Source organism: Elaeis guineensis, chromosome 7 (genome assembly GCF_000442705.2).
Source record: "Elaeis guineensis isolate ETL-2024a chromosome 7, EG11, whole genome shotgun sequence".
NCBI lineage: Eukaryota > Viridiplantae > Streptophyta > Magnoliopsida > Arecales > Arecaceae > Elaeis > Elaeis guineensis.
In genome coordinates, this window is record NC_025999.2 from 49,253,447 (window position 1) to 49,325,535 (window position 72,089).

General features: G+C 38.2%; 2 protein-coding genes and 1 non-coding gene across 3 annotated transcripts; 1 reads left to right on the forward strand and 2 right to left on the reverse strand.

Annotated features, from left to right (window-relative positions):
* The first annotated feature begins 20,291 nt into the window (after positions 1-20,291).
* LOC105035051 (equilibrative nucleotide transporter 1) lies at positions 20,292-33,666 on the forward strand. The gene is made up of 2 exons (XM_010910444.4): positions 20,292-20,922; positions 32,774-33,666. Exons 1-2 carry the CDS (start codon positions 20,331-20,333, stop codon positions 33,502-33,504), a joined length of 1,323 nt encoding a protein of 440 aa, XP_010908746.1. The 5' UTR covers positions 20,292-20,330; the 3' UTR covers positions 33,505-33,666.
* Positions 33,667-36,650: 2,984 nt separating this feature from the next.
* On the reverse strand, positions 36,651-58,354 carry LOC105035050 (U2 small nuclear ribonucleoprotein A'). Its single transcript, XM_010910443.3, has 8 exons — positions 58,003-58,354; positions 57,822-57,862; positions 54,121-54,250; positions 53,831-54,036; positions 47,406-47,576; positions 37,418-37,468; positions 37,164-37,325; positions 36,651-36,826 (listed from the first exon to the last, which is right to left on the reverse strand). Exons 1-8 carry the CDS (start codon positions 58,082-58,084, stop codon positions 36,821-36,823), a joined length of 849 nt encoding a protein of 282 aa, XP_010908745.1. The 5' UTR covers positions 58,085-58,354; the 3' UTR covers positions 36,651-36,820.
* A 7,424-nt stretch (positions 58,355-65,778) lies between these two features.
* Positions 65,779-65,884, reverse strand: LOC140859508 (small nucleolar RNA R71). The gene has a single exon (XR_012143046.1). It is a non-coding gene; the product is annotated as a small nucleolar RNA R71 (small nucleolar RNA).
* Positions 65,885-72,089: the final 6,205 nt, after the last annotated feature.

Genomic DNA, 72,089 nt, shown 5'->3' on the forward strand with positions numbered 1-72,089 from the left:
AGCTGAATACACTCCTCTGTGTTATGGCTGTGGTCACGATGATAGAGGCAGAACTTGTTAGGGTTGCACTTCCTAGGGTGTGTGCGCATCCTTTTCGACCTTGGCAGCTGCTCCCTGATCTCCATCAGCACTTGAGTTTTTAGAGCATTGAGAGGGGCGTAGCTGTGGAATCTTCCTGGGGGAGAGCTCCGTCGAACTCTACGGTCTGGGCTTCTCTATCTACGAGCTCGGGGGGGGGGAGTTCGGACATGCTTGTGTCCGGGGGGAGTTCGAGAATGTGGCCGTGCTTCACTCGGCCCTTTTTCAGCTGCAGACTTGTTGGAGTCACCTGCCTACCGCTCCTTCGTGGCCTCCTCATCTTTTAGCTTGAAGGCTTCTCTACTCGGACATATCCTTCAGCCTGAGCCAGCAAATCAGTGAAGTCCCTGGGATACTTTTTTTTCAGAGAAAATAGAAGATCATTCTTTTGAAGACCGCTCTTTAGGGTGGCCATTGCGACTGATTGGTCTAAGTTTCGGACCTCCAATGCAGCGGCGTTAAAATGGCTGACATAAGTTCGGATGGATTCTCTCTCCTTTTGCTTGATGTTGATGAGGGACTCCGAACCTCTCCGGGGATGTCGACTGCTGATGAAATGAGCCACAAACTGGTGGCTCATTTGATCAAAGGAGAAAATAGTATCCAACTTCAGTGTCGAGTATCAATTACTTGCTGCTCCCTTCAAGGTAGATGGGAAAGCTCGGCACAGGATGGCGTCTAGCGTGCCATGGAGTAGCATTATTGTCCAAAAGGCCTCCAGGTGATCAATCAGATCTGAGGTCCCGTCATAGCTCTCAAATTGGGAGAGCTTGAAGTTTGACGAGATTGGTTCCTACATAATCCTTTGAGAAAAAGAAGGGTAAGTACAGATATCCTCACCATAAGTAGGGGGAGCATGGTGGAGCTCTTCGATCCACCGGTTCATCTCTTGGAACCTTTGATCCAGGAGATCCTCTCAATTGCGAATCTTGAGGATCTTCTGACAGAACGATGGTAGGGACCCTCCGGGGATGGAATCGTGATCAGACAGAGGGCTCTCTGCCTTCTGCTTCCCCTTTTCGGGGGATACGGGGCGACTGGCCCAAGTGGGCCGCCCGATCGCTGGCTTCTGAAACTTCGGTGATGCTCTTTCCAGCCGCACAGATGCCTGTGGCTGCTGCTGCTGCTGTATGGCCTGCACCACTTCGGTGAGGCTCCTGACCTACTGAACTAGTAGGTCGAATTGCTCCATGCTGACTGTCATTGTCGGAGGAGGAGGAGCCTGAAAAATCAGAGACGAGGCCAGAGCTGATGAATTTTGCTGAGATCTGGCCATGAAGGTCGTAGATCGCCTGGTGGATGCCTTTCGAGGAGGCATTAGGTTGGGATATGGCTGGAGAAGAAGAAGAAAATGTCAAAGAAGATGATCGGAGATAGTCCCGTTGAGTACTCCTTTAAGAACAAGGGTCCTGCAAAGACACAGCCCTTCCTCTAGCACCAATTCTGTTGGTGCAGAATTCCGTTGATGCCAGAGAAGCTGGAGTCGAGGGGATCACAGCCACCACCGGGATCTGTAAGGAAAGTCTAAACGAGAGTTGGGGGTGCTCCGACAAGACCCTCTGATGCTCAAGTCAGTACTCTGCTTCAACAGAAATAGAGCACTCAAATGGGATTTTAGCAGAGTTTAGAGATAGTGCTTAGAGCTTAGAGGAGAATGTATTTGGGGGGTCTCTTTTATAAATAGAAGAGCGTAACCGATTGACAGCGATGTCTGTAACTGCCTGATAGTGGGCCATTCGGATCCATGTAGAGTTTGTTACGGAGAGTAGTGGTGTCCGTTGTCGCGACTTACCGGAGAATGGTGGGGCCACGTGGAGTTTGTTACAGAGAGTGGAGTGATGTCCGTTGTCGTGACTTGCCAGAGAATTTGGGCTGGATGGCTGAAGCTCGGTTGGGATGTATGGTGGAGCGGAATAGCTCTCTATCTCAGCAATCTAAGAGAAGCCCGGATGTTTTCGAGGTTGCTGACGGGTTAACTGTTGTTGGGTGCCTAAAGCGTTGATGCTGCAGGCGGAAGTCATCTGCTGTAGAAGCCCGGACGAAAACTTTCTGTTGGAGTAATCTAGCTGGAGTTCGATTGCTAGAGAAGTCCGTCTGAAATTTGTCTGATGTAGAAGCTCGTCTGAAGACTATCCATTGGAGATGTCCGATTGCATGAAAAATCTGGCAGAAGGTCGACCGATAGCAAAATTCGGAAGGTGCTATAGGAGGTTGACCAATAGAAGAGTCTGAAAGGCATTGTGGAAGTTCATCCGCTGGAGGACATTGTGGAAGGTTGACCATTGGAGGGGTCCGAAGGAAATTTATCCGTTGGAGGGGTCTGGTTGGCACTATTGAAGTCCGATTGGCACTGTTGAAGGTTGATAGCTGGAGAGGTATGGAAGACATCAGAGATAGCCGGTCACTGTAGAAATCTGACTGCTGGAGCTCGTTCATTGTAGAAGTTCATTCGGAATCCAATTCTGTTGTAGAAGTTCGAACAGAGTCCAGTTCTTGTAGGCTGGAGGACACTGTGGAAGGTTGACCACTGGAGGGGTCCGGAGAAAATTTGTCCGTTGGAGGGGTCTAGTTGGCACTGTTGAAGTTCGATTAGCACTGTTGAAGGTTGATGGCTGGAGAGGTATGGAAGACATCGGAGATAGTCGATCACTATAGAAATCTGGCTGCTGGAGCCTGTTCGTTGTAGAAGTTCGTTCGGAATCTAATTCTGTTGTAGAAGTTCGAACGGAGTCCGATTTTTATAGGAGTCTGAAAGGAGGCTGCTTATTGTAGAAGCTCGGATGGAGATCGATTGCCGTAGAAGCCCGGATGGAGACCACTTATTGTAGAAGCTCGGCTGAAGTTCGCTTCAATAGAAGTTCGAACGGAATTCGCTTACTATAGAAGCTCGGATGAAATTCGGAAGGTGGTCGACCACTATAGAAACTTGGATGGAGTCTGGTTACTGTAGAAGTCCTGCTGCTAGAGAAGTCCGGACATTGACAACGTTTGGAAGAAGCTCGGAGTAAAGTCGATCGTGACAGGAGGAAGTCTGAAAGAGATTCGGAGAGTAGTCGATCACTGTAGAAAATCGGCTGATAGTGAAGCCTAGAGAGCATTTGGAGCAGTTCGATAGTGTTGGGAAATGTGTCCCAAAAAGCCAATCGTCAAGCTGTTGACGGTTGAGCAACCAAGTATTGTAATTGATTTGTTAATAAATAAAATATATTTGGCATTTTCATCATAAGCTTTCATCTTCTAATGAACTCCGTTGTTATGATGAAGTCCTTAGGACTATTTAAGTTCGATAAAGAGAGGATTTATCGATTAGTCCTTAAAACTGTTCACGACCAAATGATAGGCTGTTAATAAGGACGACAGCTTCTATCGAGCATAGGTCGCTGTAGGCCATATGGGTTGGTTGTCCTCTTAACCAAGGAGTGTGGAGACACTGGTATGGCATACAGGTGAGATGTAAGGGTACATCGTCATTGAACGTGACCAACTCCAGAGTATTCTGCTGTCGAGAATGTCTCTGATGGGATATAGGTATAAGTGTCCCTTAGACTTGAGATCACCTCAGTGACTTGCAAGCAACTCACTGTGCTTTGGTACTGGACTAACTGAATTTCTAATTCAGGGACGGAAGGCTTCTGGGCACAGTCAAGTACTTGCGAAGTCAGAGTGTGATCGAGATGGGATTGACCACTCCAAGAGTTGGAGAAGAATGAGTCGCTGTATTTCAATTTAGCAAAACCTTGGCCAGGGTAATCCATCAGATGGATTTGATATTTTGAAATACAATGTGGACAACCTGATCAGAGTTGACAGTTGAGCTCTGGGGTGTCCTATGATCATTTTGGTCAAGGGGATGAATTATATGAAAACTATATCCGCATGGGTTCTAAGGATGTTGTTCTACACATTCGACCTATCCGGACGTCGGGTACCATTGCTAGATGGTCACTTCGATTGGTATAAGAATTTGTTTCTATGCTATCAGCTTAGGTTCGGACCTATGAGGTCACACACATTAGAGTTCATGATCCGATCGGATGGTTGATCAACGATTAAGAATCGTTATAGGGTTAAATAATCAATACGATTGACATTTAACCCAGTGCAAGTGTTGCAGGAGGATCGATTAGCAATTCGATTGCTAATTAGCTTAATTTGATTAAGCCAATGGGCTGAGATTAAGTCTAATTAAATATGATTTAATTAGATTTGATTTGGGCTTGATTGGATAAAGTCCAATTGGTTTATTGGATAAGCCAAGTGCAAGGAAAGACTAGTCCTAGTTCAACTAGGACTTGGGTCAATCTAATTTCTAATTTGATTAGAAAATTAAATCAGATTTAAATCTAATTTAATCTGATTAAATTAGGTTCTTAATTAGGTTAAGACCTACTTTAATTGGGTTGATCTAATTTTGATTTGATTTGGTTTGGGAAACCAAATTAAAACAAGTTATGAGACAGAATCCTAGTAGGACTAGGATTCCACCTTGCACCACAAAAACCTTCTCCACGCCCTCTCTCTTATTCAACGCCAATCTCCACTTATTTTGTGTGATAAAAGCCCTCTCCCAGATCTCTCCCACGTTCACAAAAGGTCTCTCTCTTCTTTCTTACATGGAAGGTGATTTGGATCAAATCTAAAAGGAATAAGTTTGGATTTCGAATTCTATGAGATAGAGTTTTAGAAATCCAAAACTCTTTCAATTTTGCACCGAATTTATCCAAATTTTTTTTGGAATTTTCATGGCTTTTAGGGTTTATATTGTGCACCCTTTTCTGTTGATCCATCCATGAAAATATGAAGGAGGTGCTCAAGAGTTGGGCGTCCCTTTACTTGCCATGTTTGGATAAGCCTTGACTAGGTGTTTGACCTAGACAAGGACTCTATCATATCTCTCTATATAAGACGAGTTTTTCGTGAAATTTTAAAGGGAGATAGATATTTGAGAGGCCTTTCTGCCATCCAAAAATCAGAGAGAAATACCTTTGGGTCGTGGAGATATAAAAGACGCAAGTTTGGGTGTCTAGAGAGAAAAACGTGAAGAAGAAGAGGGTCTTCTTCTAGGGTTTTTATTTTCATATCTTTCCTCCTTCCATCTTGAGTTTCCTGAGAGCGTCTCAGATCTGAAACTCCTCCTTCTACTTTCCATCTTTGGAAGAGTCCAAATCAAGAAGAAGGAGGCACCTGATCAACCATCAAAGAAGGATCAGCGCAGTACTAGCATACTGTGCTGATTTCCTGAAGCAGGACTTCTGATCGAGATTCGTGGGCTCGTGTGGACGACTCCTAGAGGCCGGACGTGTGTGCGGCTTGCAACATCATCCTTAAGCCCGGATCAGCGAGGTTAGAGCGTCTAACTTGCAAGGTAATAGATCTGATCTATTATTTAATACATACATTAGATGTAGCTAGCATAGAAACATGTTGATATGATCAACATGTAGTTCATACTATATTTATATATATTTTAATTTTTGATTTAATGCCATGTAATAATCATGTAATAGAATCTTAGATCTAGGGATTTTTTGATCTTAAAAAATAAATTTTGATTTATTTTAGTCTTCCGCTGTATGATCTTGAAAAAGTTTCAAGATCTAACCCTGAAACCCTAGATCTGGTTCCTACAATTGGTATCAGAGCCAGGTTCTTTATTACATGATTATTTATACATGCTTAGATTATTTTTAGATTAGATCTAATTTATAATCTGATTATTAAATCTGAAATTAAAATTTTAGATCAATCACAAACTGCAAGGTTGTCCTGCTGTAAGGTTTACCCCTTACAGTGCAAAGGTTGTCCTAGTTTGTGTAGATCTATCTTTAATCATAAATTTGTTAGATATGATCTAGATTAAATTTATGATTTATTAGATTTAAAAGATGTTTAAATCTGAAATAAAATCTCTTTGTTAATAATTTTTATTGAAAGAAATTATTTAAAGTTGAAATTGTTTCAATTACATGAACCTGTTTAGATTAGATCTAAAGTAGTTTCATGTTTATTTCACTTGCATCTTGATTATGAATCAAACATGCAATATGATTGGTAGAATCATATTGTAAAATTATTTTACAAATATGAAAATGATTTTTTGAAAAGCCGAACCCAACCCTCAGCCCAAAACTTAATTAAGAATTAAGAAGTTGTTAGATTAGGTTCTAGGATTGTGAATTGAAGAACCTAAGACACAAATCATAACACATTGGGTTAATGGGTTAGTGGAAATTAGGTCCATTAATTGGGTTAGACCTATGGTTAGATTAAAGATGGACTTAATTAGAGAATTAACTAAATCTAATCAATTGTTGTCTTAGATTAGGTCAAGGATTCTCTAGATCAATTACAATAGTTGTAGTTGGTCAAGTCCATATCTTTAACGAGAACCAAATGGACTTGATTCTTGGCTAAGCGGTCTAGCACGAACTGTTAGGTTGATCTAATCGAAACTAATTAAACCAGTTGGTGTCTAAGGTAAACCAGACCGGTGGTTTTTAATTGGGAGCCCGCTTACCTGGCCATTCATGATGGTGTCTAAGGCAAGCTTTGGCAGACCCTCCCACTGATCGAACTTACCTGGCCTCTTGGTGAAATTATGTTTTGATCGGATCACTTGACTATTCGAGCTGACCCATGTCAGCTAGGTAAATCAGTGTGACTGATTTAGGTGCTCCTAGACCAGCCCTGGTCTCCCTTAAGCTGACTTGGTGAAGCCAGTGGGAGGATCATGATAAGCTGGTTCATCTGACCTCATCCTCTATATTATTTAAATCCTCTAAAATTATTAGGTCCTTAAAATGATAAAGTTATGGAGATAACTGAGTCATAGCCTCCCATTAAGGTGTTTGATAATGAGTCCATGAACTCAATAATCATTGCAGACCCAAAGGCCTGGTGCTTGTTGACTAATGGAATTATCACTCATCATATGAAGACTTGGAAGTGTCTCTCTAATGGTGGTTAGGTGAGCCAACCAAAGTTGGGCTTAATCATTCGTTGGTTAGATACACCAAGTATGATCATGTTAATGGTTGGACCTAACCGGATCCTTACAGTGGAGGCCAAAGCCTACTGATTAGGTTTCTAGGGCAAAATTAAAATTACTAGAAATTGTTTAGAGAAACAATTGGTTATGAACCTACCCTTAGATGTACATGGGTTGGCCAACCAAAGTTGGGCTTGTGTGCAGTCTAAGTGGATTCTAGTACCCGCTAAGGAATTAGGGTAATTCCTCGAATTGAAGGTAGAGGCTACCAATTCGAATAAAATAGTGGGAGAAACCTTTTGATTAAAGTCCAAATCTTTAGGTTTAATGAATCAATTACTAATTAGGTTATGGTTCTCCTTTGTGCAAATATGGCCACTTTCCTATCGCTCCGATCATTGTTGGACAATGATAAGTTGGTGGGACCCAACTTCGGTAGCTGGTACCGAAAGTTGAAGATAGTCCTGGAGCATGAACGGATCCTATATGTGATAATGGATCCTGCACCTGAGGAGCCAGCTGTCAATGCACGTGGAACAGTTAGAGACACTTACCAGAAGTGGCTCAGTGACCGGACCACGGTGTGCTGTATCATGCTGGCTGCTATCATGAGCGACGAGTTCAGTCATAGATTCGAGACGGCTCAGCCAAAGGACATGCTTCAAGTGTTGGAGGATACCTTTGGCACACCCGATGACGTAGAGAGGCGATTAAGAGAATGTCATCCACATACAATACAAGAAATACTACTGCTGGACCATTAGCCCACTTATAAATACAGGGTTCTTTTCCGTTCTTAATGAAGCCATACGTTTTGATCGTCCTATCAAAACGTATGTTCCAACTCCGAGATGCCTGCTTAAGTCCATAAATGGACCTCTGTAGCTTGCACACCTTAGACTCATCTGTGGATGTGAACCCTTCAGGTTGTATCATATACACCTCTTCGTCCAGCTCTCCGTTTAGGAAAGCTGTCTTCACATCCATCTGCCAGATTTCATAGTCCAGATGGGCAGCTATCGCAAGCATAATCCGAATGGATTTGAGCATTGCCACAGGAGAAAACATCTCGTCATAGTCTATACCATAACGTTGACGATATCCCTTGGCAACCAGACGGGCTTTATAGGTCTCCACCTTTTCGTCTGCGCCCCTCTTCCTTTTGAAGACCCACTTACACCCTATGGGTTTTACTCCTTCGGGTGGGTCAACCAATGTCCACACATCGTTGACCTTCATGGACTCCATTTCGGATTTCATGGCCTCTAGCCATTTTTCAGAGTCAGATCTCTGCATTGCATCCATGTAGGTGATCGGATTCTCATCGTTTTCATCAAGTTCGATAGGATCACCATCCCGGACCAAGAAACCATAATATCTGTCCGGTTGATGTGGTACTCTACCAGACCGCCTTAAGGGTGCACAATCAATGGGCTCCGGATCTGATCTAATCAAATCCGGTTCAGGTTCAGTAACATGTGTCAGTTTTTCCACTTGTCGAACTTCATCAAGTTCGACTTTAGAGGCAACAGTTCCTTCACTAAGGAACTCCTTTTCTAAAAAGATTGCCTTAAGGCTGACAAACACCTTTTGCTCATCAGCATGGTAGAAATAATACCCTTTGGTCTCTTTTGGGTACCCTATAAAATTACACTTGTCAGACCTAGGTCCAAGCTTGTCTGTAATTAAACGTTTAACATAAGTCAGACACCCCCAAACCCTAAAGTGCGAGAGTACTGGCTTACGTCCTATCCATATCTCATATGGCGTTTTGGCTACAGACTTACTCGGAACTCTATTTAGAAGGTAACAAGCCGATTCGAGCGCATATCCCCAGAGGGAGATCGGCAGACCAGCAATCCCCATCATGGATCGAACCATGTCTAACAGGATCCGATTCCTCCTTTCAGACACACCATTATACTGTGGTGTTCCAGGAGGAGTCCATTAAGAGAGAATCCCATTCTTCCCTAGATACGTCAGAAACTCATTGGAAAGGTATTCACCTCCTCGATCAGATCGAAGAGTTTTAATACACTTTCCAGTTTGTTTTTCTACCTCATTTCGGAATAGTTTGAACATTTCAAATGATTCCAACTTATGCTTCATTAAATAGACATACCCATACCTAGATAGGTCGTCTGTGAAGGTTATGAAGTAGAAAAATCCACCTCTTGCACTTGAGCTCATGGGTCCACATACATCAGAATGTACCAGACCTAAGAGTTCACTGGCTCGCTCACCTTTTCCAGTAAAAGGTGACTTGGTCATCTTTCCAAGAAGACAGGACTCACAGGTTGGAAGTGATTCACAATCACTAACTTCAAGAATTTCTTCTTGAGCCAACCTATTTATCCTGTTCTTATTGATATGACCTAGCCTACAGTGCCAAAGGTAGACTTCTGACATATTATCTATTCTAGAGCGTTTACCGAATTTTTGAACCACATTAACAGGCTGTGATAGTAAGTAAATTCTATTATTTAATTGTCCAACAAATATTGTAACACCATTCAAAATGATATTGTAAATATTTCTTTTTATTAAAAAATCATAACCGTACATGGCCAAAAGGCCTACAGAAATAATATTTAATAAAAAACTTGGATAATAGTGACATTCACTCAGAATTACATTACGAGAATTGATTACAAGACTCATGATTCCTAAAGCTAGAACTGGAACTTTGTTTCCATCTCCAACATTCAGGAACCTCTCGCCTTCATCAAATCTTCTACTGACCTGCAGACCCTGCATCGAATTACAAATATGATAAGGGCTTCCGGTATCCAATACCCAGGCAGTAGTATCACAAATCGAAAAGTTGCAAGGAGTTATCATATAATTACTTTGCTTCTTCTTTGGCCTGTTCGGGTCCAGGGAGGCAATGTATTGAGGACAGTTCCTCTTCCAATGCCCGTGCTTCTTGCAAAAGAAGCACTCCGCCTGGCTCTGGTCATGCTTGCGCTTCTTGGTCTGACCCCGTGCTACTGTCCCAGCATGAGATTGCACCTTCTTATTTTTCTTCTTCTTGTTCTTCTTCCCCTTCCCAAAGGGTTGACGACGAGAAGAAGACCCTCCCACTACATTCACCGACTCCTTATGGAGTTGGTGATCCTTCTCAAAGTTCTGCAGCAACCCCAACAATCCGTGGTAGTTTACTGCAGGCTTTGTCATTCGAAAATGAGTAAGGAATGGGAGGAAGGACTTGGGCAAGGAATTAAGGATCGCATCCTTACCGAGCTGCTCGTGCAGAGGAAAGCCCAATTTGCTTAGGCGCTCAATCATCTCGATCATATACAGTACATGATCAGCGACTGAGGCCCCATCCCTCATCCGAGCATTGAAAATAGCACAACTAGTTTTGTGCCTTTCAACGTCGTCAGGCGTGCCAAAGGAGTTGTTCAACATTTGAAGCATCTCCTGTGGCTGGACGTTCTCAAACCTTCGGCTGAACTCGTCATTCATTGCTGCCAGCATAATACATCGAACGGTGGTGTGGTCATTGAGCCACTTCAAGTAAGTGTCTCGGATCGCTTTACTAGCGTTCGGAGCTGGCTCCTCAGGTGCTGGATCCGTTACTACATAAAGGATCCATTCATGCTCAAGGACGATTTTCAATTTTCGATACCAGCTATCGAAATTGGGCCCCATGAGCTTGTCATTATCTAATAATGACCGGAGCGACAGGGTAGTGGCCATAGCTGCTTAAAGGAAAACGAGACCTCTATTAGTACATAAATTAATACTAAAGACTTGGACTTTAGTCTAAAGTTTTTCCCAATATTTTTACGAACTGGTAGCCTCATCCTTCAATTCGAGAAATTACTTTAATTCCTTAATGGGTACTAGAATCCACACAGACTACACACGAGCCCAACTTTGGTTGGTCAACCCATGTGCATCTATGGGTAGGTTCTTAACCAGTTGTTTCTCTAAACAACTTCTAGTAATTTATTTTGCCCCAGAACCTAATCAGTAGGCTTTGGCCTCCACTAAAAAGATCTGGTTAGGTCCAACCATTAACATGACTTAATTTAGTGAATCGGACCAATAAATGATCAGGCCCGACTTTGGCCGGCCAACCTAACCACCATCAGAAAGACTCAATCAAATTATCATATTATGAATAATAATTCCATTAGCCAATGAGCACCAGGCCTTTGGGCCTCCAATGATCATTGAACTAATGGACTCATTATCATTCACTTAATGGGAGGCTATGACTTAGTTATCATTATAACTTAATCATTTTAGGGACCTAATAATTTTGAGGATTTTATTAAAGAATAGTAGAGAAAAATCATCCAGCCAATTTCAATCCTCCCACTGACTTCACCAAGTCAGATTAAAAAGGATTTAATTAAAGCTGGCATTAGGAGCACCTAAATCAGTCTTACTGATTTACCTAATGACATGGGTGAGCTCTAATCACCAAGTGATCTAATCAAAATCTAACTTATCAGATTGGCCAGGTAAGTGAGATCAGTGGTGGGGATTTACCATTAACTCGTCAATGATCGAATCAATGCGAGTAGCTCCCGTTTAAGAACCACTGGTCAAAACTGCCGAACTTACCTTAGACACCAACCGGTTCATTAGTTTTAATTTTGATCAACTTAGTAAATAGAGCTCCACCGCGTAGCCATGAATTAAGTCCATCTTGGTCTAGTTAAAGACATGGACCCATTCAACTACAACTATTGAAGTTGAGTCTAGAGTATCCTTGACCTAATCTAATTCAACTTTTGATTAGATTTGACCAATTACTCCAATTCATCCATTTTTTAAACTAACCTTAGGTCTAACCCAATTATGGACCTAATTCATCTAACCCATTGACCCAAAAGTTTATGCAATTGTCTTAGGTCTTAATTCATAATTCTAGACCTACTAGACAACACTTAATTCTTTTAATTAAGTACTTGGGCTGATGGGTCAGGGTTTGGCATTTCGAAAATAATTTTTAAATTTAAAAGATTTTATTTTCTGTTCACCAAATGTGTTAACTCATTTCACAAACGGGTCAGCACATTTCATAAACAGCAATTCTATTGCTCATTTCATAACAGAAAATAACTCAAAATAAATTATAAATTTTCTTTTAGATCTAATCTAACACATTCATGATAAATTTCTTAATTAAGTCCTTTCGCTGCTTCATCGGCATGGGATATAATTGCATCGGCACCCCTACCGCCATAGGAGACCCCATCGAATGGGAAGAGAGGGCCTTTAAACCCTACTTTTCTCCTATGACCGGACGGCCATGGCAACCAACCCAATTAGATTACTTGCTACTTGGATCATGTATATCTAAATATACAAATTTTAAAATTTAAATTTTGAATTTCAAATTTCAAATTTCAAATTTCAAATTTTAAATTTCAAATTTGAGATTTCAACCAAATTTCAAATTTTGAATTTTCAATCTTTGAATTTTAAATTTTGAATTTTGAATTTCAAATTTTAAATTTCGAATTTCAAATTTCAAATTTCAAATTTCAAATTTCAAATTTGAGATTTCAACCAAATTTCAAATTTCAAATTTTGAATTTTGAATTTCAAATTTCAAATTTCGAATTTCAAATTTCAAATTTCAAATTTGAGATTTCAACCAAATTTCAAATTTCAAATTTTGAATTTCAAATTTGAAACTTCTAACAAATTTCAAATTTCAAATCTTTTTGAATTTTGAATTTCGAATTTTGAATTTCAAATTTAAACTTATAGATTACACCTTAATCTACGCATGCATATGTATATCATATTCTAGAACCTGGCTCTGATACCAATTGGAGCAAAAATTTAGTGCAGGGGCAAAATGGTAATTTTAAAACTTTTTCAAAATTATTATTTTACAGCGGAATTATTAATTAATCTTATTAATTAATACTAATTAACTCTACACTAGGATCTAAATATGATTCAACAGCATGCATTTAAATTTGAAATTCAAATTTGAATCAGTAAACGTTTTACAGTACTGTGTTCAGAACACATCACCTTTTGCGGGTAGTCGATCACCGCAATCTGATCACCGTCGGAGGGCTCTGATCATCACGTCGCAGCCACCCAACTGTCTGGCCTCTGTGGATCGTCCACACGAAGCTCCCGTCTGATCAGCTCCTCACGAATGCTAGTTCGTGATTTCACCCTTTTGATGGCAGATGTTGATCGAACTCCTTCGATCGATGTGTGCCGACTTCTCGGACACTCCAGATCGTCTGCACAGTTACTTGAGAGGCTGATGGATCTCTCTCTGAAATTTGGTGGACTCACGACACTCGTGGCACACCAATCTCACTTCCCGAACCCTAGGTAGAAACCCTAGGGTACACACCAAAAATCCTGCGCCCAATTTTCTCTCTTTTCTTTCTTTTTCTCTCAGAAGGTTTTGGACCTTCACCTTGCACAGAAGCCTTCCTCATACCCCAAAGTTTCTCTCCTAATTTTTCTACGCACGTCCCACCTTTCTCCTCTTTTTTAAAACAACGTCGAACGTGTCTTATCCGCGTGAGAGAATAAAGATAAGAGGTTACACATTTGAATTCAAATCAAATTTGAATTCAAACGAAAACCAACTTATCCCTATCCTTTTGGGCGTGAGAAGAGAAGGGGCGTGGCTCTTTGTGCGTGGAAAAGTTTCACGAGAAACCTTTTCTCGTGTAAGTAATGTGGCGCACAAAATGGATAAGGATGAAAGGGCAAGTGATAAGTTATCCATTCAAATTCAAACATGCTTTGAATTTGAATGGCTAACTAATTAATTTATGCATCCATATGGCACACAAATGAGGAGTGGGGAAGGGTTTTACGTGAGAAAAATTTCACGAGAAGTTTCTTCTCGTGAATTTAAATGGGTGCAAGGAAGTTGGGTGACGCAGGGAATTTAAAACAAGGTGGTTTGATTCAAATTGAGCCAACCTAGTTTAAAATAGGTTGAGCACAATTAGACCAAATTAAACCCAACATAATTAGGTTTAATTAGGCTTAATAAAATCCTAATCAAATCAAAAATTAACTAAACCTAACCCCTGATCAAATCAGAGACTAAACCACCTTAGCGATTAGGTCAACATTTAACCTAATCGGGTCAATCCAAACTGAATCCAATTCAATTGGACTTGATCCAAAAATAATTATTCAATCAAATTGAGTTAATTAGTGATTAAATCACTAATTAAATCTCTCATAAATGTTGAGTCCAAATCCGATGGGCAATCAGGCATCAGAGACCATCGATATGAAACCCTGATCAAAGAGTTCAAATTTTAAATTCAAAATTCGAAATTCAAAATTTTGACCCCGGTACCCAAAATGTGTGGAACTCATGATTAGAGAATCCTAATTCTCAATCATAGAGTTCCAGATAGATAAGACTCATAATCAGCCATCAGATCAGAAAGGAACCTCTAATGTGTGTGACCCCGCAGGTTCGAACCTAAGCCGGTAGCACAGGAACCAATTTCTGTACTAATCGAAGTGACCATCTAGCAATGGTACCCGACAACCGGATAGGTCGAATAATCACAATCGCAACATTCAGAACCTACGTGAATATGGTTACCGTATAATTCATCCCTTTTGACCCCTGTGTTTAGGATGACTCAGGGTTAAACTGTCAACCCTGATGATATCATCTGAATCGTGCTCAACTCAATTAGTCCTGTGACTCCTCACTAGGACTACCCTGGCCAAGGTTTTGCTAAATTGAAACACGACTGTACACAGCTCCTAAACTGGAGTGGTCAATCCCATCTTGACACACGCACTGACAAGTCAAGTACTTGACTACACCCAGCAACCTTCCATCACTGAATTAGAAATTCAGGTAGTCCAGTGCCTAAGTGCAGTGAGTTGCTTGCAAGTCACCGTGGCGGTCTCAGGTCGGAGGGACATTTATACCCATATCCCATCGGAGCAAATCTTGACAGCAGAAATAGCTCCGAAGTTGGTCACGTTCAGTGCAGATGTACCATTACATCTCACCTGTATGCCATACCAGTGTCTCCACACTCTTTGGTTATGAGGACAACCAACCCATATGGCACACAACGACCTATGCTCGATAAATATTGTCGTCCTTGGTAACAACGTATCATTTGGTCGCGAACATGTTTAAGGACTAAACGACAAATCCTCCTTTGTCGAGTCTAAATAGTCCTAAGGACTTCACCACAACACAGGAGTTCATTAGAAGATGAAACATTTATGATGAAAAAATACCAAAATAACTTTTATTTATTTATAATTCATGTACTAATACAAAAGGAGCACAACCGTCAACAGGCTGACGATTGACTTTGGGACACTATTCCCAACACGAAGTCCGGCTCCCGTACGAGTACGGACGAAGTCTACCTGTAATTGAAGTCGGGGGCGAAGTCTGGCTCCCGAAGGAGTCCGGACGAAGTCCGCCTGTAATTGAAGTCGAGGGTGAAGTCCGGCTCCCGTAGGAGTCCGAATGAAGTCTTCCTACAGCCAGAGTCGGGGATGAGGTCAGACTCCCATAGGAGTCCGGGCGAAGTCTTCCTGCGATTGAAGTTGGGGGCGAAGTCCAGCTCCCGTAGGAGTACGGACGAAGTTTACCCGTAATTAAAGTTGGGGGCGAAGTCCGGCTCTCGTAGGAGTCCGGACGAAGTCTTCCTGCAGTCGGAGTCAGGGATGAGGTCTGGCTCCCGTAGGAGTCCGGGCGAAGTCTTCCTGCGATTGAAGTTGGGAGTGAAGTCCGACTCCCATAGGAGTACGGATGAAGTCTACCCGTAATTGAAGTCGGGGGCGAAGTCCGGCTCCCATAGGAGTCCGGACGAAGTCTACCTGTAATTGAAGTCGGGGGCGAAGTCCAGCTCCCGTAGGAGTCCGGACGAAGTCTGCCTGTAATTGAAGTCGGAGGCGAAGTCCGGCTCCCGTAGAAGTCCGGGCGAAGTCTTCCTGCAGCCGGAGTCAGGGACGAAGTCCGACTCCCGTAGGAGTCCGGGCGAAGTCTTCCTGCAGTCGGAGTCGGGGACGAGGTCCGGCTCCCGTTGGAGTCCGTCCGTCGTGAAGAATCCGGTCGACGCTGGTGGGGGCTTGTCCGTCGGCAAAACTTGGGAGTGTTGCAGAGGCTTGGCTGCCAGAGAGGTTCGGAGAGATGTCGTCGGAGGTCGGAAGTCGGTTGGATCCCCGGAGGGTCACTCCTGTCACGAACTTCGGCTGGTGGGTATTTTATACCCAACATAGGACATGGTAAAAAAAATACTGAGTTACTTATCCTAGTACCCACCGATGTGTGTGGGCCATTTGATGTGCAGATCAGAGATGGTTATAGCTACTTCATTATCTTTACCGATGATCTGTCTAGGTATGGGTATGTATATCAGATGAAACACAAGTTTGAAGTCTTTGAAAAGTTCAAAAAATTTAGAAATAAAGTAGAAAAACAAACAGGCAAACCCATTAAGGTTCTTCAATCTGATCGAGGAGGTAATATCTTAGTTAAAAAATTTTGAGATATCTCAAGGATAATGGCATAGTCTCTCAATGAACTCCTTCCAAAATACCTCAGCTCAACAGGATATCCGAAAGGAGGAACAGGACCCTATTAGATATGATCAGATCCATGATAAGCTTCACTGATCTATCCTTATATCTTTGGGGACATACATTATTAACTGTTATTTACCTATTGAATGGGGTTCATCAAATTTCATTCTTACCACACCGTATGAGATATGGTATAGTAAAAAGCCGAGTCTAAGTTATCTTAAGATTTGGGGATGTCCGGCCTATGTCAAAAGATAGATGGCTGATAAATTAGAGGATGGATTTGTAATAGCTCATTTTGTAGGATATCCAAAAGAATCCATGGGATACTACTTCTACTTTCTACAAAATCACAATGTGATTATGAGTCGGGATGCCATATTCCTTCAAAAGTTGACTTCATATCTTTTTCACTTGAATTTATATAGCTTGACCTCTTAAATCTTACTTTTTTGAGTCTTCAAGATAGAAGTCTTAAGCATCTGTTGAAATATAGTTCTAGCTTTCTAAAACCTCTCCTCAAATACTTAAATATCTTATTAGTATTAATCATATACTCATATATTTTGTTATCCATCAAAATCAAATATTGGGTCAATATAAGGAGACCAAAAACAAAGCAGCCAACAATAAAGGACGATTCTCAACCATTTAGAAAGTCAAAAATTTCATAATGTTCTAAAATCCATTCTTTTCATAGTTAGGGTTTTAAGGGTCGAGATACATTAGACTTAGTAGTTCTGTGGAGATGAGATATTGGGCCAAGGTCTATGAGGGTTGGTACCTTCCCATATAGTGGTCCTAAAGCTTGATTGTTGTAGAGGAAAGTTGCCTCAAAGTGAAGTGGGAAAATTGAAAAAAAAGATGAAGAAATATTGGGCTTGAAAATAGGTCCTAGGATCACTAGGTTGGGGGGAATTAGGAATGAATATCTGGAGATTTGCAAAAGAAAGAACCCTAGAGGTTTTTAATTCAGCTTCTTGTGTTCATCGAACTGTTTGGTCGGAGATGAAGTAGAAAATTTTATGGTGGTGAGAATTTGGGAATGATAGAGAGCAAAGATTCTACAAGAAGATCGAAAAGAATGGCCGATTTTGAAAAGGGACAAAAGTGAGATTTGCTAGGGATGTTGCACATTGTGCAGGTTTCCATCAAAGAGAATACCCAAAGAAGATATGATACGTGGCATGGATTCTCAGAGTCAGTGGAAAAGATTTAATGCTGCTAATGTAATCCTAAGACAAGATTTGATGTTAGGCTTAAAGGTGAATTAATCCTTACATTAACCAGGCCAACAGAAGCTTATCTCTAGTCCTATTATGACTGTATTTGTTACATTTTGTCACCCTCCTAACCATCAGATAACAAGATGGGGGGGGGGGGGGGGGGGGGGGCGGGGGGGTTGGGGATGTGTTGCTTGTACCGTGTATTTGCGCAAATAGGCTCATGGGCTTCCAAAATTCAAAATATATAAGCAGTGTGCCATGTTAATGATCGGGAAGTTGATTAAGGCCGGTTAAAGAGTGGTGAGACAATTATGAGCGAGTGGACAAGTGGATAAAATTTATATAACTTTGAGATGATAATGTTTAAGGGCTGGTGTAACTATAAAAGAGGACATCCTAGAACAATGAAAATTCTATTTTATCTTCTTCTTTATTTTATCTTTCTATATTAGTTTTTTTACCATAGATTTCTAAGAATAGTTGGTATTCCGTAAATCTAAAAGTCCTATTTTGAGGCAATTGAATCCAATCCTATCCTCTTTGAATTTTTGATCTTCTATTGGTAGCACGTCGTACACAATCTCTTCATACTGTCAAATTATTTGCCATTCCCTATCTTTGGTCAGAAAATTAGGAAACACTTATTTGTATTTACTCTTAGAAATTAATGAAGTAGGCCCAGCAGTTAATGAAGTGGCCTGTCTATGAAGAAGAGTCGAGACTCTCACCATCTCTCTTCATCGCGGCAACATCATATTTCAAAGAAAAAGCTCTCATGCCCCATCTTATTGACGGTTTGATTGGATGAATGAGCTGAAAATTTTATTGGATCTGTGGATGGAACCAGTAGAACTAGTTAGACAATAGGTTTCCAGGCTGGAGTAGATTTATATCTATAACTATCCATATTATTTTGGAGTGGATTGGCCTGAACACTTTTTTTTCTTGTTATGGATTTGAGCCAGTTCACTTCGAAACCAATCCTAGATAGTTAATAGTATAGGCCCACCCAGCCTATAAGCATATTATCTAACTAATTTTACTGGTCCAATCCATAAACCCAATAAAATTTTCAGACTATTCACCCAAATTGATCCTAATGCTTTATTTTTTTCCTTAATGACTCTCATTAATCTATTAATCCAGACCTTTATTATTCTAGGATTGATGCAATATCGGACAGCTCCGAAAGCGACCAAATCTGCTTCTAGATCCATCCGCATGAAGCATAGTCTATCTCTCTCTATATACAATTTTGCTTGAATTAATCAAGTGGGCTTGAATAAGCCAAATATATCACTCACGAGAAAGCCTTAGTGCACCACATATGGTGCAATAAAAATATATTGTTCTACCTGATTGGGCCACGTAGCATTATTTTTCGATGTACATTTAATACCTACAGTTTTAATTTTTTATTTAAAATTTTGAATGATGAAAATATCCTTCATTTTTTGAAAAAATTATAACATCTTATGACTATATTATGATATTCTGCAGTTAAATTATGACTTTCTGCATAACAGCAAATCATAATTTGACCATAGAATGTCATAAGGATTAGAAAAGTATTTTCATCATTTAAAAATTTTATAAATTTTTAATAACGAAAATGTCCTTCGAAAAATTATTACTTTTTGTTGTGTAGAAAATTATAATTTGACTGCAGAATATCATAATATGGTCACAGAATATCATAATTTTTCAGAAGATGAGGGATATCTTTGTCATTTAAAATTTCAAATAAAAAAGTAAAACTGCAAGCATTAAATATATATTAGAAAGTGATGACTACATGATCCAATAAGATAGGATAATATATTTTTATATGGTGCACAAAGAACTATTCTACCACACGCTTAACTAACTCATTAATTGTGAGTCAAGCATTTAAGCCCAGTTCAAGCCCAATGTCCCTTGTCCTGGACAGCTGGCCTATTGTTTGACAGCCTTACCCTGGTTGGTCAAGTTGGTTAGTCATGGGTTTGCCAGCCGAATTATTTTCATAATATTATTAAATATTTTTTCATGCATTTTTTTTTCTTTCGAGATATCAGTCACAATGCGTTGCCTACACTACTCTGCGGAGATGTTTGGTTGGAGAAAATGGGTCTGGAATCAAAATCGGAATGGATGACTTTCATTCTAATTATTTGATTGGGAGGAGTCATATTCCGATTTCGATTTCGGGATAAAATGAAAATGATTCAATCTATATAGAACTCAATTTTTATTTTTTTTATAAATTTAAATTTTTATTTTAATTTTAATTTTATTTTTATTTTTTATCATAAATCAAACATTTGAGATGATTTGATTATTCTGACTCTAATTTTAAACTATTTTGATTCTCGTGTCCATCCTGACTCCGATTACAAATCAAACATCCCTGCATATCCTACCGAGCTACGGAGCGACCCACGTTTCAAATGAAAACTAATATACGCTCCATCCCGACTCTCCAAGCTCCACGTGGCCCGTTCTCAACCCCAGCAGGATCCCTTCCTTCCAAAATGGGGAGCGAGGTCAGAGGAGACAGAGACGAGATGGGGTTAGGAGGAGGGGCGATGACCGACGAGCGGAGGAACCTCCTCGCGCCGCCTCGTTTCGACAACGGAGATGAGGAGGCGTCCGTCGTCGGGACCATCGGGGTCGTCCCCAAGGACGGGTTCCACGTCGCGTACCTGGTGTACTTCACCCTGGGAGCCGGGTTCCTCCTCCCATGGAACGCCTTCATCACTGCCGTCGATTACTTCAGTTACCTCTATCCGGCGGCCCCTGTGGACCGTGTCTTCTCCGTGGCCTACATGCTCTCCTGCCTCCTCCTGCTCCTCCTCATCGTCGGGTGGGCCCACAAGTCGAGCGCGCCGGTGAGGATCAACGCCGGGCTCGCGCTTTTCACGGTGGCGCTGCTCGTCGTGCCGGTGATGGACGCGTCGTATGTGAAGGGAGTGAGAGGGATTTATTCGGCCTACGACGTCACTGTCTCCGCTGTTTTGCTCTCCGGCATCGCTGACGCGCTCGTCCAGGGAGGGGTCGTCGGGGCCGCTGGCGAGCTCCCCCAACGGTACATGCAGGCGGTTGTTGCCGGCACCGCCGCTTCCGGTACCGATTGTTTCCTCGTTTTCTTCTTCAATCACTAATTGCAACTTTCTTTTTTAAAAAAATTAAGTGATAGCTAATTAGAGAGTCTTGACGAGAATAGATTACAAATGATTTTGATTAATAGATTGGAGATTAGAGTAGCAAAATAGGTTTACGTAGTTGCGAAGGAAGATAGTTATGAAGTAAATATGAAGAGAATCTTGTGGGAGGCATTTTACCCTTCTTGTAACTAATTGATTAGTTAGTTAACGGCAAGGAGGAGGAGAGAAGTGAGCCCACCACACATATGATTCTATGTATGCATGCAAGAAAGTATGGAATATGGACAATTCATTTCCTTTCCAACATTCCAATGCTTAAGCAGCATAAAATCATTGAATCTTAAGAGAAGCTGCTTGAAGAATTTAATTAAAAGGAAGAATGTATTATGTTAAAAGATTTGCTTATCAGAATATATGATGGTGGCATGGGCTCCTTAATAGCTCCTTAAGATACGTACTGCACCAATTCTTCTAGGTGCATACAGAATGTACTATGATGACTTTGGCTGCTCCAAGTAGTTTTCTTAGTTTTGTTTATAATTCTTCACGTATAATATAAGAAACAAAATCTAGTCAACTACAATATGGCACGGATTCTTGCTACATCCATAGAATGTCACTTAAGGCATTGACCAGCAAACCATTCCATAGGTTGTTTGCATTACTGATTATCTGCATGTTATTTGGACTAGAAGTCAATGTGACATTGCTTTGATATTCACTAGCAGCTTATCATGACTGCCTGGAAGGAGATTTTGGTAGTTCTGTCATTTGATTACAATAGAGAAATCTCTGTTCATTTAGATGCAAATGGCTGCAAGGCATTGTGATTTCATAATTTGGCCCTTCTTGAATACCTATAAATTTAGAAATTGGTATTAAATCCTTGTTTAAGCTTGACCCTAGAATCGGTGGATTGTAAGCTTCTAGATCCCTTTCTTATACTAATATAAATAATTTGCAGAATGAAGTTTATCATTCTGCTGCTGAATATCTTTCTCACTCCAGCTCTAAAAGATCTGACCTGCCAGGCCTTACTAATTTTGCTTGATTATTGCTGTGATTTAATTGTCTTTGGAATATGGGCTACTTTTCTATCATAGTTGATCTTTAAAGCATGGCCCGCCCAGAACATCTGGTGGAAGGGAACCAGAAGAGCTGGCAATCATTTAATGATTTGATTTAGTAGCCAGTTAATATCAACTCAGCTAGAAGTCCTTTGATTCATGTGGCAATTTACTAGTTTGATCATGCAGTGCTTAGTTAAATAAAAAATAATTTGTGGATTATGTGATTGATCCTCTAACAGCCTTATGTTATAACTTTAAACATGTCATGATTTCTATCTATTTTCATGACTGAGTCTGGACCATATTTCTTTAAGGGGAGGAAAGTCTGGGAGGGGATCTTGTAATTTATCTTTATTAGCATCTTTTTCCTTTTAAGCTTTTTAGATCATGCAATTTGAGACAATAATAAGCTAAAATTATTAAGATTCAATTGGTTCATCAACAAGAGCTAGTTCACTTGGTGAAGACATCAAGTGTGGGACCCTAGTGATGTAGCTTTAGTATTGCCCTCACCCTAATTTGGCAGGCTTCCTTGCATCCTATTTTCAACCATGAAAGAAGGGGAAAAGGAGAACACTTGGTGTGTTAATGATGATGTTTGTGGCATTAAGTTTTCTTAAAGCAAGATGTTAAGAAAATTTTTGTGTGGAGCATGAGTGAATATTGGGGACTTTGAGGTCCCAAGTCATATATTAAGGAATGTAGCCTTTATATGGTCACATGTCCGATGTATCCCTTCTTTTTGGCAATTGGGTGGGCTATTAATTTGGTGGGCTATTAATTTCTTTAATCTTGCTTCATTTGTTTTAGATTATCAAAGTGCAAATTCCTTTGATGTTCTCAAGATCATGGATTTACTCTTCTTAAGCTCTTAAAGATGAAGAAACAGTGAAGATATTTTAAATTTGCAATTATTTAAGGTCTTTTAGGATGCCATTAAAATGATTGCCAGAAAATTGTGATGGAAAATGAAGAACACTCGGGCTTTAAGAAGAAGTTTCAGAAGTCATACTGAAGATTTGGTACTTCTTTTTCTGCCACTAAAGCAGGTGACTTCTATAGACTCTTTTCAATGCAACTGTTTATCAACCTGGAATGTCACCGAGGTTTTGGAAGGTGGATTGTCATCCAAGGATTGCTCTATTCCTTTAGAAAGTTGCATGCAACTTCTTCCATGTCGGGATGTTCTTCATGGATCTGGCCTGCATATTTCCCCTTACCACGACCTCTGAGCAAGTGTGGAGGAAATTACTGCACCTGTCATCTTTGAATGTCAAATGTCTACACAAGTGTGGAGGCGCCCCCTATCCCTAATGCAGCTGCTATCTCATCCTTCTCATAAGACACCTTTCAATATTCAAAGGGGAGAGGTTTAGGAAGAAAGGAGAAGAATGAGGCAATCTTCATGTGTTACATTGCTGACTAGATCTAGGAAAATATATGTCTTCCAAAACACCCTCCCAAGTGCTAGATAGATCTTGCTTAAAGCTCTCTTCTTGTTTTAGAATTTGTTCAGGCCATGGCCACTGGGGAGTCTTTGGTAGAAGGGAAGTCTATGGCTTCAACATGCAACTTCTACATCCCTTATGTAATTTAGGGCAAAATACTCACAGGAATTGTAGTTGGTGAACAAACTTATGAGAAATCCTTAAAGATGTCTGTGCTATATATCCCATTTAACTGATAGAATGGCACTGCTTGCATTTCCTGTTATATTCCACTGAATTTCTTTCATGCCTTGGGAACATTTTTTTCATTTCAAAGACACTCAAATTATTAATCCTTGATGGAGCTTTGAGGTTTTAACGCTAACCTATGTGACCCTCACCCAACCATCTATTGACAATTTAGCCTAGTCAACACTTTCAACCTATTACATTTGCTAAAAGGCAACACCAAACTCTGCTTAAAATATTCCAACATAATGACACTCAGATGAATGATATACCTACAGGATTTCATATCTTTTCCATCCAAAAAACTAACTTATTATTTAGCCCCTGAGTGAGGTACAAGGTTCTAAGACAACCTGTGTAACCTTATCCAACCTTGAATTGACAATGTAAGTATGTAACCGTGTAATTGTTGCTCAACATCCATGCTCTAAGTTTAGAACCAGTAAAAGCAATTTTTATCTAGGAAAAAGGGACATTGGAATACAATAAGGATGAACTTTTCCATGAATTGAGAAGATCAGTTTACAATGCTAATGGGCACTCCATTAGAATTCTACCACATTTTATCAATCTGCAAATTATCCACCAAAGATACAATGTTATTTCAGCAATAAAGGTCATCAAAGATGCATTGAATAATCAACAAATTATTTGTCTCTCTTGACATTATTAAGCAAGTAGTTTTATTCTAAAACAAGAGCATTCTCCAAAGCATAAGCCTTGGGTTGATTCATGATTTTGCCCCAAGATTCTGCATGAGGAAACAAATATCACCCTTTAGCATCTGTACATACTCTCTATACCTACACAGAAAACTGCCAGTGGAGTTAACATTGAAATGCCTCAAGCATATTCTAGAGCTCCCTCCTTGGAAGAAAACATTAAGTCACTCATTAACATTACACAACATGCTACTACAATTAGTGATCACAAGGTCCATAAACTTGGTCTCAAATTGGAACTCATAAATAGGGCAACCTTTGTAACACCCATGAAATGCTCCTTCACAATTTAGTTTTAATCACCACCATTCTTCATATGCTTTAAACATGCTTATGCTATAGACTTTGGGCTTCTTGAGACACTTGGATATACATAAAATATTAAGCATTCCCTCTAGTTTGCTTAGAACTTCCACACAAACATGCTAAATGCAGAATCACCTGTCTAGTTCTCATATGCCTGCACAAACAGCTCTACATGGTGCTGATTTGCAGAGTTTGTCTCTTTTGATGTCTTTTCTTTCCAAACAAGGGCATAGTGAATGCTTGTGAAAAAACTAATTGATTCATGTATGATGAAAAAGTGGAATACAAAGGCACTTAGGCAATATTGGCGGAACCATCCTAAACCGTCCAGTTCGGGGCATACCGAGTGGCATTAGTGGCGGATTGGGATGGTTCCAGCCTTCAAATCGAGAAACCAGCAAAAAAGGTCGTGAGGGAGAAGGAAAGAGGGAAAAGAGAGGGGGGGCGAGAAGGGAGGGAAAGGAAGAGGGGGGAAGAGAGAGAGGGTGGCGAATGGCCCGCGAAGGTTGGCAAAAGAACCCCAAAGGGGTGTGGAGGGGTAGAGGAGGGGCTCGCCCTCCAATTCCCTTGTTTTGTTTGAAACAAGGGTTTCGGATGGGGGGGCCCTTTTTTATTTTGAAAATATTAGGTGAAGTCGGCAGTCCCCAGCTTCACTTAAATTCCATAAAATAAAAAAGAAGCCCTCCTCTGGGACCCTGTTTCAAACGAAATAGAGGAACCGAAGGGGGAAGCCCCTCCTCTACGGCCCTCCATTGATCATCCGCCACCCTCTCTCTCTCCCTCCCTTCTTCCCTCTCCCTCCCTCTCTCTCTCCCTTCCTCTCTCCTATTCTCCTCCTCTGCCGTCTCTGCCATGTTAGGCTGCAATCCACCAGCCTTCTCTCTCTCTCTCCCCCCTCCCTCCCCCTCTCTCTAGAGCTCTTTTCCTCTCTTCTGTTATCCCTCTCATGCACCCTCTTTACTGTGTCAGAATGGGCCTGGCATGGAACAACATGGGGACGTATTGATCCATGCTGCCAGGCAACCAGTGCGAGCCTAGGTACCGACACAACGATCCTTGCTCTTAGGGTTTGTTAAGAAAGAAAAGGAATGGTAGAGGGAATAAGAAGAGAAACGTAGTGGAAAAATTCCGCAACCAAAGAAGGAAAGTGGTACATACCACTGAAAGTGATGAAGTAAAACTCTAAACCTTAGTTACTTTAAGTAAAGTGAGTGTTGGAGTAAATTCAGATGCACAATAGTGAATCTCTCAACAAGGGATTAGAATAGTAAGAGCTCAGAAGCAAGTGTAGTACCCCAAATAAAAGTGTCCTGCTGCTATATTCTAAAGTTCTAAAGAAACCACATGATTGAATTACGGATAGAAGTTTACATTTTCTATGTAGAGTTTATGTGGTAACTCTTGACATATCAAGCATATATAACTATTTGATGCTATAAGCAATATAAGCCATATTTCTTTTCAAGAGATGCATGCTGGGAGGAAAATGGAAATTTTTAACTTTAAATCTAGAAGAAAACTCATATTACAAATCTAAGTTGAAATTATTAAACTAAGCCATTTAAATGTATATCTTGACCCTCTAAGTTGAAATTATTAAACCAAGCCATTTAAATGTATATCTTGACCCCTGCACATTATGCTTGCATTGTTGATTTTGATGGACACCCTAAATTCTCGAAATGTTGGAGCATAGTTATTTAACATGGATTGGACTGACCGATCAAACCAAAATCCTGTTCTGCAATTGGACCCTAATTGCATCTAACTCCATGAAACTTGGATTGAACCTTATGGGTGAAACTAGTGGCTTGTAGATTTTAACTCCTGACCGTAGACGTGATAAAAGGAACTCTGAACCACCAAAACAACAATTGAAGTATGTTGATTTGGTGGCTCACATAGATTAAATGGATTTAAGATGTTGAGGTTTTTTAACAATCACCTTTTGCATCACAAAAGATAAATATACTTCATTTTATTCATTTGGATATGTTCAAAAATTTATGATTTAAAATTAAAAAATAAGTTCATCATGTGTTCCTATGTTATATATAATTTTTCTTACATTTTTTTTAAAAAATACATAATTCATGATTATTTCTATTTATGATGTGACTAAAAAGTAGATTAGTATATTGATTCATGTTGTTTAAAGTGTAGTAGTTAAAATAGAAATTTATTTATTGATAGTTATGCATACATTTCTTATATTACGTGTACTTTTTAATATTTATGTTTAAACCTAGTCTGACTAATTGACCCATTAGTAGGACCGAGGACTCAGCCCATTGGCCAGGTAGATCTCTGGTCCAGGGATCATCGCTATGTCACAATACTGTTTTGTAAAGTGTTAACATCTCAGCCGCTGACAGATGTTTTCAATCTTTGTGACATTACGCCCCTCATTATGCTAGGCCTATGCCTTGTAGAAACTACTTTGGAGAATTTTGTATGCTTAATGTACTTTGTATAATTCCTACAGAGATTTTTAAGCACTAACTACTATATCTTTTGATGACCAACGGGTAGGTCTTATTGTTGGAATATCTTGCTTGCGGTAACATCTTATGTTTTCTGGCCTCATTTAAACCTCCACATCTTAGACCCTAAACCAAGCTATAATGGTGCTTGCTTGCCCACTCTTAAAATTATGAATTATCCTAAGCATGCTTGCTATCAGGATAGTGAAGAAAATTACCTCATCCAATCCAAGGTTTCAATATAGCCAACATTTCAGTTACAATGGAACCCCTCTGAAACTGTTATGTCCTATAGTAACGGTAATAACATCCATTAATCACCCAAATTAGCCTGGAAAATAGATGTATAATGGCCATTATTAGCCATTCTCAATTGGGAGTAACAGAAATTTACAGGAAAGTAATGGTGTTATTTGTTGATGTCACAGCTTACCAATTAAGAAACATATATTTTCTTAACTGGTGTTAAGACTTGAATTTTAAAATATTTTATCATTCAAATGAACAGCGAAAATGTTTTATAGCAATGGATCTCTCTAGTTGTATAATGGCCTTTATAGCAGAGTAACTGCTAAATAGCAGTTGTTATTTAACTATCATTATTATATATAAATTGTAGCACAAAGTCTTTGAAACAGCTACCGTAAAGAGAAGCTATTTAAAACTTTGATTTAAATCTTTGAGACACAAGCATGCAACGTACAAGTCGCATGATATTGGCCTTCATATGTAACTTTTGATTCTAGATCCTTCTATTAGATTGTGAACATTTTGCAAGAACCAACATTTGCCGAACCATCCCAAACCGGACGGTTTAGGACATTCCGAGCCGTATCGATCGCAAACCGGGATGGTTTGGCCGACCAAATCAAAACATCAGACAAGGGAGAGAGAAAGAGGAAGAGAGAGAGAAGGGGAGGGAAAGAGGGGATGATGCCGTTGGGGGTCCAGCAGTGGCCCGTCGAGATCGTTGGAGGCCCATGGAGGCCTCCATGGCTCAGTGTTGCCCGATAAGACGTTTAATTGAGAGATATATAGAGAGAGAGGGGGAGCGACGGTATAGGAGGGAGGCACAGTCGGCAGAGAGGCCGTCGGAGGGCACCAACTGGCCGCCATGGCCATCAGACGGTGGAAAATGTATGGACCGAACCACAACCGTGGAATAAAAGCGACTATCCTTGTTCAGTTCATCATATTTTTTTTAAAATCGACGATAAATAATGAAGCCAACAATGAGTTTGCTGACTTCACTGTTTCAAAAATTTTTTAAAAATCTGAAAAAATAATGAAGTTAGCAATGGGTATACCGGCTTCACTTAAGTGAAATCAACAAATCCATTATCGACTTTACTATGATCAGAATTTTTTTAAAAAATCAGTAAAATAGGGGCATCGTCCTTTATTCACATCCGGAGCATCGCAGACCACGATTGTGCTATCCGACGATCATGACGGCCAGCCGTAGGCCCTTCGACAGCCTCACTGACGACTTTCCCTCCCTTTTTTTCTTTTCTCCCATCTCTCTATATCTCTCTTGATCATGATTTGGAGGAAGGCCCTCCGAGCGTGTGCCAACGGCCCATCTGTGGCCATTGCCAGCATCTCCTTCAGCCACACTCCCCTTCCCCCTCCCCTCCCCCCCTCTCTTTTTTTTCCGATTTTCTTCTCTTTTGTGTTGGTTCGCATCGATCCAGTCGGGTATGGATCCATACCAACTCATATCGCCGGTCGGACGGCACGGATCTCTGTTCCGATTTTGTGGACTTTGGCAAGAACGACCCAAGGGAAAGCCTTATTTTCCTTACCAAACCTCCTTTGCCACTTATTTAAGGGACATGGCAATGTGTCTTAAGTATCAACATAGCTTTTTCTATAGCAACAATATCCTTGTCGGCTTTAGCAGCTTTTATCATCTTCATCAATGTAAAGCGGTTTGTCGAACCGTCCCGAACTGCATGGTTAAAGACATTCCAAGCTGTACCAACCACAAAATAGGATAGTTCAGCCTTTCCAATTGGAACACCGGATGAGGAACGGGGTAAGAGAGGGAAAGAGAGGGAGAGAGAGAGAGAGGAGGGGAGAAAAAGAGGGGACAATGATGTCGGAGGGATGGCGGTGGTCCGTCGAGGCTGTCGGAGGACCATAGAGGCCTCCACGGCTCAATATTGTCCGATAGGATATTTAATTGAGAAAGATAGAGAGGGGAGAATTGAGGGTACCGGAAGGAGATGCAGCTGGTGGAGAGGCTGTTGGAGGATGTCAAGTGGTCATCATGGCCATTGGATGGAGGAAAAGGCTCAAACGGAGCCACGACCGTGGATCAAGGGAGACCGTCTCTATTCATCGTCTTTTTTTTCTAAAACGATGATGAATAGTAAAGCCGACAATAAATTTGCCGGCTTCACTTTAATGAAGATAGCAATCGGCTTAAGTGAAGTCGGCAAATCAATTGCCTGCTTCACTATGATCAAGATTTTTTTTAAAAAATCCATGAAACAAGGGGCGGAGTCGTGGGCTGTGATTTCATTGTCCGGCGGTCATGGTGGCCAATTGGAGACCCTCTGGTGGGCTTTCCACCGGCTTTCTCTCTCTTCTTTTCTTTTCCTCATCTTCTCTCTCTCGACCATGATTTGGCAGAGGAAATAGAGGCCTTAGTGGTCCTCCTAGCACGCCCTCATCCTGCCTGTGGCCACCATAAGTGTCTCCTCCGGCCATCCTCTCCCTCCCTTCTCCCCCTTCTCCCTCCCCTCTTTCTCTTTTCTTTCTCTCCGGTTTCTTTCTTCGCTTTTGTGTCAATTCATGCTAATTCAATCCGGCATAGACCCATACCAACTCGCACCGCTGCCAGCTGGCACGGATCTTGGTACCGATTCCGCGGACTTTAGTAAAGCCCATTTAGTTGTATAAGAATTTAGAGAACATCATTTAGGATGCATAAATGGTAGTTCCAACCAACATTTTCGGCTGCCATTGTTGGAAAAACTTATTCTTTGACATGGATTATGGAACCTTACTCTTTTGTTTCTTTAGTCCTTATAGATAAATGAAAGACCCAAATGCCAAATTAGTCAATTTTTCAGCTTTACATACTCAACTTGACTAAGATAATAATGCAGCAAGCACTTCAGTATATTTTGTGACATGTATTAAAGAGTTATATATTATTTACTTGGTTTATATAGACTAATAATCTGTTTGGATGCTGCATCATGTGATTTGGTGATAACGTCCCTGGCTCCTGATGAGTTTCCAGCGAAGGTCAGGCAAGAGACTTTAACAAGGCCATGGGTTGCCAAGATGTTGTGGAACCCAATAATTGTGCATAACCAATATGAGTGGAAAGCTGATTGTTCTTATCCCTGAAATTTAGGGACAATGGAATTTGTCACCACTCTATTAAACCTCTTCATTATCTACCTACTTTCTTCCATTTCTGTAAACATAGAAGACCTTATCATCAGATAAAGACCATCTAGCATCTAAAACGGCCTTAATTGTCCTATCTCTCCTCCATATTTCTTTTCAGACTTAAGTGATAAAGGTACAAGGCTACTCCTTAATGGCCTTTGGTTTTAATTTCTTTACTAGGGCTACTATTTGGGAAAAGATTTGGAAAAAGTTATCTCCAAATCCAGGTAATGGGAAAAATTATTTGATTCATGTCGAAATAGGAGGGCAAGACTTTTTATCATGTTTCAGGAAGCTCATCAAGTCAATGAAGAGTTAAGAGGCAAGTCAAATTTTTTAGACATAACAACTTATAATCAAGATCCATGGAATCGGAATTGGGATCCATGCCGACTAATCGGCGGGTACGAATCAGTACAAATCCGTACCGGACCGACACAAAAGAGAAGAAGGAAACCAGAGAGGAGGAAAAGAGAAAAAGATGAGAGGGGGAGGGAGAAGGGGGGAGGAAGGGAGCGTGTGGCCAGAGGAGACGCTAGCGGTAGCTATAGGTGGGCTGCAGGTGTGCTTGAAGGGCCACCAAGGTATCCGCTTCCTCTACCAAATCTAGGTTGAGAGAGGGGGGACAGAAAGAAAAGGAGGGAGGGAAGGCCGGCGGAGAGGCTACCAGATGGCGAAATCACAGTCTACAGCACCGCGGGCTCCATTTTTTTAAAAAAATTTTTGAAACAATGAAGCTGGCAAGAGAAAGAAACGGAGGAAGGGAAAGCCAGCGGAGAGGCTGCCGGATGGTGAAATCATAGCCTACGGCGCCGCAGGCTCTATTTTTTTAAAAACATTTTTGAAACAATGAAGCCGGCAAATCCATTGCCGGCTTCATTATTCATTATCGTTTTAAAAAAAAATACGACTAATAAGACGGTCGTCCCTGCTCCGGCCGCGGTTCCGCCCATGCATTTCTGTCGTTCAGTGGCCATGGCAGCTACTCGACGCCCTCCAATGGACTCTCCACCGACTATGCCTCTCTCCGGTATTGTCGCTCCTCTCTCTCTCTATATCTTTCGATTAAACATGCTAGCAAATGATACCTCAACGGGCCACCACAAGCCCACCAGCGGTGTCATCCCCTCTTTCCCTCCCCTCCTCTCTCTCTTCCTTTCTTTTCCTCTCTTTTGTCCGGTGTTCCGATTTGGCCTATCCAACTATCCCGATTTGCGGCCGGTAGGGCTCGAAATGTCCTGAACTGCCCGATTTGGGATAGTTTGGCGAATGCTGCTTGTAACGATAAAGAATAATTTTCTTATGACAACTACTTCCTATTATTGACTAACTAGTTCAAACTGAGAGCCATGACACTGCAAATGTCAGTGGAAATGAGTTGAGCTATGGATCTAAAGACTGTACTCAACAAATTCAATTTGTTACTTAAGAATTCAAGGCATTATAATTTAATGTAATCATGTTCTGAAGTTTCTCTTAGGACACATGGATACTTCAAACTGCACATATATCTAAATCTTGTGTATATTAGATACTAGTCAAATATGGCTAGGATATGGGTTAGATACATTTTTGATGGGGGAAAAAAGTGTTAGTTACTTGATGTATTCTGTTTTAAGAAAAATAAAAAAGTACAGCAAATACTTCCTTGATGCACTTAGGATACTTCCTGAATATCCCCAAGCATGATAGGGCTTTATTTTTTCTTAATGAAAGTTGACCTTTTGAAGCCAGTGATGTTTATGTTATTCGATGAAGCATGGACCATGTTCTAGGGATTTGGATGATGGATAAGTAATCGATTGCCATATATTACCATATTCCAGCCTTTTATATCTTGTTTTTCAAGATTTATGTTGTAAAAAAATATTCTGCTGTATCCATATCTTGTCTGTGTCCATACTTCATAGAATTTCTCATAGGTTCATACTTTTCCTACATACTGTTCCTTGTCAATCCCTAGTTAGCTTTTGAATCTTAAAGACATGCTGATTTAACTTTATTATTTACCCCTGCACCGGAACCTCCTAAGATGAAAATTTTAGTTTTTTCACAAATCTATCATTTAAGTTTCTTTCTTACTCATGGTTTCTGCTCAATCTTATCAAGAGAGGCAAGATTTGAGGTTATAAACCTTTACTGCAGGAGTACTTGTCTCAGCCATGAGAGTCATTACAAAAGCCATCTATCCACAAGATGCTCATGGGTTAAGAAAAAGTGCAAACCTCTACTTCGTAGTCAGTATTGTGGTGATGGTCATCTGTCTTATTTGCTACAATGTGGCAGACAGGCTTCCTGTTGTCCAATATTATAAAGATATTAAATCTCAGGCTCAAAAAGAAGAAAATAGTGAGAAGGGTTCCATGAGTGGATCTGCTTGGAGGTCAACCTTGTGGCATATTATAGGAAGAATCAAATGGTTTGGGTTTGGAATCTTTCTTATCTATGTTGTTACTCTGTCCATATTTCCGGGATACATCACAGAGGATGTGCACTCTGAGGTCCTCAAAGACTGGTACCCAATTGTACTTATCACTGGATACAATGTGTTTGATCTGGTTGGGAAGTCTCTGACTGCATTCTTTCTCCTTGAGAATACTAATATTGCAGTTGCTGCCTGTGTTGCAAGGCTGCTGTTTTATCCTCTCTTCCTGGGTTGCCTGCATGGTCCTGAATTCTTCCGAACAGAAATTCCAGTAACAGTATTGACATGCCTTTTGGGGTTAACAAATGGTTACTTGACTTCTGTTCTGATGATTCTTGCGCCCAAAACTCTGCCCATACAGCACGCTGAGACTGCAGGGATTGCAATTGTTTTGTTCCTAGTACTTGGCTTAGCAGTTGGTTCAATTGTGTCCTGGTTTTGGGTCATTTAGTGAAGTTGTACCATAATTGCCAAATGCTTGGACTCAAGGCTTGCTTTATTTATGCATTTACTATATTCTATGTAAGAATTTGTATCTTGAGTTTGGTATGTGGATGCTTTAGTGATGCTTCAGGATGAAAAATTGTATCAATATAGTCAATAATTTGTGATCTGCGTTATAGTCCATTCAACTGTTGAATGTATGGATGCTCCATTCTGCATTAATAACCTTCCCATTCCCCTATTTCATCTGTTAAGTTTAGCACCAAGACGGGCATGAGTGTTTGTCTGAGGCAGGATGCAAAAATATGCTGCTGTCATTTCTATTGTTTTTGTTCCTTTACTGTTCAACATGAATTCAACAAATTATGGGAATGACTATTCTCTTTCTTTCTTTCTTTTCTCACCACTTGCAACGTGCTGAAATGGAAAGCCTGCCATGGGGAATGGCAGTCTTCATTTTTATGCTTCTGTCGAAAATTAATACGGCAGCGAAAAAGTTGTTTCATTTCATTTTTATTTTATCTCTTTAGGCTGTCATGTAGAAAAGGGCAGATTTTTTGCCATCATGGCCTGGTGTCTGGAGTTTTAAACATAAAAAGTCTTCCTAAATATGAGGGTAAGGCTATGTGCATCTAACTTATTTTAGATTTTTTATTTTTTATTTGGTATAAAGAATGGATTGAAAGAATAATAGATGAAAAATTCATCCATCTTCTCATATGTTTGGTGAAACATGAAATGATATATAAAAATAATTTTTTTCTCTATTTATTATCGAAGGAATAAGAAGAAAGATGAATGATATTTGTATAATATTTTTACTAAATTATTTTTTGATAAAAATATTATGATTATCAATTTATAATATTTATTTACAATAAAAAAATAAATAATATATAAACTTATAATCTTTATAATCTATAAAAATATAAAATTATATATAAATATATAATTAATACATGATTTTATAAATTAATTATTAATAAATTAATTAAATAGTTAATTAGTATTATATAAATAGTTTATTGAAAAGTAAATATAAATAAAGAAATAGAAGATAATCTAATTATTTTATTATAATTATAAAAAATTAATATTAAAATTAAAATAATGACCAACTAAATTTAATAGTATATGATTAATAATGTATATACAAATATATATAAATAATACAAATAAAAAAGTGAAAAAGTAATATAATTTTATCTAAAAAAATTAATGAGGAATAATTTTATCAATGCAAAAATTTATTCTCCAATACTTTATCCATTTTTCATTCTTCCAATTTGAAAGGATACAAATTGATGAACCAAAATGGACGAACAATCTCCTCTTTTTCATCTGTCCTCTCTGTAACTTTTTAAATCAAATATCGGATGAAGAACAATCTCCTCTTTTTCATCCGTCCTCTTGTAACTTTTTTAAATCAAATACTGGATGAAGACCATTATTCTTGATAAACAATCTTCTCTTAGAATGAATGAACAATCTCTTTTTTTCATCCATCCTCTCTGTAACTTTTTAAATCAAATGATGGATGCAAATCATCTATCCTTCCAATCCCCATTCATCCATCCTCTCGTAATCCCAACCACACAAGATTAGCAACGAGCTTCATGCATGGTAACCCTTTCCTTAGGTTATAATGCAGAAAAAATTCAGTGTTCAATGTCAAGCTGTAGATATTTTCGCCAACAATGTAGTATTTCATGTGGTATGAGCTTCCGTGCTTCGGAGAAGTGCTCGAGTCAGAGCCCACGGAAAATTCCTAGTTTCATGAACATGGTGTTTTAGGCCTAGTAGATATCCTATCATGGCTGATAGAACAATAAAAGTGCTGGCCCAATAACCAACTTCCTCTAGTTTTATATGTTTTGAGATTTTACCATCCAAGTACAAGTTATGAGAGTGTTTTCTAAATTTCAACCATCATGAGCTCCAGTTAGTCCTTTGCTAAATCTGGAGAAAAATCTCAGATTTTGTATGATAAAGCGGAACAGCATAATATATGAACAGGTACAAATGGAATATGGCATATGTTAGATCTCCAAAGATAGGCAGTGCTGAATCCTAAACAAAGGGTCAAATAAACCAAGCTTTTTACGAACAGCTCAGGCCTGACTACATAACAAGATAAATCAAGCTTGTTAGTGATCCAAGCTTCAATATTATAAAAGAGTAATCTGTAAATAAATTTGAACGACTGTTTTCATTTACCAAATGAAACAACCATTGTCAACCTCTGGTGGAGCTCACACCACCCTTTTCAAATTGGCTTAGAACCAAATTTTGGCTCAGCTCAGCTCAGCTCAGCACTTTTGCACTATCTAAAAGCCAATAATTGATGAACACCTGGATCATAGATTAATGATCAATCATGAAGCAATCATACAAAATATACGTACTCTTACCACTATAGACACTAATTTGCTGTAGTGCCTTTAAGCAGTATGCGCGCCCATTGCAATTTTGCAATTTTGCAGGTGGTACCAACCGGTTCCAAAACAAACATGAATTAAATAGCAAGGAGAAGAGATCAATAGGTTGCTGCATCATTTTTTTTTCCCAAATTTGTCAATATTAGGCTGCCCAGAGTTTCCATAGGATGACAAGTCTGTGAGATAACTGCCCAACACAATAGAAGCTAGATAATGGGGAGGCAAAGCAGTCAAAGAAACTTTCCGTTTCACATTAAGATAATCATGCCATGCTATGCTGCAAATGATGTCGCAGGCGTACTCACAAGCAGCAAAAGCTTTCTGACTAAATTTGAGAAAACTACCCCACACAACACCAAGGCATAGTTCAAAATTCATTGGCAGTTGACTGAATTTCTGTGAAGTGAGTTCAAAAGCTGTTCACAAAGTTGAATCCCCATTTTAGCTGAATTGCATCTGACAACATTTGGGAGCAAAACAAAAGCTAACTGCGATCCTAAATCAGGTTTCTAACAGAACGTAAAAGGAGGAAATTCTATGTAATCAATAGTTTATCAAGTATCAACACTGTTAGTCATTTCTATTTTCATAGATATGGTGTTGACCCCAAAGTTGATGGTTCTACCACATCATCTTTCATTCAGAATTGTTTTATTTTGATGCAGCAGACCTATTAGTATCAAGTGAATGGTGTCATATAATGAGACCAAGCACAAATCAAGAAGACATGGAATACTATTAGTTGTAGAATAGGAAAAAAGAAATTGTGATACACAGCTTCACACAATATGACTTCATCTTCAGATACAATCAACTATGAACCCCTTTGGAACAGTCAACTTGCGAGGAAGAACAACCATCAACAGAATTGCTGGTAGAAACACTTCAGTCCTGAAAAAAGATTAAGGAGGCAAACCAATGGTTATAACCAGCTCTCCTACAAAGAACAAGAGTCATTACTACCTGGCAATCAGTACGTCAGAGCATATGATAAGAAAAAAAAGGGTGAAAGCTTTCGAAACAAATAGTTGGGAAGACAAGACAGATGCTGTAGCAAATTTTGATTGTAACATAAAAAGGTTCAGAAATTATCACCTGCCAAACAGATGCATGTTTTATCTCATGCAGAATACAGTTTTTTACAACTCGTATTCAAATTATTACATCTTATCAACAATTTATTATGCAAGAAAAGAAAAAGGATTCAGGCAGTAGAGTGGGATGTCACCTCTAAAGGTGTTGGATCTTCAGTTTCCTTCTGATCTTGAGCATCATTGACTTCATTCTGACCATCCATGTCCATTTTGTCTTCTTTTGCATGGGTTGGAGCCATGCATACATCATTGTTCAGAATCTGAAACTCTGCAGGAATTTGACCAGACTTCAGAGCCTGCTCGTGGCAAATGAAAATCAGTCAACTTGTATGGTAAAAAAACAAATGACATACAAGAACATCTGTTTTATAGTGCAGAGGTTTCATACGTTTTCAAGTCTTGCTACTTCTTCAAGTGTCTGAGAGTTTACAATTGCAGCCTGCACATACCATGATTAACAGTTATTCTTCATTCAGGCAAAGACTGGCTTATAATATTCAAGCATAGATTTACATCTTATGCCATTTGCAAAGATATATCAGCAAATTTCTATATCATCAAAGACTAGATACAAACAAGAGACAGGACTAAATGCTAGAGTAGAAGCACAAGATATTTCCAGAAAATTCTGTGTTGACATCAATATTAAAGAATAAAGAGGTCCAACTGCAAGCATTTCCTAAAATTATTGAGAACACAATGCATTGCTTCGAAAATCTAGAGTATGCACTGAAAGAAGAATGCTCTACAAGCCGATCGCATGTGTGATACAATGAAACTTTTTTTTGTAAACTTCCATCTCATGTACTAACCTTTTTCTTTTGATAATGAAATGAGGTATTTGATTCATCATGTTAGCTGCATCTTACTATGTTTAAGATTATAATAAATTCCAAAAATTAGAACAATGATTTTAGAGACATGAATGGGTCATGTCTGTGAGACCTAAAATCCTAATCTTAAACATTCCTAATCGTAGGAGCATTGAGTCAAGGATCAATATTTCGAAAAAACTGGCCCATCTTATGTATGCTCGACAGAGAGGATGGCTGATCTCACTAGCCATTTGTGTGGGGACACTAATATAAGGATGTGAATACTCATTTGGAAAATAAGTTCACTGAATTGACTCGACGACAGAGAATATCTCATGGAAGTCTTACTTGTATATCAAAAGATGGTTCTCTAAATTGGAGTTGTGCAAGTGTTCCTTAGACCTGAGATCACCATAGAATCTTGTGCATATGAACTCCTGTTTTGATTCATACTCAAGCATGGCATTAAGACATGCACGGGATGTTCTGGATATGGTGGAATATGTATGAAAGTTGTGAGTCGGCCAATAAGGAATCGATCACTCCTAGTAAGAGCAAATTGCATCATGTGAATTCTCGTCACTAGACTCGAAAAAATCTTTTGGCCAAAAGTAGGATGAAGATTAAAAAGAATTTCTAATGCCTTATCATTGGTTGTTAGAAAATCAATATAAATATGCGTTTTGAGTTTGACATGATTCCATACTCATGAATATATTCGGGATGCAGGGATAATCGAAGGATTGAATTATACGGTAACTTACCACTGAAGAATATATTTGTTATTTCCATCAAATTCTACATCTTCTGGATAGTCATGATACGTTGCTAAACGTCAATCTGGACTTGCAGGTTTGATCAACTTAAAGAGTTTAATTCGATAGCTAATTAGAAAGGATTTTAATTGCTGAACTCGGATTAACTCGTTTTGGACCTTAATCAATTAAGAGTCTAATCAAATTAGATTAACTTACATCCGGACCTACTGCTAGCTAGATGTGGAACCCAATAGGTCACACACATACAAAAATTGGCCAAAGACCCTTTTTGATAAGATTGATTAGAGTTTTGGATCCAATTAAGATTTCCGGTAAGCATGCTAATACGTGTGGAAATCCTAGCTCTTTGGAAGATCAATTTGGTATCAATCCTTGCTAATTTGCTAACCCAATTTGGTGAGAATTTGGGTTAGATTAAGCAACTTAAAAACAGCCCAAAATAGGGGTCTTAAAGCCTTTATCCACGTTCTAAAACCAAGAGTCCAAGTGGTTAAGGACTCTTGGTGCTAAATTAGAGTAGGGCGCACACCCACTTTGTTTTTAGCATGCAGAAGGACTAGAGTCCTGCTTTAGCTCTTTGACCCTTAGGACGTGGATATCAGATTCCTACCCTCGGAATCTTTTTTAAAGGATGATTTGGCATCTAAATGGGCGTGGAACACTTGAAAATTTTTGGCGTGCACAAGAATTCTACATATCACACGAAGAGGTGTGATAAGTGTCCTTTTGCTTTGGGCAGAAGGAAGCACAACCTTATTAGATTTTTCCACAGTTTGAATTCAAATTCAAGGTTTACATGTGAAAAATCTCAGATTTATCTAATGGGTGGAAGGATGCCAAAATGCCCTTTGACCAACACACGCACGCGGGTGATCTGCAGAACTCACGAAGAGACGCCTGATGAGTCCTGCTTTGGGCAGAAGAAGGTGCCTCTTATCTACTTATCAAGTCCCTTGAATTCAATTTCAAATGCCCTTGCCACATAGCAAATTATGGGGCAATCTAAATCAGGAAGGGACACCAAAAGCATCCTTAATTTTGGCGCACATGGGAGAGGCTAAATCGACATATCACCTCTGATGAGTCTTTCTACTTGAAGACACTCAGATAAGTGATATATGAACGTGATATGCCTTTTTAGAAGGGGCGTGGCTTCTCTGTTGGTGCTCCCTCTGGTTCTATAAATAGGGGGCGATAGATAAGGTTGATCATTCAACATTTACACATCCTATCCAATTCCTTTCTCCCTCTCCTACAACTCTAGGGTTTAGAACAAGGCTTGTTCCTTTAAGACAAGCCTATTCTTAATAGCTCTAAGGGTTTAAGAGGTCTAGAAGAAGATGGTTAGGTCCAGTATGAGATTCTAAAAGGTCCAAACTCAAATCTGAAAGAAAATCTGATCGACTGGTGGCTAGTCGAGTTCTAGCGGCTAGAACTCTTCAAGCAAAATGAAGGAGGAGCACTGTCTTTGATCCGATTTTCATATGGAACACCATTGAAAGGCGGACACTTGGACGTCTCGTAGAAATTAGGATTAGCGCTATAGGTATTCTTCTTATCCAAGTTTAATTTAATTATGCTTTGATTGTTATAATCGAGGGTTCCTAAGCATTAGGGTTTCGATGCGTCAGGTGTTTTGAATGAAAATTTTAAATACCTAACCTTTCCGCTGCGCCACCAGAACCCAACAGTGGTATCAGAGCCTACCTTGATTTATACAATCAAAGATTAGAACATTGTCTTGATTGTGATCAAACTTGGATTTTTGGTTTGGTTCAAGTCGGATCAATGGTTGAACCCAATTGAATATTCAAATCCTAAAATATCTTAGAGATGTGTTTAGATGCTTGAAGTTATGATTTTGATCACGTTAATATATCTTAGAGATATGTTTAGTTGTATGAGATCATGATTATGATCATGAGATATGATTAAATGCATTGATTTAATAATTAGTTGTCATGATTATTATGATACAACTGTAATAGTGTATCGTTATGATTGGTTGAATTAGGACGTGCTCGAGACCATTAAAATCCTCATAAAAATCATATTAAGTCGTAGTGTTATAAAATAATAGCTAATCAATTTCTTGAATCGATTAATCAATTAATGTCTAAGGAGTATTTCAAGTGCGATGGTTCTTTAATTGGTTCCGTTCGCTGACCTGGCCAATTTATTGGTGTCTAAAGAAAGCAACGGGGGACCCTCACCAATCTTAACACTTTTCTGACCAATTAGATTAGTTTGAATCTTGAATGAAGATTGCCCAGTATTTTAAACACTACATTTACCTTCCTTCATACTAAGCCAATACCCTGTCAAAAATCATAGTAGGTTTGTTGTGATATCCACAAGACTTGCTATGGAGATTGATGTGAGATTTGTCTTAATGCATATTACATGCTTTATGGCATATTTGGATATGTTGTTTTGTTATGATATCCACAAGGACAACATTTTTTAGATATAGTTGTATGAAAATGAAAGGTCAGACTTAACTAGAAAATACTATAGTTTGTTATGATATCCATAAGGCTACGAGTATTTTTAGAGGCAAAAATTATGTTGGAAATTATATGAGATGCAATTGAATAAATTTTTCTACCTTTGAACTCATTAAGGTTTGTTGTGATATCCATAAGGCTTCATTAAGAGATTAGAGTCTCAATCCCACTAAGAAATCAGTTTAGGAGTTTCTCGACTACCATAGAGAGGGCTATGGTATATGATAAAATAGTGGAAGGAATAATTAGAATAAAAGACCTCATCTAATTATACATGTCAAACATGAATGGTCTGCTTATACTATTGTTCTTAATTTTATGTAGATTCGATTCTATAGTATGACTTCTTCATTCTCACTGCATGATACCATAAATAAAAATATATTGACCGATTCGTATAATGTAGATTGGTTGAGGGACTTGCGATTAGGTTCGCATAGGAAAAGTTCTTCGATGATGTGGAATATCTTGACCCTGGTTCGGTCAATGATAATAGGAAGGCACAGGATGTCTCCACGGATATTATCTGTTATCTTTTTGGCATGATAGGACATAGAATAATTGCAAGGGTTACTTTGCAATCTTGAAGCAGGATGCAAGTGTTGCACCAAAAGATGTGTATATGATACAGATCTGTTTTTCATTGAATACATCAGACTCTGATACTTGGGTATTAGATACTGCTTGTAGATCGCATATATACAATTCATTACAGCGACTACAGAATATCAAAGGTCAGAAAAGAGGTGACCTAGAGCTTTATGACGCAAGTGGAGAGTCCATTAGCGCAGAAATTGTGAGTGCTTAATTTACCTTCGGGTAAGACTTTGAAATTAAAAGACTATTATTATATACCTAAGGTCATTAAAAATATTATTTTTGTACCTTTATTATTAAAACAAATTATGAAATAAAGTTAATGGGCAATGGTTGCCTCATTCTTTTTCTAATAATTTTATGCAGTGGTTATATTGATAACAACCTTTTAATTCTACCAATCAATGAAAATATTTTTCATATTGATAAAAATATAAAAAGAAAGAGAAATGTAAATATCACATATCTTTGACATTGTCACCTTGGTCATATTAGTGAGTCAAGGATAAACAAGTAATACAAAAAAGAATTCTTTGACCTATATGATTACGAATCATTGAAAATTGTAAATCTTGTCTTATGAATAAGATGACCAAGACTTTATTTTCTAGACATAGAGACAGAGCAAAAAAGCTTTAATCCTAATACATTCAGATACATGTGGGCCGATGACAACTCAGACCAGAGAAGGATACTCCTATTTCATCACTTTTACGGATGATCTATCAAGGTTTAGATATGTATATCTTATGAAATATAAATCGAAAGCTTTTGATAAGTTCAAAGAATATCAAAATATGATCAAAAAATAAACTGAAAAAAGTATTAAGGTTCTTCGATCTAATCGAAGAAGAGAATACTTATCCAGTAAATTTCTTGATCATCTTAAAAATTATGGTATTCTCTCTGAATGGACTCTTAATACACCTCAATTAAATGGTGTAGCAGAAAGGAGGAATCGCACTTTGACAGATATGGTGCGGTCCATGATGTGCTTCATTGATCTTCCAATATCATTTTAGGGATGTCCTAGAAACTGCCGTATATATATTGAACAGGATGCCTTCAAAGTCTGTTACTAGTACACCATATGAGATATGGACAGAAAAGAAATCTAGTATTAAACATCTTAAAATTTGAGACTGTCCTGCTTATGTCAAAAATATATTTGGACATAAGCTTAATGCTAGATCAGACAAATACAGATTTGTAGGGTATCCTAAAAAAATTAATGGATACTACTTTTACCATCCTACTGAACAAAAAGTATTTGTTAGTAAGCACGCTACTTTCTTAAAAAATGAATTCATCCAAAAAGAAAGCAATGGGAAGAATATTGAACTTAATGAAGTTCAAGACCTGTAAACCAATCCAAAAATACCTGTGAATTCTCAACTAGAAGTACCAAAAGATGAGGTACATCCACAATATACAACTCTCCGAAAGTCAGATAGAATGCGCCAAGCACTTTTAAGATATGACTGTCATTGAGAATGACAATTCGATCAACATCATTCAGGATGATGATCCACTGACCTATTCGAAAGCTGTCATGAATAGAGACTCAGACAGATGGCTAGAAGCCATGAAATCCAAAATGGACTCCATGTACACCAAGTGTGGATTTTAATTGATGTGCCTGAAGGTGTAACCCTAATAAGGTGCAAGTGGATCTTCAACAAGAAGATCGAAGTAGATGGCCAAATGAAAACCTACAAAGCTAGGTTGGTGGCGAAGAATTTCAGACAAAGACAAAGAATTGACTATGATGAAACCTTCTCCCAGATGGCTATGTACAAGTCCATCCGGATTTTGCTTGCTATAATGACATACTATGACTGAGATCTGACAGATGGATGTCAAGACCGCTTTCCTCAAAGGTAGTCTTGAGGAAGAGGTCTATATGACTCAGCCAGAGGAATTTGTCTCAAGTGAAAGGACAAATCAAGTATGCAGTTGAAAAAATCCACCTATGGATTGAAGCTTCGAAGAGTTGGAACATCCGATTTGATATGACGGTCAAAGAGTTTGATTTTGTCAAAAATGAAGATGAACCATGTGTGTATAAAAAGACAAGTGGGAGTGCTATTGTCTTCTTAGTTCAGTATGTCGATGACATACTGCTCAGTGAAAATGATATCCCAATGATGCAATCGATCAAGACTTGACTATCGAATAAGTTTTTCATGAAAAACTTGGGTGAAACATCTTATATACTAGGTATAAAGATCTATAGAGATAGATCTAAGAGGATGCTAGGCTTGTCCCAATCTCGGTACATAGATCTTGTGTTGAAAAGGTTCAACATGAAGGCAAGTAAAAGAGGTTACCTGCCTATAAGTCATGGCATATGTCTCTCTAAGAAAATGTATCCTAAGACACCAGAGGAGAGGAAGAAAATGAGTGAAATCCCTTATACTTCAGCTGTGGGATCAATAATGTATGCTATGCTATGTACCAGGCATGATGTAGCTTATGCTTTAGGCATAGTTAGCAAATTTCAAACTGATCCAAGAGAAGATTATTGGAAAGCTGTGAAAAATATCTTAAATACCTAAGAAAAACTAAAGATATTTTTTTAATATTTGAAAGATTAAAGTTGAAACTAGAGGGATATACAGATTCTAATTTTCAATCTGACCTCGATGATAGCAAGTCAATTTCAGGATATATGTTTATCCTAAATGGAACAGTGAGTTGGAAGAGTTCTAAACAGTCGACAGTAGCTAACTCAACCACTGAGGCAGAATACAGTGCTGCTAGTGAAGCCGCTAAAGAAGCTGTCTGGATGAAGGTCATCATGGAATTAGGAGTTGTTTCTGAGATTGATGGACCGGTGCCACTCTATTGTGATAACACTGGGACCATTATTCAAGCTAAGGAACCTAGGTCACATCAAAGATCCAAGCACATCCTCAGACACTTCCATCTCGTTCAAAAAATTGTAGAGCGACAAAATGTTATCCTTGAACGAGTAGATACTAAGAACAATATAGCAGATGCATTCACCAAGGCCATACCACAGCAGCTATTTGATCGCCATCTTGATTGTATGGGATTAAAATACAAAGACGATTGACTTTAATGCAAGTGAGAGATTGAAAGAAGAGTGCTCTACAAGCCAATCGCATGTGTGATGCGATGAGACTTTTCTTTGTAAACTTCCAACTCATGTACTGACATTTTTTTTTTTGATAATGAAATGAGATATTTGATTCATCATTTTAGCTGCATCTTCTATGTTTAAGAAGATGAACTCCAAAGATTAGAACAATGATTTTGAAGACATGAATGAATCATGCCTGTGAGATCTAAAATCCTAAAATCTTAATCTTAAACATTCTTGATCGTAGGAGCATTAAGTCGGAGATCAATGTTTTGGAAGACTGGCACATCTTATGTATGCTCGACGGAGAGAATGGCTGATCTCACTAACCATTTGTGTGGAGACACTAATACAAGGATGTGGGTGCTCATTTGAAAATGAGTTCACTGAATTGACTCGACGACAGAGAACATCTTATGGAAGCCTCACTTACATGTCAAAAGATGGTTCTCTAAGTGGAAGTTGTGCAAATAATCTTTAGATCTGAGATCACCATAGAATCTTATGCATATGAACCTATGTTTTGATTCATACTCAAGCATGGCATTAAGACATATATGGGATGTTCAAGATATAGTGGAATGTGTACGAAGATTATGAGTCGGTCAATAAGAAATCGATCACTCCTAGTGAGAAGAGATTGCATCATGTGAATTCTCATCACTAGATGACTCGGAAAAATCTTTTAGCCAAAAGTAGGATGAAGATTAGAAAAAGTTTCTAATGCTTCATCATTGGTTGTTAGAGAATCAATATAAATATGCATTTGAGTTTGACATGATTTCATACTCATGAATATATTCGGGATGCAGAGATGATCGAAAGATTGAATTGTACAGTAACTTACCATGGAAGGATATATTTGGTATTTCTACCAAATTCTACATTTTCTGGATAGTCATGATACGTTGCTAGACGTCAATCTTGATTTGTAGGTTTAATCGAATTAAAAAGTTTAATTTGATCGCCAATTAGAAAGGGTTCTAATTGTTGAACTCAGATTAGCTCATTTTGGATCTTAATCGATTAAAAAAAGTCTAATCAAATTAGATCAACTTGCAGATTTACTACTAGCGAGATGTGGAACCCAATAGATCACACATATAAGAAAATTGGCCAAGGACCCTTTTTGATAAGGTTGATTGGAGTTTTAGATCCAATTAGGATTTCCGGTAAGCATGCTAGCACATGTAGAAACCCTAGCTCCTTGGAAAATCAATTTGATTTCAATCCTTGCTAATTTGCTAACCCAATTTAGTAAGTATTTGGGTTAGATTAAGCCACTTAAAGGCAATCCAAAATTGGGGTCTTAAAGCCTTTATCCACGTTCTAAAACCAAGAGTCCAAGTAGTTAAGGCCTCTGGGCACTAAATTGGAGTAGGGCGCACGTCCACTTTGTTTTTAGCATGCAAAAGGACTAGAGTCCTGCTTTGGGTCTCTGAACCTTAGGACGTGGAAATCAGATTCCTAACCTCCTTGAAACCTTTTTTTAAAGGATGATTTGGCATCTAAATAGGCGTGGAACACTTGAAAATTTTTGGCGTGCGCAAGAGTTCTGCATATCACACGAAGAGGTGTGATAAGTGTCCTACTTTGGGTAGAAGGAAGCACACCCTTATTAGATTTTTCTATTGTTTGAATTCAAATTCAAGGTTTACACTTAGAAAATCTCAGATTTATCTGATGGGTGAAAAGATGCCAAAATGCCCTTTGACCAGCAAGCGTGCGCGAGTGATCTGCAGAACTCACGAAGAGGTGCTCGATGAGTCCTACTTTGGGCAGAAAGAGGTGCCTCTTATCTGCTTATCAAGTCCCTTGAATTCAATTTCAAATGCCCTTGCCACATGGCAAATTATGGGGCAATCTGAATCAAAAAGGGATGCTAAAAGCATCCTTAATTTTGACGCGCATGTGGGAGAGGCTGAATCGACGTATTACCTCTGATGAGTCTTTCTGCATGAAGACTCTCAGATAAGTGATATATGAACATGATAAGCCTTTTTGAAAGGGGCATGGCTTCTCTGTTGGCGCCCCCTCTGGTTTTATAAATAGGGGACGGCGGATAGGGTTGATCATTCAACTCTTACACATCCTATCCAATTCTTTTCTCCCTCTTTTACAACTCTAGGGTTTAGCAAGCTTGTTCCTTTAAGACAAGCCTATTCCATTAGCTCTAAGGGTTTAAGAGGTCCAGAAGAAGGTGGTTAGGTCCTGAGGTTCTAAAAGGTCCAAACTCGGATCTGGAGGAAGATCTGATCAACTGATGGCTAATCGAATTCTAGCGGCTAGACTCTTGAAGCAAGGTGAACAAGAAGCGTGTCTTTGATCCGATTTGCGTGTGGATCATCATTGGAGGACGAACACTTGGACGTCTCGTGGAAATTGGGATTAGCGCTACAGGTATTTTTCTTATCTAAGTTTAATTTAATTATGCTTTGATTGTTATAGTCAAAGGTTCCTGGGCATTAAGGTTTCAGTGCATAAAATGTTTTGAATAAAAATTTTAAACACCCAGTTCTTCCACTGCACCACCAAAACCCAACATGCACTAGTTTGGAAAGCTATCTATTACCTTAATGGCTGTAATTTGCTCTGGAGTGGGGGCAACGACTCTAGGGGCCTCTGATTTTGAAACATCTGGTACATCTGGAACTTCACCAAGAGTAAATGTCTTTGCAGGTACCTTTTTGGCCTCCTCCTCTGCTTCTTTCGATGCGAACAAATGCTCAGCTTCAAGCCTCTCCTAATGACAGACAAATACAACATTGTATAAATCAAATTACACAGGTATATCATCAAGAACACTAGAGGATCTATGATAAGCAGCTCCAGAAAAATCACAATTTATCAAAGCTCAAGCATAAATGTAAAATCAGCATATATTGTGCGTCCAAGAGTTTGACATATCCCAACAAAATATATCAGAAATGAAGTTTTTGAAAAAGTATAGGTTTATCAATAAGCAACAATCATAGAAAATAAAAGGCCTATTTAAACTAAGCAAAATATCATGTGTCGGTCTGTCAACTGTAGTAGTTGCAAGTAGAAAAATTTAGGTGAAACTTATTTGGATATGTAAATATAGGAAAACTTCATGTTGCCAAAGTAAGACATCATGCAAGCAAGGATATCTTGAGACTGTTGATATGCATGAAAAGGGATAAAAAGATATATTCTTCAATACTAAGCAATCAAACATGAAATCATTAGCTAGGAAAAAGGAATAGTGCTCCATTTTGTTACCAAATTCATTATTCCCTATTCATGGATGCCAACCGCAAAATAAAATTCAAAGAAAAATGATTTTACTTTTAATTTCTACTGGTTAATAGTTTATAATCACAAGCATATAGCACAGTCACCCAATAAAAGGAAAAAAAAAAAGAAAAGAAAAAACAAATAGTGATTAGATTAATTTGGAAAAGGAAAAATTATCCCAACATTCTACCTCATAGCAGTCAAGAAGGACAATTGACAAACTCAATTCTCAGATAGCCAGAACGGAGATATCAACTCCAAAATTTGAAGAAACTTGGCACCCCCAATAACGCAGATTTTTTTTTAGAAGGCAAGAGAAAAGGAATGATTGACAGGATCATTCTTGTCAAGTATGATTGGTGGTTAATTTACTCATCTTGGTGCTTTATGATCGTTTAAGATGAGTAAAATAATATAGGCATGTCATATTTAATTTTTGATCAGAAGCTCAGAATATGCATACACCTGTACGTGTTTCTATCATGCTTTATAGCAGATCAGAATAGTTTCACATAACTTTTATTATGTACAGATTGCATTAAAACTCCAATATTAATGTAGATCTTATTTCTCTAAATTGCTTTAATACATGTTTCACATATCCATGTATCTCAGAAACTATAGGTGAGCTTAGATCCAAAAATATTGATCTAGATCCAATTATCTATCAGATTCTATCCAGATAAGGACTCAAGTTTCGCAGCCGATAATATCTAAGGAATGGACATGCGCAAATATCTGATTTGTACCAAATCCATTCAGACCTATAGCTCTTAAAAACTCCAAAGTTGAAGTAATAGCATCACCATGTTTTCAATTTTATTTCTATTATAGTGATCTTGGTTGAATGCAGCCTTGAACCATTAAACTAACCCGAAATGTGTAACTTTGAGTTATTAGGATCCACTACAGAGTCATATGATTTGTATATTAGTGACTCTAAACACTGAAGAGTTAGGCTCCATTAAGTGGATAAAGTTATTGCTTCATCATTCTTTGTCCAATCATTTGTTTGTTTTCTAAAATAATAAAATAAGTTGCAGAACTGGTACACTTTTTTCTTGAATTAGTAAACGCAAAGTCAAATAACACCCTACTCATATAGTGTATATTATCCTTAAAAGCTTTATCTATGTTTCCATTGTTAATATCCAACTTGTATCAATCTTTGAATATGGAGACAACTCTTAGCATCTAATTCATATCCATATGGCTTCACCCAATAAAAGCAGATAAGAATATGAATATGCTCATAGCCGATCCATATTTAATCCTTTTTTTCAGCCCTATTAGAAACTAAGACAACATAAAAGATCCCATAAACTTGTTAAGTTTTATCGAAGGCTTTGAATTGTCAACAAGTTAGACAACAACAAAAATATTCTAAGCATTCTGAAGTTTGATTGAATTTGGGAAGACTAAGTGATGTAGGGATCATAATATTCTGTTGAACAGTTACCGTGATGGAAGTATTTACAGAAGGTGCACTCTTTGTATGATCAAATTAGTGAAATCTGCATTTTAAGTTGAAGCATATGTTCATCAGAGGCAAAAGCAACCGTGTCCTAACTTAAAATATTTTTTTTTCTTGTTTCCAGATTTTAATATTATCTTTGGTGAACTTTTATTCAGTTTTAGATACAGTATATCTTGAAATTTTATCTTTGGGATGGCAGTCAGAAACCTCTGGAATGTCTGATATGGATTGCACTAGGTTACTTTTCTTGAAGCAATCAATTTGGTTTTATGTTTCAAATGGATTCTTTGGCTTGTGATTTCTGCCTCTGAGATGAACAAAGTACCTTAAATCATGTCTTCTCATCCTTATTCTTTTCAAGTCTAAGGAAAATCAGGATGGCTGCTCCTTGATTCAGTGAATTTAACTAAAGACCCATAATGATGGCATTTTACATTTCAACCAGTGGGATCAGACTTCTAGACTTTGTTGTAGGCACCACTCTTAGAAGGTTGATGTAAACATCAACTCTTAGAGATTGGTTTTAACAAATGATCATAAAATTTACTGACCTCTTTATGTATCCTTCTCACTTAGATCTGTGGATCCCAGCCAGGTGATGATGATGATGAGTAGGTAAAGACTAGCTCTAAATTATTCCAATCATGGTTGCAGAGCCCATACTATTTATGGAAGAAATAACATACTTCTTTATAATTTAAACCACTCCTTTTATTTGTTGGTGGACAAGGAGAGGCAGAGTCATGGATAACATTGCTCCTACCTAGCTTTTTAAGCGACATGTTCCACAAAGAGCTTCATAGTGAGGAGAGAGAGAGAGGAGAGAGGAGAGAGAGAGATTTGACCTCAAATAAAAGAGCACATTTATCACTTTTCTTTTTTTTTTTTTTTGGATGTGGGGTGGGCACGATGGTTGTTCATGTAACCATGAAGTAAATTCATTATACCTTTAGTTCACTACAAAAAAAAAAACCATCTAATCAGAGCCTCATCAGATGCAAAAAAGAATTTCTTCAAGCAACACAACATACCTAAGTGTCAACCCAGGCACTAAGCTAAATTAGTAGGCAAGCATATTTATGAATAAGGATATTCTAAAGATCACAAGCTCATTTACATTTTATAACCTGAAGAATGTAAGTACGTGAGAACTATGTTTTTCAAACTTAGGCACCAGACAGATTTGAACTAAAGGCCACCTAGCAACTAGGCATTGGGTGGAGGTAGAGTTCAAGGTGGCCCAAAAACAATAAATTCAAAAAATTAATAAAACATAAGGAGAAGTCTAAAAAGAATAGTTACAATCCAGAAAATAGAACACAACATATCAAATAAGATTTAGCAAGTCAATGAAGTACAGGTTGGTAACATTCAGCACCAATTCATAAAACGATCTCATTTTCCACACTCAATGACACCTAACTAACATCAAAGCAGACACCTAAGCAGCCAAGCCAATCACCTTTTAAAACATTTTTAAGAAAACTTTTGATGCAATTTGTCCGTGTCCAGTGAGCCGCATTATCCACCTTTGCAAATTCACACCAGTTTTGCTTCATGTGGAACTCAGAACTAGGAAAACGCCTTTTTTATTTTCCATTTTTGTGTATGGAGATTCCCTAACCAGGTGGTTTTCAATACAAAAAGAAAATACAAACATATAGAAGGATGACAGTGAGTATATCCTTCATATATTTTATATTTGCCTAACTAGTTCTACAGTGTAAATAGCCAAAGTTTAATAGATTTGAGCCAGGGGCATATCATTTTTAAGACTTTAATAGTAAGAGCACAATGCCAAATACAGAAAAAGAGAAATATAATATAATACATCACCAACTCCAAGATATTAAATCCAATTATCCTATGTAACTCCTTGCCTTCTAATTTTCACAATTTAACCCATTAAACAAAATTTAGTGTTCTTATTTCGTCTACTCCTATCTTCTTTTTTAAGCCTCCAAACCCAAATTAATTATTTTCTCACCTAACTTTCTCTAGCCTAAACAATTTTTTTTCTCATCTTATCCTCTTATGTCTATTTCCTACCAAAATGTAGTCATTTCCGTCCTTCCATATTCTAGCAGACAAATGCCTATCCTCATCGATATCATGATCATTTGTGCACAAAGGCATTCTTTATTGCTGAAGATTTTGATACAAATGCTTAGAAATCAGGATCGAACCTAACCAAAAGGAGAGCTTGGAAGCTAGAGCAGGAATTTTCATTTTCTAGGCAATTCAAATGGCAAAAAAGTGGAGGCAGAAGCACAATTTCCTAATCAATCTGACATCAAAATTTATATATGTACATATTAGGTATGTCAGGGTTCACCGAACCTGATGGAACCATTCGGTTTGAGGCATGTCGAACTATACCATAGGTCGACCAAGATGGTTCCGGTATTCGAAATGAGATAATGGTGAGGATGGGGAGATGGAGAAGGAAAGCGAGGAAAAAAGAAAGGGGGGAAAGGAGGAGAGGGAGAGGGAGAGGGAAAGGTCCGAAAGGCCACCGGAAGACCGCCGAGGCCACTGGAGGGCTGCCAAGGCCGTCCGAGCTCCACCCTCCTCCCAAGAGAGAGAGAGAGATGGATGGAGAGAGAGGGAGGGAGGAGAGGGAGAGGGCACCAAGGCAGGCATTGGCAGCCAGAGGGCCGCGAATGGCTGGATGGCCCTCCCTGCCCTCCTACAAATCGAAACAAGGGTGCTCGTCCCTATTTCTATCGATCAGCTTTTATTTTTTTTTGCCGAATCACAGTGAAGTCGGCAACCCTGTTTCAATTTGTAAAAGAGCAGGAAGATCCAGCTATTCGCAGCCACTGCTAGCCTCCCCGCCCTCTTCCTCTCCATCCCTCCCCTCTCTCTCTTTTCCTCTCCTTGATTCTCCCCTCCCCCCAACTCTCTCCCATGTTGGTTTGGGCCCAACACAAAACAGCATGAAAGTGTACCAAACTATGCCACTGGCTGACCAATATGGGCCTAGTACCAGCACAGCCAACCTTAATGTGTGTATATATGCATGTACATATATATGCATGTATGTATGTGCGAATGTACATATGCATGCATGTATGAATTTAATTATTGTTTAATTTGTCAGTTAGGGAACAGATTTCAAAGTCAATATACTTGGGAATTTCATGTTGCTTATGTGTATAACAGAACATCTCTCTATAATGAAAAAGATCTAATAACAAAACATTTACACAGCAACAGTTTCACACTTATATTGGACATTAAATTTTAACGATCATTAGAAAACGGAAAAAAGTATTGCATGTCATGACCATGAAAAATATGAACAAATTGAAACTAAAATGATCTCATATTCATCACTATGGTTTCATTGCTTTTAGAGCAAGTCTGTATAATTTCAGGGTAAAAAGGATCCTAAGTTGTTACAAATTAGATCTCCCAGACTTTCAACATTGGTTACCTCTATCACAGTTATATGAACCACCATGGAAAAATATGTTAACAGAAAAGAGATGTACAAGACCTAATACCCTAAACTGGTTACTAGTTGAAATTTAGGAAGTAGTGGTGTAAATGAGCTGAGCTCAATAAAGGAAGGCCAAGCTCAAACCAGATCATTTAATTTCAGACTGAACTTGAGCTGCTCACAAACAGCTCGTTTGAGAAATCTAGCAAGTGCCTTAGGCCTCTAAAGACTCGTAGATATAACTTATGCTACATTTAATTGTTGTATCTCAATATTTATCTAATATCCTTTCTTTTAGATGTAAATTATATTAATCTAATAATTTTTAATAAACATAAATTTTATTATACCAAGAAAAATAAGAAATATTATATTAATTACTAATTACTTCCTATTCCAAGCTTAACTGAGCAGAGCTAGCATGAGTGAAGCCCAACTCTTGCTCAGCTTGTTTACTAATGGAGCAAGCTGAACACAAGCCAAGTTTTGATCCTAACATGAGGTTCACAATTTTCAAGAATATAAAAGAACTGGTGCATGTATGTTAGTTTGAAAAATGTATTACACCAGAATACTAAGGATATAAAAGAACCAATTAGAATTTCCCAAGAAAAGATAATAGTGTGTTCTGCCAGCAAGATGCATGCATCAGACTAAAGAAACCACATATACATATGCATGTTAAGGACAATACCACCTTCTTCAAAGTGATACACTACAATAAAACTTAAAGCTAAATTACCCAGCAAGGATTGCTCTAAAATTTAAATGACTAAAATCACATAAAAACTGTAAAAAATGCCAAGTAAGAGTTAACCTTCTGTTTTACTTTCTTGAAATCAAGCAACCGTAGTTGTTTCAATTTGTGGATCACATATAACCGGTAATTTGGTTTCTTTGTAATATTATTGTCCAATAAGCTAAGGACTTGCAGCTTTGGAAGAGATGCAAGGGGATCAATCTCCACCAAGTTTACCAGACGGTTGTTGGTAAGGACCAGGGTATGCAACTTTGGCAAGAATTCTGTGAATTGCAAAAAAACTAAATGTATTAAAAGCATGCCAACTTACAAATAATTGATACTGATATTAAACATTTCCTTCCCACCTCCAATGTTAGGGTTGATACGAGTGATTCTGTTATTATTAATTAGCAAAGTGCCAAGACGATTCAGATAAGGAAAGTTCTCTAGCTTGACAATCTCATTGTCAGAAAGATCGATTGTGTCAAACTGGTCCTGCCAAAGAGCCAAGAGCAAGTGCATGACTATAAAATGCAGACATATAAAGTTCTCAACACTTCATTTCCAAACGTACAGAATATTCAGTATTTAAACAGCAAATTCATACAGCAAATATGTTACATCAAAGCAATATGTACAGAGAAAACGAAAGAAACAAGATAAAAGAAACGAAATCTATAAACTAGCCCTATGCATTCAGCTTTTATATGGAGAAAGTACACTTTTAAAAATTAAACAAAGTAACGAGACATATGCATAATACCATAAAAAATATTTCAATATCTCATCCTGTACATCTAGCAAGACTGAGCACCAAGATTTTGGACAAGCATTTGATGTAGTATAGGAGACTCATTCAATCAAAAAGCTTGCATGCATATTTTACAGTTATGAGGCCATACCAAGAGCATACCATGACTAAAATTCAGAATAACTGCCATACGTATATATAGGATAAAGTTTATATCCACCAACTTAATATATTTCAATCCTTCTCAATTTGCACACTTAAGGACCAAACATACTTAAGAAAACCAAATAGTTACAATGACTATTTCCTGCAAGATTTGCTACCAAACTAGTGGTTTATTGAAATTAACATGAGGTTTAGGCTTTGGAGTTTTAGTTGTTACATAGTATGTGCATTTCAGTGACATTATCTGCAAAAGGATGCATATTTCTACTGTATGAAGATCCTACAAGAGATAAAAAGCTTATAATGTTTGAAACATTATAAGCTAGTTAGAAACTAGTAGATTTGCTAATGGTTATTTTATGTCATTCACTAGCTTTCATATCTTATCACAGAGTGTGGTGATCGCCATATTTTTTGAACAATAGAAGTTACAAAATAAATCAAAACTTGTTTGCAGTCTCTGAGATTTCCTCATCAAGCTACCCCAAAGGATAAGGGGCAGACCAGCAAAGCTAGTTGATAACAATCATACCATCTCCAGTATCTTTCAAAATTAAAACATCCAATTCTTGGTATCTTCAAAACATGCCAAAACATGGAAAACTTTAACTATTTGAATTGCATAACATCTTAAGGTGTTGTGCATATAATTAAATTCTCAGTATCCTATAGTATATCAGCTGGTCCAACATATGGGAGATCTATGATATGAGTTGTGCACTAGAAAACCACTAAATTAGAGGGGTCACAAGAGGAGAAATCTAACATGATAAGTATGTACTTCCATATATCTCTACAAAATGAAGTAACATCCAAATTCTAACTATACAAAATGAAGTAACATCGAGATTCTAAGTATGTACTTCCAGATTTCCATAAAAATTGTAAATTCCAATTAATGATAGATAGGCTTGCCTTCAGAGCTATAGGCATTCTAGTGTGTGCGCATGTGTGCACATGTATGAGTGTGTTCTACTGCTCAAAAGTTGGATTAGGGAGTTCATTACAGGTTATGGAGTTCATGCCACACCAAACATTGAAAGCTTCACATCTCTAAATTAACCTTGCTCTCCTTTTTTTCTTTTCCTTTTTTTCTTTTTTTTTTTTTTTGCTCTTTTAACTTTAGAAAACACAACTAATGGCCCACCTTAACTAAATGACCTCCTCTTCAATACAACTGAGAAAAGACAGTCCCACTCTACACAACTATATGGTTCTGCAATCTAGTGTTCCTAGACACCCACATGAGTGGCTCATAATACCCAAGAAAGTACAAAGAATAATATAAATCTGACCTATGAATCAGATATACAATACTTTAGATTTGTCTCAGATTAGGACTCCAAAAATTAGAAAACACATATAGATCTGGTAATTGCAGCAAAGGACCACTTCCACTAATAATAGGTCAAATCATCAAGTCCTTTTTGCTCAAGGAAAGAGGCAAGAAAAAGAAAACCAGAGGAAGGTGAGAGAATTATATGCAGTAAACAGATCTAAAACTATCGCATCTTTTCTCCCTTTCAAAAACCTAAAATAGTGCTCGATAATTTTCCTAAAGGGATGGAATCTTTCCTAAAAATTTTGCATAAAGAGATATCAACCAGGCCAAAAAACTTACTACTTTGACTGAGAATTAATAAATCCAGCAAACAACATACTAGATACTTTCATAATACCTACATGAAGCTACAACACCCAAAAACCAAACCATACCCATCCTCAAGGGAAAGGGCTGGCAGCCAACCAATAACATCAGATGGATTTTAAGTCTGATATGAAAACAATGTCAAAGGCATTACATAGCCACTCATTAACAACTTGTTGTATATATCTATAGTTTCAATTGATTTCAACACAACATAGAATTATGCCATGATCCTCATCCACCTTTAAACTGAATCCTTGACTAGCATAATGCCATGATTCTCATCCACCTTTAAACTAAATCCTTGAGCTATATGGATCCAAACACCTACATATCCCCATCCAAAGTCCAAAATACAAGAACCATAAGCACATGTAGACTTGCAATTCGCCACAATGTGAAGTCAAATGTTATTCACAAGCTTATAAGGAATAATTCCAATGTTACAAACACCCATAGTTTTTGAGTGTCCATTTCCTAGCTACAGTATGTGCAGCCATAACCATTTCAAGTTATCAGAGATCCTATAGTCAATATATATAAGGCATCCAAGCAATAGAATTATAAATCTACAATAAGAACAAAAGAAGATCACCAAAGAATGTAGAGGTCAACTTAGTTATTATCGCAAAACATGCAAGAGGAAAAATTGAACACAAGGAAACTATAATAATCATATCTTCTAAACACAAAAACTCATTAAATTCTTCCAATCACCAATGATGTCACAATTTAAAAAGAAAATGGGAAAGCAAAACAAATCGCTTTCAGCTAGTGAGGGTAATTATGTAGAATCCATTATACAGTCTAGACAAGAATGTCTTTGCCATGTTCATTAGCTATTGTGGTGAGTTGGAACAATGCTTCAACTTAGCATTTAAAAAGGGTTGGCCAAGTCTTTTTTTTTTTTTTTTGCCTTTAAAAGAAATGATCTTTTAGATGACGTCGTGATGTCCGGTAAAAGGTGTCCTGCCCTTGATGACCGACATGAGGGATTTAAAAGTTGTAGCTCACTTCATGTAATATTTTGCAAATACCACTTACAAGTCAACAAAATCAACCAACCTCCAGACGTATATACCACCATCCCTTTTCTCACCATTAGGAACAATACCTCTCCAGACCCGCACAACTACTGATCCTCCTCTTGCATCGATGCCGATCCCATAGAATCTCTACATCCCTAGGCCATGGCCCATGCTGAAAGCCCTTCTACATTATTATGAACTCGATATTGCAAGAAATGCTGTCGACCATCCTCGGCAACACTGGCAGTAATATTTAGAACACACACTACAAAGCTCTCTTGTCCACTATCACAAACATTCGGACCAAATATAGTCTTCCTATGTAATATCTTAACATCAAATCCAGAAATAGCCACCAAATCCATCACACACACACACACACACACACACACACACAAAAGAAAAGCCAGGCGTTTAATAAAAGATCACTATATAAGAAGGAAAAGAAAGAAGTGAAGAGGAAATCCAGCTGACCTCGGTGGCACCCAAGTTCTCTATGACTGCAATCTTGTTCCCTGAACCAAAAAGCACCAGATATCAGAAAGCCAGCCCTAGAGCCTCTTGAGAACAGAATTACGGAAAGAGATAAAAACCCTAATAACAAAACCTAAACAGAAGCGTGGCGAATTGCGAGTGATGAGAAGGGCATACAAACCTCTAAGGTCCAACTCTCGCTCTTTGATGGCATTGAAGAAGTGCGGGCTCTTCCATATCAAATCCGCCGTCAGTCTCACCATTGCTGCTACCGCTGTTGTTGCTACACGAAAGAACCACTTCGGTGCTATAGCGGCGGTGCCGCCCTAGCCTAAAAGTAACAGGAGAAGCGAGCGGCGGCGACAAAATGGAAGGCAGAGAGGGAGAGAGCGGATGGAAGAAGCCCTCTTTCCGCGGCCAGTAGAGCTGCTGCGTGAGTCGATTTGTTGTGCTCTCTCTGCAGTCCGCACTTTCCGGAAAGCTTAACCCTGAGACCGGCCAGCCTAGCGAGGGTTGGATCCAGTCCAGGAGTGGCAGCTATGGTTGGGCTCCGAATGTGGCTGGAGTAGACCAGATGTGAATTAAACGAGGCCACCACCTAACAACCTCATTTTGTTTATTTTTTATGGTCCCATCGTGACCTTGCCAGTTGCCGCAACGACCACTTCACTACCTTCTAGATCCACCTATCCACATCTACAGTGGTCCTGTTTTGCTTTTTAGTTTTGTTGGTTGTCTATTTTTGGTTGTTTTTATTTTTTCTAAATATTAAAATAAGCTGTGTTGATATCTTTTTGTTTCTGTATAACATCTTGAAAAAGTTTAGTGTCTGTAAGTCCTATTTTGATATAGGTTTAGGTTGGAAATGTGAATATTTGCTTGTTGACTTGGAGAATCAGTAACTGGAAGTATTAAATCCAATTTCCACAGTTTTTACTAACAAATTTTTAAATAATTTAAATTATATTGTTAAGAAAAAGATCAATCATTCAAAAATTCTTGTCTAAGATTATGGTTGCTCGAAAGGATCGGATAACTTCAAGGAGAAAGAAAAGGGTACGAAGAACTAGCTCCAAATCCTCTCAAGATGGTTCTCTCCCAAGATGTTCTTCTCAGTATCTAGGATAATGCTGACCTGAGAGGAGAAATCCTCTGATGCTTCAAAGGCTCCATCATAGCTCGACCAGATTATAGTCTCATAGTCTGATGATCGTTCTTTGATCGGCAAACTCAAGATTTCTAACTGAACAAACAAAGCAACAAGAAAAAAGAACGAAGAAAGGGAACCCTAAAAAAGCAAAAAGCAAGAAGAACAACAAATTCTAAAACTATTAAGTACTGAAACTAGAGCTGAGAAAATGAAGAAAACTAAAAGAAAACTAGGAGGAAGACCAAATGGAGTACTAAATGAGAACCTAGAGGAACGAAAAAGCAAAGAAGATCTCCAAACAGCAACCTTCATGGCAGGTTAGGAGCTTCTTCAGTCAAGACTGAAAATGGATTGAATTTGAATCAAATACTAGCATATCCATAACCATATTTGCCTTATTTAATGAGTATAGATAGAAATATGGATGTTAGTGAGATGCAAAAATTCACACACACACACACACACATATATATATAAGTATGTACCGCTGATACCACATGGTACCCTTGCTCCCCATGGTATCAGGGTCCCCCCATGGTATCAGAGTCTAAATGGCTCTGATGCCAAGGGAAAAGTTTGTAGTATAATTTAGGTCTAACTCATAGTTATCCCTTTAGGAAACCATAGGTAAATCTTTAGGCAACCTTTAAGAAACCCAAAGGTTCTAATTACGCCAATGGCTTTGATACCATGGGGGGTGTACGAATGGCACTCTTAGTGCTAAGGCTCTGAAACCACCGCTCTGGACCATTTCTAGAGGGAGCTTTCCGATTAAGGGAAGAACCATAGTATTTCTAATCAATATGATTTATTTGATAGGATCTATAAGCAGGATCTTACTCACTCAGAGAGTGAGGCCCGCCAAGACACTACTAACAGATCACAAGTTAAATTTATCATATGGTTTAACTCCTAGGATTTTTATAATAGAATCTATAAATAGAATCTTGCTCACTCAAGGAGTGAGGTCCGTCAAGACACTACTAATAGACTATGGATCAAACCTTCCTAGGGTACCTAATCCTAAAGTTTATGTACTGGAACCTATAAGTAGAATCTTGCTTACTCTAAGATAACAGAGAGTAAGTGTGATAGCCCAGCCAGCCCAAATGAAAAAAAAAAAGAAAGAGAAACAGGGGATCGGGAAGAAGACTCCCGGTAGGAGTCTTCTTCTCCGATCAAACCTCGGAGAACGGAGTCTAGGACCATCAGGAGTCCTAGGGCTCTCTATAAAGAGACCTCCCCCTTCCTAAGAGATCCCACACCGATCTTTTTTCTCTCTTTTCCTCCCAAATTTCTCTGATTGAAGCCGCGGCCCTTGATCGTGCTCACCGCGATTTCTCGCCGGCTGGACCACCGGAGGTCGAGGTAAGCTTTCCTCCCCTTCCTCTCTCCTCCCCCTTCCTTCCCGTGCCGATGTGCACGCTCGCCGGCGATCGGAGTCGCTGGATTTTGTTGCGGAAGAATCTTCCTTTTTGCCATTTTTCCATCGCCGGTGGTCACCGCCGACCACCGGTTTAGCCGCCGGATCGTCTCCCCTCCTACCGTCGGTCGCCCCACGCTGGCTGTGCCGCCGGCCGGCCAACCAATGAGGGGACCTCACGGTCCCCTGTTTCGGCCCAAATGATACCCACGGAAAAGAAAAGAAGAAGAAAGAAGAAGAAGAAGGAAAAGAAAAGAAAAAGAAAAGAAAAAGAAGGAAAAGAAAAGAAAAAGAAAAAGAAAAAAAAAGGAAAAAAAAAAGAAAGAAAAAGAAAAAAAAAAAAATAATACAATAATAATGTAATAATAATAAATAGGATTTTCTCCTCTTTCTTCCGTGAAGGGAAAAAAAAAGAGAAAGAAAGAGAGAAAGAAAAGAAGAAAAGAAAAGAAAAATTATTAAATTAAGTAATAAATAATGATATAAATAATAAAATATGAGAAAGAGAGTTTCTCTCTCTTTCCTCTCTCCCTTCAACTTGAACTAGTATTTTCTCTCTCTAGAATTGGATTTTTCTCTCTACTTTCTCTCTCTAAATCTTCTCTCTAGATTATTTCTCTCTCCTAAGATTTTTAGAATTTTGAGAAGAATGATGATGAATTTAAATGATCCTCGTGATGGATTTTTAATCTGTGATCGTCGGACGGTATAGCGACACCCACTTTGATCAGATTAGATATTTTTAAGATTTTAATTTTTATAATTTTATTAAATTATCCACATGATAATCTTAGCATGATTTGATCTGATCGATTGAATTTGTTGAATCATATCGTCTGAGGAGTTCAAGATAAATTTTCTCTCTAGAATTTTCTCTCTCTAGAATTTTTCTCTCTAAAATATTTTCTCTCTTGATTGATTCTCTCTCTAAAAAAGTTAGTAAATGAAGAAATTTTTTTAATAATTCTGATCTGATTCTAATAAGAATCCTGATCCATGATTGTCAGACAGCGTACTGGCACCCACCTTGATCAGAACATGAATCTTTAGATCATCCATGATCCCGATCTAGTCATGACTTGATTTGATCATGTTGATTTCACCACTCGAGATATTGGACCAATCGTAATGTTGGATTGTGTCACCTGATCAATTCAAATTGTACCTCATGAATTCTCTCTCCTCTGATTTTCTCTCTCTACTTGATTTTATGAAATCGATGAAGAAACCTCGGTCCTATCATTTCGAATCCGATTTGATCTAATAGTCAAACTTTGGATCGTTTAGGTCCTAATTAGATTTTGATTAGATAAAATTAGATGATCGGACCCAATTTAAATGTTGAAATATGGTGTTCGTATTCTTTCTAATTATTGAAATTGATTTTGTATAGGATTGTGGATGTTTGATCATGGGATATCCGATATGATCTACGAACAGAATTTTTAAAAAAAATTTATAGAATTATATGGATTTATTGGAATGCGTTCGAGGTAAGTAATGTTTCACTTTTTCTAGATTTATCGGCAAATTATAATGTATTTTTCTGACATGATTTATGAAACGATGCATGAATTGGATGAATGGTATTTTGTTATGAAAATATCTTATTTAAATGTTATGATGAAGCATGATTGAACATATAGATTTCATGATGCATTATATTGATTGATTTCGATATTACATGATTATATATTTTATTATCAAAATTAGAATATAAATATGATTTATGAAGAATTATGATATAAGAACCATTATGAATTGACAACCTGACTATGTAAAGGACCCCGCCAATGGGGGCATATACGTTGGCAATTGATTGTCCTAAGGGTTTATGTGCCAGCGAGACCAGTGACATGTCGTCAGAGAGACCAGCGAGACCAGCGGTTCCAAAGGACATGACTGCCAGATGATTCGCAGCCTACCGCAAACAGATACGCGGTATTATGATCCTACCACAGAGAAAATGTGGTTATAGCTCATGGTTGACGAAAAGAATTGAAGAACAAAAGAAATTGAAATCTCGAAAAAAATTGAATTTTCGAAAAAGAAATGAATTTGGCATGAATTATGTTGCATAATTGAAATTGATTTCGAATTGATGAACTCTATATGCTTATTTTCTATAAATAATGATTTACTTAAATGCTTGATGAAATCTGTTGAAAAGTGATCATTGCTTACTGGGCTGTCTAGCTCATTACCTCATATTTTTATTATTTTTACAGATGTTGAGGAATTAAGATGATACAAGATATGAATGGAAGGGTGATCAGAAGCAGAATCCCTATACTTTTATTTTAGGTTGAAAGTCTTATTAATTTGATGTAAGGCCTATGAATCATTGTTGAATTTATTGAGATATTAAAAAAAAAATTTAGGTCGTTATGTTTTTGAATTTAAATTATTGACTAATTATTTCACTGTTATTTTAGGATAGCATGATAAGATGCCTTGCATGCTTATGGGAAGAATTTTCTATGAGTATGCGGCGGTTGCCATGACCCTCGATTCACAATCTCAGATCGGGGGCGTGATAATTTATAAACACTTAATTTAAGTATTTTAAATTAAAAAATTATATTTAATTTATCTTATTTATTAAGAATTTGATGTTTCTTTTATGTTTTACAGGAAAGGTGATCGCCGATACAAAGAGTCCGATTCATAGATCAAAAAGACTCAAGTTTGAAGAAAATTGGACTTAAAATAAAATTAAAATAAAAGAAAGACGCATCCGGTATTATAGAAAATGAAGATACTATGCAAGAATCCAAAAAGGATATAGATGTCATTATGAAGGAACTTTTGTTTCTTTTTGGAAGTGAAAAAATGTTTCACGTGAATTAAAAGAAAGGCTCTGGGCATAAACGCGTGAGCGCGCGGTCGGGTGCGTGAACGTACAGACGCGGATGCGGCAGGACGCAGACGCGGACGCGGGCACGGATTGCGGCAGCAACGCAGGACGCAGACGTGGGCACAGATGCAGGATGCGGCGTGGACGCGGTGCGTGGACGCGGCGTGGATGCGGCATCACGCGGGTGTGGGCGCGCGGCAGACAGGTTCGCAAGGAATTTTTGATGGTAGTCGAACATATGCTTATTAAAGAAAAAAAATTAATATTTAGAAATATTTTGAAAGGAAAGATTTATATTTTTTTTAGTTTCACATCGAAAAATCATGTAAAACTCCTCCCTCCTAATACCTATAAAAAGGCTTTTGTACTCCCATTAGAAAGGGAGCCCATAAATTCTTCTAGAGCCTTGCATGGAGGAATAGAAAGGGACTACTTCATGAGCAGCTAGGCTAGCAGTCTCGGGAGTGGAGAAGAAATTTTGTAACGACACAGAGATGGTTTATTATTCTAAACTTTCCTGTATTTCTTTATATGCAATAAAGATTATGCTTTTTATTTAAATTATCATGAGTTCTTTATTTGCTCTCCTTTATATGTTTTTATTTATACTTTCTTGTTAGATTAATATTAGGAACAACTTTTACTTTTCGGAGACGCACCGTGATCTACGGATACGGGACGTGCCAGAAAAGAAGAGTTATTTACCTAATACTTTCCGGAGACGCCCGTGATCTACGGGTACGGAGCGTGCCGAGGAAAGACAGGTATTTTTTCTAAGATTAATCGTATCCATTTAATTAAAAAAAAAGAGAGATACAACTCTACTAGTGCAAAGTAATTCAAAACTCCCGAGCTTTTTATTTTCTAACTACCTCAATTTTAAGATAATTTATTTTCTAAATAAAAACAACGTTTATTTCTTTCATCTTGCAATCTCAACTTAGCCAAGGTCCCTGAGGATACGATCTCGACTCATCCTACCTACGTAGTGAATAGAGTTATTTTTGGTGCTATCAACGACTACGCATCAAATTTTGGCACCGTTGCCGGGGATCTTGGTACGGTTGAAAAAAAAAATTAAAAAAAAAATACTTTTCAGTTTTTAATTCTCGTTTTAAAATTTTTTTTTTCAATGCTTTCTAGCTAGGTAATCTTATTTGCATAATTACATAATTACCTTGCATAACTAATTTACTACTTAGAATTTTTCTGCTTAGAATAATTTGCTACTTTTTATAGCCTAGTGATTTATTGCTTTTTAGATTTAATCACTTAAATTTATTTTCTTGCAAAACTAAAAAAAAATTAAAAAAAATATATAAAAAGATAAAACTATAAATTTAAAAAAAAAAGCCACTGATATTTCATAACACTTAACTAAAATAGCGTAACCTCAAATATAAAAATTTCTAACTTGATTGGACACCTTGTTTCTTTGCATTGCATCTCCATAATTAATCTTAAGGGCAATAACCCATTAACCAGATAAGGTGGGGATTTGATCACCTTCCTTGGCCCACAAATCACCCCCTTGCATTTGCATAACCTAGACCTTAATCTAAAATCAACTAGACGTCAGCCTTAGGAATTTCGAGCTCAATAGGATAAAAAGCTCTAAGAGTTGAACCGAGTGCGGATTGGTTAATTGCTCGGTGTCTAAGGCAAGTGGTTAAAGAAAGTGGTTTTCAATTGGTTCGTTGACTGATCTGGCCAACTTAGTTGGTGTCTAAGGAAAGCAACGAGCAGGGAACCTCCCACATCTTACGCTTACCTGGCGAGTCAGTTAGTCAGTCTTGAGCTTGGAGTGCTCAAAGGCGGTCTTGAAAGTTAGGAGCTGTCTAGATCTAAGTTAACCTTAGGATAGAGAGTCTATGATTGTTTAAGTTGATTGCAATTAACATCTAATTATTAACTAATTTCTCCCTTTTCATAGATTTAAGATTCTTAGGTTCTTCTCTTTAGATTTTCTCCATTCTTTTCTCACTTTATTATAAAAATATATATTATAAAAAAAAAAAAATTTGTGTTTGCTCTACAGTATAATTGTAAGGTGTATGCTTGGCCGTAGATCGTTACGACCAGAAATCCAACCTTTTGATCCAGAAATAGAAAGAACCTTTAGAGCCAACAGACGTAAAAATATGGATCGAAATCAGGAGAATGATCCACCCAAGCAATTGAAGGAGTACTTTACTCCTTCCACATATACCTACTCTCCTTGTATTCAAGTACCCCCTGTAGAGGCCACTCAATATGAAATTAAGTCCAGTATAATCCAAATGTTACCTTCATTTTATGGACTTAGTAATGAGGACCTTATAAACATCTTGAAGAATTTCTTGAAATATGCTCAACTGTCAAAATTCACAACTTCTCCGATGATGCTTTTAGGTTGAAATTATTCCCTTTTTCACTTAAGGACAAAGCCAAATACTGGCTACATACTTTGGATTCCATGACTATATCAACCTGGGACCAGCTGCAAGGAGAGTTTCTCAAGAAATATTTTTCCATAGGAAAAACTAATCAAATAAGGAAAGCCATAACTAGTTTTTCCCAATTAGATGGAGAAATGTTTCATGAAACATGGGAGAGATTAAAAGACCTTATTAGAAAATATCCCCACCATACTGTACCCAAGTGGCAGTTAATCCAATATTTTTATGATGGGCTCTCTGAAAGACATCGACAAATGGTCGATGCATCATGCGGTGGGACATTTATGCTGAAAAGTGAGGATGAGGCATGGCAACTGTTTGAAATTCTAAGTGAAAATTCATTACATCATATGTCTGCCTCTATTAGAGATAAACCCATGTTAAACCCAAAAAGAGGTGGAATATATGAAGTAGGAAATGCATAGATATCCATCAAAAGGTAGATGAACTGTCCCAAAAATTAGATCGTCTTCTAAATACTGGACAATCCCCGATTCCACCTAACCCAATCCAAGAAGTTTGTGCATTATGTGCAAGTCGAACCATTTTGTTAGTGAATGCCCAGCCGCACCTAATTTTCTGAGTTTGTGCACGAGCAGGTTCAGCAAGCTCAAGTCCAACAAGCTCACAACCAGGAAACGATCCATATTCGAACACTTATAACCCCGGCTGGAGAAACCATCCAAATTTTCCTGGAGATCACAACCAGTAGTTGGTCCTGCCACACCTCGACCTCAATATCAAGACCCAACATATAGGCATGGACCATACCATCAATTTCAAAATGTTCCTCAACCGTCTACTACTGGTCACAGCTCAGCTTTTAAGGAAAAAGTCCTGAAAGCACTAGAACGATTAGAAGTCAACACTCAGACCCTTAACTCCCACACACAATCCATTGCTAAGCTAGAGACCCAAATAGGTCAACTAGCAACTGCATTCAGTAGGAGGGAAGGAGAAAATTACCTAGCCAATCCGAGAGCAACCCAAAGGCAATTTGTGATTGAGAGTTCTAATACCCCAGAAGCTTTTTCTGAACATGCCAAATCAATCATGACTCTGAGAAGTGGGAAGGTCATTGAACACACTAGTAAAACCAATGAGACCGACCCTAAATCTCTAACCGAATCCAAATCACCCAAGAACAAGGAGGACCTAAAAATAGAGAAGGAACCAACTACACCGGAATCATCTTACTTGCCTAAAGCCCCATTTCTGGATGCCCTGAAAGCCCCTATTCCTGCAGATAAGAAGGGAGGAAAACTTGATGAGATTTGGAATTGTTTAAGCAAGTCCAAATTAATCTTCCCCTTCTAGACGCAATCAAACAGGTCCCTGCTTATGCCAAATTTTTGAAGGATTTGTGCACCCAAAAATATAAATCTAGATCACAAATCCCAAAGAAAGTACGTCTCATGGAACAGGCTAGTTCTGTCTTCCAGCATGCCACTCCTCCAAAGCTTAAGGACCCAGGAGCCCCCATCATTTCCTGTGTTATAGGAGATTATCATATTGAAAAAGCTCTTCTGGATTTAGGGGCAAGTGTGAATCTTTTACCTAGTTCGGTGTATGAACTTTTTGATTTGGAGAATTGAAACCCACATCAGTCACACTGCAGTTAGCCGACAGATCAATTAAGGAACCACGTGGAATGCTTGAGGATGTCTTGGTCAAGGTAGATGAGTTTTACTTTCCAGTTGATTTTCTGGTTCTCGATATGAAATTAAGTGGCAACCCCAGACAAATTTCCATTATCTTAGGACGACCCTTCCTAGCTACGGCAAATGCATGCATTAATTGTAGGACAGGAGTCATGGACGTATCGTTTGGGAATAAGAAACTAAGACTGAATGTATTTGGTGCTTCCCAAGGACCATCAATGGATAGTTGCTTCGAAGTAGATACACTAGAAGATATTATAGAAGATGCAACACCCATAATTCTAGCATCAGACCCCTTAGATACTTGCTTGGCTCACTTTGGAGTGTATGACTTTGAGGAATATATGAAAGAAGTTAACATCTTGTTAGATACACCACACGATAAAACCACTCCTCCATGGACAATCAAGTATGAGCCATTGCCCACATTAACCAGTACACCAATAGTCCCATCTTTAGAATCACCACCTACGTTAGAATTGAAACCTCTTCCTGCTACGCTTAAGTATGTATTTCTAGGACTCAATGACACCCTCCCGGCAATCATTGCATCAGACTTGACCCCTAATCAGGAAGCACAATTGGTTGGTATTCTGAAGGAACACAAAGAGGCTATCGGTTGGTCCATTATCGATTTAAAAGGAATTGACCCCTCCATTTGCATGCACCATATTCATTTTGAGGAACATGCCAAACCCCATCGAGATATGCAGAGGAGATTGAACCCAAACATGCGTGAAGTAGTAAAGAAAGAGGTGGTAAAGTGGTTAGATGCTGGAATCATCTATCCCATATCTGATAGTAAATGGGTCAGTCCCACTCAAGTAGTACCTAAGAAATCTGGTATTACTGTGGTGGAGAACGAAGAAGGTGAACTACTTCCAACTCGCATATCATCTGGATGGCGAGTATGCATAGATTATGGAAAATGAATGCCGTTACTAGGAAGGATCATTTTCCATTGTCCTTCATCGACCAAATCCTAGAACGGTTAGCAGGACAAAGTTTCTATTATTTTCTTGATGGTTATTCAGGGTACAATCAAGTACCTGTATTTCCGGATGATCAAGAAAAAACTACCTTCACCTACCCCTATGGCACTTTCGCTTTTCGGCGTATGCCATTCGGGCTTTGCAATGCATCCGCTACATTTCAACGGTGCATACTGACCATTTTTTCGGATATGGTGGACAAATATCTTGAAGTTTTTATGGATGATTTTTCTGTGTTTGGAACCACCTTTGAGGATTGTCTCCATAATCTTTTCAAAGTTCTTAAACGGTGTATGGAGACAAATCTTGTCCTAAGTTGGGAAAAGAGCCATTTCATGATGCGGAAAGAAATTGTATTAGGACATATTATTTCTGAAAAAGGGATCGAGGTAGATAAAGCCAAAGTTGAGGTCATTTCAAAACTACCACCCCCTACTTCGGTCCGACGAATACGATCTTTCTTAGGTCATGCCGGATTTTATAGACGCTTCATCAAAGACTTTAGCAAGATTTCAAGACCCTTGTGCAATCTATTGGCCAAGGATACACCATTTGTCTTTGATGAAGACTGTTTGAAAGTGTTCAACACATTATGAACAGCCCTGACAACAGCACCCATAATAAAACCCCCTGACTGGTCCATTCTATTTGAGATTATGTGTGATGCCTCTGACTTTGCAATAGGTGCCGTCTTAGGCCAAAAAATCAATAAAGAGCCACATGTGATCTATTATGCTAGCAAGACTTTTCCAATGCCCAATTAAACTACACCACAACAGAAAAAGAGCTACTAGCAGTAGTGTTTGCCCTTGAAAAATTTCGCTCATATCTGTTAGGGTCTAAGGTTCTAGTTTACTCTGATCATGCGGCTTTGAAACATCTCCTCTCAAAGAAAGATACTAAACCGCGTTTGATCAGATGGATCCTTCTTTTACAAGAATTTGATCTGAAAATCCGAGATAAGAAGGGTTCTGAGAATGTGGTAGCTGATCACATCTCCAGGATCTTAGTTGAACACACGATAGGCATAGATGAGGTCAAAGAAAAATTTCCTGACGAACAACTTTTCGCAATCTCCTCTAGCCGTCCTCCTTGGTTTGCCCATATTGTCAATTACTTGTCAACAGGACAAGTACCTTCTCACTGGACAAAACAAGAAAAGGATCGATTTTTCTCGCAAATTAAATATTATTTCTGGGAAGACCCTGAACTATTCAAATACTGTCTGATCAAGTTATTCGCCGTTGTGTCCCCGAGAGTGAATTCCAAAGCATTCTCACTTTTTGCCATTCTTCGGCATGTGGGGGACATTTTAGTGGAAGAAAAATTGCAGCAAAAGTACTGCAGAGTGGGTTTATTGGCCAACGCTTTTCAAAGATGCACATGAATTTGGCCGAAGTTGTCTGCGATGTCAGCAAACAGGAAATTATCCAAGAAGGATATGATGCCGCTGACCCCCATTTTAGTAGTAGAAATCTTCGATGTTTGGGGATTGATTTCATGGGACTTTTCCAGCCTCATTTGGATTTGAATATATTCTGGTGGCAGTTGATTACGTATCAAAATGGGTGGAGGTAATAGCTACATGGACTAATGATAATAAAATTGTAATTAGTTTTATCCAACGAAATATCATTAGTCGATTTGGCTTCCCAAGGGTGATCATTAGTGATGAGGAGACTCATTTTATGAATAAACATTTTGAAGCACTTATGAAAAAATATAATATTTCACACAAAGTGGCCACACCATATCACCCCCAAACTAATGGTCAGGTAGAGGTGTCAAATAGGGAGATTAAACATATCCTAGAAAAAATGGTTAGGTCCGATAGAAAGGATTGGACTCTTCGCTTAGACGATGCATTATGGCTTACCGTACTGCTTTTAAAACACCCATAGGAATGTCTCCCTATCGACTTGTATTCGAAAAAGCTTGTCATTTGTCGGTGGAATTGGAACATCGTGCATTTTGGACCATAAGGCAATTTAACTTTGATATGAAAAATGCAGGTTCCAATAGGAGACTCCAATTAAATGAACTTGAAGAGCTACGCAATGAAGCGTAAGAGAGTGTCAAAATTTATAAGGCTCGAACTAAAGCATACCATGATAAATTTATTGCACGAAAAATGTTCGAGCCCAATCAAAAAGTTTGGCTCTTCAATTCTAGGTTGCGTCTGTTTCCTGAAAAACTTCGCTCACGTTAGGACGGACCTTTCATTGTAACTCAGGTATTTTCTCATGGAGCTATAGAACTCAAAAATCCTAAACAGGAGAACACTTTTAAAGTGAACGGTCAGCGATTGAAACCTTACATAGATGAAATTAGTGATGGAGAATTAATTGAATCTGTTGATTTAGTGGATCCAAAACCGCCATAAGACTCAATTCAGTCTGGCTGAAGACATAAAACTTAGCGCTTATCGGAAGGCAACCCAACGATTTTATTTTTATTTTTATTTTATTTTTTTTCTTTTTGCAGCTGCAGGAATTTAGAACAAGAGCTTATTAATCAATGAAGCTATCTTCAACTTCCGAAGCAAAATTATCCCAGGTGCACTCTCTCCTTTTATTTTCTTTGCTTTTCTACTTCATTGAGGACAATGTAGATTAAGTTGGGGGGGGGAGGAAATTAATCAAATCCTCGAGTATGGTCAGAAATAATTAGTTTTGTGTGTCCAAATTTTATTTTGATTAAGAGTCAATTAGGCATCCTAAACAATGAATGATTAATGGTCAAGATAATTTTAGAGATACTGAGGAATAAATTATTAAGAAAACCCAATGAATGGTAGGGTTTAGACTAGACCAAATTTTAGGAGTGATTTTACAAACCTCTTCTTACTGATCTCAATAAAGAATCTGCTTCATGAGAAATTGGATGGAAAGGTCGATGTATGCAAAAATTCTCCTTAAAATTTACTTAAAAAAAAAAAAAAAAAAACAACATTGGTTTTCTACTGAGTAACCGGGCCCTTTCGCCTAAGTAAGCATTGTGGTTCACGTAAAAAGGTAGGCAATGTTAAAAAAAAAAAAAAAAAAAGAGACTAAATTGCAAGAAGATAATAAACCTCTTTCTCATTAAGTTAGAGGATTTAAAGAGTAAAGTGGGGAGTTGGTGAAAGAAAAGCTCTTGAAATTTTTTTAGTTAATATTCAGCCACTAATTGGGTCAAATTGATAATCCAATGAAATATCTCTTTAATGATCTGACCAAGTATCACCTACCTTTTGAGATGCCTAATCTAACTTTTTATTCAAAATCAAGTCGGTACACAATGCTGATATATCTATTTTACTCGAGGACGAGCAAAATTCAAGTTGGGGGGTGTGATAAACACTTAATTTAAGTATTTTAAATTAAAAAATTATATTTAATTTATCTTATTTATTAAGAATTTGATGTTTCTTTCTATATTTTACAGGAAAGATGATCGCCGATACAAAGAGTCTGATTCATAGATCAAAAAGACTCAAGTTTGAAGAAAATTGGACTTAAAATAAAATTAAAATAAAAGAAAGACGCATCCGGTATTATAGAAAATGAAGATACTATGCAAGTAATCCAAAAAGGATATAGATGTCATTATGAAGGAACTTTTGTTTCTTTTTGGAAGTGAAAAAATATTTCACGTGAATTAAAAGAAAGGCTCTGGGCATGAACGCGTGAGCGCGCGGTCGGGTGTGTGAACGTACAGACGCGGACGCGGGCAGGATGCGGATGCGGGCACGGATCGCGGCAGCAG

Bases quoted from the DNA above. Each gene is read 5' to 3' on its own strand.
- LOC105035050 (XM_010910443.3), bottom strand. From the start codon at position 58,084: ATGGTGAGACTGACGGCGGATTTGATATGGAAGAGCCCGCACTTCTTC. The intron at 57,863-58,002 runs GTTTGTATGCCC...TTTTTGGTTCAG, and splicing joins GCGAGAGTTGGACCTTAGAG to GGAACAAGATTGCAGTCATA. The intron at 47,577-53,830 runs GTTAACTCTTAC...GTCTGTCATTAG, and splicing joins TCAAGAAAGTAAAACAGAAG to GAGAGGCTTGAAGCTGAGCA.
- LOC105035051 (XM_010910444.4), top strand. From the start codon at position 20,331: ATGGGGAGCGAGGTCAGAGGAGACAGAGACGAGATGGGGTTAGGAGGA. The intron at 20,923-32,773 runs GTACCGATTGTT...CCTTTACTGCAG, and splicing joins TGCCGGCACCGCCGCTTCCG to GAGTACTTGTCTCAGCCATG.